Source organism: Hylaeus volcanicus, chromosome 3, assembly GCF_026283585.1.
Source record: "Hylaeus volcanicus isolate JK05 chromosome 3, UHH_iyHylVolc1.0_haploid, whole genome shotgun sequence".
Classification (NCBI taxonomy): Eukaryota; Metazoa; Arthropoda; class Insecta; order Hymenoptera; family Colletidae; genus Hylaeus; species Hylaeus volcanicus.
The window spans coordinates 10,450,498-10,522,586 of NC_071978.1; the positions used below are offsets into that span (position 1 = coordinate 10,450,498).

Consider the following 72,089-nt stretch of genomic DNA (forward strand, 5'->3'; position numbering starts at 1 on the left):
TTAATGTTGAAATAAATACATCGATAAACAACGTAGTAGCCGATATCGATATGTAAAAAAAAACTGTTTTTTACCACAACAGGTGGAATACATATCGATTCTTTATAACTGTTTCAGCGAGCGCTTTTACGTAATCGATTGAAACAGTTATTCCTGTAAAAGTTTCAATCCTCGGCTGTAACTAACATCGGCGTCGACGTCGTCGCGGCAAGAGTAAATCGATAAATCAATCGATTAAGATCCCTTTCATCGCGACAATTTTTTTGAAATTCCACGGCAACGTTCATGTATTGCTCCCGATAAAATATTTTTGCTAGAAATAGCTACGGTTTTCTTTCGTGTCGCATTGGAAATTATGAAGCAAACTTAAAGCCAGCGCGAACCTTGTATTAATCATGTGTGTATGCGTGTGTACAGGTTCATAAAAATGATTCGCTTTACGTAAGCGCCTTGAAAAGCGTGTCTAAGAGCAATTTACCTTACGTAAGATTGAAATTGTAAGTACCGATAGGTAAATTACCATCGAAGGTGCGTTTACAAATTTTATAACGCCGCTGGCGACATTATAATTGAATATGAGCTGGGAATATGATACTTCGTCGACAAAACTATGTAACAAAAATCAAAATCAAAATTAATAGTGTTCGTAGGTAAAATTGGGTTGATGTATAAATAACATCCATTTTTTTTAACTTACAAATTATTTTTAAATATATCATTGTACAGCAATTCTTGATTAATAGTATAATCACCGTCGTTGATTATCGCGTACGTACCATTATGATACCATCACTGTATAAATTGTATAAATATATGTATAAATTTTGTTGTTCAAATGCACTGCTGTATCACAATATATTCTGTACAGTATTAGTGACTTTCATCGTATTTTGCATTTGTTATCGTTATGATGAGGGTGTACCAAAACGATAGCCTCATCTTTGAATTGTGGTTTTAATGAGAGACAAGAACAACGAAACATATGGGTGAGGCTATCATCATGGTGCGCATTGTGGGATTACATATCTCATCAAGGTTTAATTCAGGCAATTAGGATGTCGATGTCGGTTAAATATACAACCAATCGCCAATCAAATCAATTCCGTTTCTCTGTTGCAGCAAACTTGTCTCGGATTTATAAACGAAATTAATGCTGAAAATTGCAATTAACAGGTTCTCGAATAATTTAAGCATCGATTATATCGATCATCCTACCTTGAAATCTTATCCTTGCGATAAATCACTCACAGTTTTTCATGTAACGAGCGTCACTTACCGCCTTTAAATTAGTTCCTGAGAATTCCACTGGAATCAAAAATCCATCCGAAGATTTTTTTTCCATCTTTCGTGAATCTTTTAACACTTACATAAACGACCGACAGTCGACATTAATTTTCAGCTGTCAATTTTGAATAAGTGCTAATTATGCTTGATTATACTATAAATCTGTTCGTGGCAGTATTCACTTATATTATTCGCCAGCTGAAAAAAATTCTCGATGCTTTTGCTGAAACTATTCTCGCTGATAGTAACGATAGAGTAATAGTAACAATGCACAATCAGCACTAATATACTTTACATGATGATATAATGCAATGAAATAGGGCGAGTAATAAATATTCTGGACGGGATTCGTAATTAATGTAATCTATGTAGGATACGTTTCTGCATATCAAATACGTGAGCGGTTTTCAGTGACTGTTTGCATGATAAAAACTAGACAGTACACAGTGGGTGTCGAAGGGCACAGTATTAGCAAGTCTACGAAATACGTCTTCCTAATACTAAGTTCAGGAACACCGAAGAATTGATATAATCGTAGAATGTATAATATAATACGTTGAAATTAGTTTCATTACTTCTGCTGTACATAACAATGTAGTACGTTGATTTTTAGTTTATCGTGTATTATAAAAATAATGAATATCACATACCTCCAATTGAGCTGTGTTGATGCATTTTTCATGACAAATATCTGTAAATAAATATTGAATAGAGTTTGACACTAATGCACTATAGCGTTGCATTAAAAAATGCTTAAACTAATAATTTCATTATGATACATTATCGTGAAAACTGTCATTAATTTTTCATGTCTTTCCAGAGCCGAATAAATCAATAAATATTATTGTATAACGTGAATAAATATCTTTTGAAATCCAACTTAAAATAATCATTGAATTCGAGGTCTACGACAATTCCGAGGATATCAGTGGTATTCAAAATCATGATTCTTGAGTCGTTATTAACGATTCGAATAATGGATATCTCGGCATATATCCAATACATTAGAATTCATACTGGCAGAAGTACGTCTAGTAATCGATAATAATTTCCGTACTTTGCGCACGTGTTCGTCAACAATGTCAACTTTACCTATGTACGTTTCACGGTCTAAAATGGCGAAGGAGATTCTTTGCGCATTTGCAAACTGCACTCATTAAATTGCATAAAAACTGTTCCGAGAAATAGAATGGGAATTTAAAAGACAGTTATCGATGCAATTTTAGGCGAAGGACTCGTAAAAATTACAGTCTACAATTGTAGATAAAATACGTTTACATTGTTTAAAAATCATTAATTACTAACTAGACTAATCGACGTAGTCCAGAATAAGGAAAAATGTATCCTGTGAGTAATAAGTAATTGTTTCTCAGAAACGAACATTTTTTTTTCTAGACATACCGTTTTATTTCAATAATTTAAAAAATGTATTCGGTATCACTTGTTTTATTATATGCATACAGATAGTGTTAAATTAATATTATTAATATTTTGTACAATTCATGAATTGATATGTTGTTCTTGATTCTTGAGACACAATTTAAGTATTCTTCAATCAACAACATTTCAACTAAGAATATTACTCTAGTTACAGTTGGAAGAATGAAAGTATTTCTGAAATATTTATTTAAATAACACTCCTCAATATTTAAGGATGAGTAACAATGTGCTGCAAACATAGGTAATATATGAATAGCATCAAAGGTATATTCAACCAACACTGCCTCCTCATGAGAATGTAATATAAATATAAGGATTATTACATTCAAGCGAAAATAGTTCCATTCAGTTGCATCAAAGGCATTCGAAGAAGCTTCAATTCTTCTGTAGATGGAACTGTGGGTCGTTCTGGAAATAAGTATGTATACATATAGTCTTCTCGCTGCACGAGCAGGTATTTAAGAAAGCCCTTTATGTCACGCTAGATAACCAGCACCGACACGATCTTTCTATGGTTCTTTCTACACTTGGTGTCTTGTCGTTGCACGCCACACCCTATTGTAATTTGAATAATTATTGGGAATGAAGAACAAATCTGTGAAGTAAACGAGGGTCATTTGAATTAACAATCCAACGTTGAATGGCAGAGACATCAACTGTACAATTGACCATTATCTCTGAAGAATAATAAATTCGAGTTATCGATATTTTAATATTTTAATTATGTAATAAATAACGCAAACTCGCATTGACCAAACAATTACATTGAATTTCTGCTGGAAATGGGCTTTTAATATATTCTAGCGTAAAGCACTGCTTCCAATTTATAAGATAAATACGTTGAATGAAATTCTACATACAAAATATAATAAGCTATTTTTGTGTATAATTGTTCATGGGCCAGTATGGAACCAAAATTTATTATATTAATAAATAATTTAATGGAACATTGGGTATAGATAGCAATTGGTACGCCTTTTGAATTGTCATTCAAAATGAGAAGAAGAAAAATTAGACAGGAGCAGTGTCGTCAAGTCTTTCATATTTCACTCTTCTTAACGATAAAATATTGTTTAACGAACAAACTGTTTGTCGAGTATTTTCGAGCTACCAAGTCCAAAGCATTATCCATGGAGCCTGTTTACGTTGATCTATTGATCTTATGGAAGATGGTTTAACTTGCACATGAAGGCCTTGTTAGTTATACTACGCTCCCAAGAAGCGAATAATAGCTGTCAAATTCTCAACAAACTTTGATTAAGTTTAAACTTCTCCGAACATTATACCAACACTCCTTGATAAACATACGAGCCTCCATGTTCGCGGCAATATTAGTATATATAATCCTGTTTAATGCAGCTTCTTTGATAATTAATTAAGGATGTCTCGTGATATTTATAACATAGACAATAAATGTAACAATAAAGCCTAAATTATGGTTTTTCCATAAAACTTGAATCTTATTTATTAACAATGTATGGAAATATAAAAAGCGCATGCTAAACTTATACCAAATGTATTCACTTATGCAAAATAAAATATAAACATGATTACGTTACATTATGAAATATATTCTGCATACACTTTGCATATATTTTCCATATCAACATAAACCATAAATGCATAAAATTTGCAATCGAGTCCACATTTTACTCCTTTTCCAGTCCCAGTACCACTCTTTATTTTTTGTTAAACGAAGTGTAAATGAACCGTGTAATTTCAACTACGTGTTTACATCTAGTACATGCGAGACACTAAACTAGGACACGTGGATCGCAGACGCAATGTATCGTATATGCTAACATTATTGTTAATTTATGTCAGATACAGGTTTTCAAGTAGAAACGGTATTATCGTAGGGGTGATTTTATAAACACTCAATGTTGATCGTAGATATATAAACACACTGACATTTCAGATTTCAGTATTCCTAAAATCACCTAGATAATAAATTCATTAGTTGGTACTACAGATTCAGAAACGTTCATTTCCATATTACAAAACAAACAATCAAATAATTTTCGTGACAACCTTGACAGTTTCTGTTATTTTATCGTAGGTAGACATTTCAAAACAGTATTTTGAAAGCGATGATCGCGATTGACTTATCATTGATTAGTGAATGCCAGTGCAACTATTTTGCGATGTTAGTCTTACTGGAAATAAGTGTTTTATGCATTTCAGTTTCTTCGATAATATCTCCTTCTCTACATCAATTCAGATGATCTCTTTGAGACTTGAGTGTGGCTATTGAGTAGGTCAATTTTTCATATTTTTCATATTTTTCATATGATCGATTTCGAAATTTCATTTATCAATTTCTTGTGTAACAATTCTTTATTTATTTTCCAAACCTTTTTTTCAATGAGTGGAGAAAGACTATCGGTGATACGTGTTTATCTTGTTATAAAACAATTATTTAGCTTTATTGTTGGTTAGATGTTTTGATACAGTCTAGTACAGGCTATACTAAAGTAGATAAATAATTATATAATTGTGAACATCAAAACGTTTAACGTTTAATAGAATTAAACAATGACTAATACTTTTAAATATTTTATTCACTCATACGGAAGAAGAACTATCTCCGCTGTGTTAAAATAAATAAAACGACCGAGTGTGTTTACACTCGGGCAATTTCAAACGACTGATCCAATTCCAACTTTGACAGTCGATTCGTTGCACTTTTCGTGGTCTATCGGAATCAAACAGGTTAGATCAACTTTACCCCATTTTTCTTCCGTCCAGACAATGTGATCTTTCGTAAACCGAAGTCTAACACGTCGATTCTCTGCGGAGATTAAAGGATTCCTTCGTGCTAGCTTTCTCAATAAGTCAGAGTTGTTCGTTCCTAAAAAGACTTCTGGGTTTTCGAATAACCTCAGACATAGTTAGAACATTTGTAGCATACGTCGATCTTTTTTTTTTTGTAACAATCGTACAGAAATGTAAATTATTATGCAATGTTAAATATTAAGAAAACAAAATGTTTATATTCTAATATGTTATTTACCAAATCACTGCTTGCAGGTAAGAATCTGATACAATAATCGTCACTATATTACGACGTGACACAAATATACATTTAAAACTAATTTCGCTCGTTATGACATTGTGAAATAATCGTTTACTCTTTGAAAAGATAGTTCCTGGACAATTTGTTCCTTTTCAGATTCCGTTTCTATACATATTTTCAAAAATCCTTTGATTGAATATTATCAATGTCACGCATGATACTTTGTAATCTGTGAGTGGAAAATCACAGGCATTTGATCGATCAAACCTCATCGTATCGTTCAATCACTCGTTAAAGTGGTTTAGTACCATTAAAGTAACCACTTACAAATATCTTATCAATGAGCTCGCACACGCTCACAAGCAAACATAAATATTAATGAACAAACATTGCGCGATGCTTCTGAATGTGAGCGATTTACCTTTCCTCGAAGGTGGCAAAAACCTGGTTATCAACGTTATCGTGGAGGCGTGCACAGGATATTACGAGGGGACACTAAGTGCGGGCCAAGGAAAACGGTGACGTTTGGGAATTTTTCCTGATGATACGGAACATCTGATACAATCACTATTTGCTGTATACGTTGAAATTACATACGAACAGTATTTTAGCTTATTTTCGTTGAAAAAATGTTAATCCGTATAAAAAGTGTAATTGTTTTCGTACCACAGTGGTCCGAATGAAATAAAATTGAAACTTTTAGAAATTGTATGTCGTTGTCGTATGTAAATTAACAAACAATTTTTGAAAAAATACTTTAAATACTAATCTCATTAAGATTAAGTTAAATCAAATTTTTTAAAAATATCTAACAATCATATTCACATTCAAATAGAATAGTCTGAATCTGTAGCCAATGGACAAGCGTCGATGCATCGTAAATCAAAACCATTAACCTCTTCGTACACATTCCTAGATGTAGTGAGTATTATTTCTCTTTTTGATACGATTAAATGTAACGAAATTGAAATGAAAAATTTACTAAAAAATACAATTCGTGTTAAAAATTCAATGGCTATCAGTCTTGCAAGCAGTATTTATATTCACTGGCTACAAACACAGGAGTTTGTTTATAGATGAAGTGATCTTCAGGTCTGCATGATAGTAAACAAAAATGTATATTTCGATCAATTTTATTTTAAGGTTCATGAAATTTTTACACAATACTAAAAACATGTTAGACTTCCGTTATTACTAAAAAGATCCTTTATTATTAAAGAAGTAAAAATGAAACATTACAGGTATAACAAACAAAAAGTTTATATAAAGAAAATATTTTCACAAAAACTTGAAATAAAATTGGAGTGCACAAATAAATCTATGTGCATTAGATACTGACGTTATTTTCGTGAAGTAAAATTGATGTTTTAATGAAAATAGCACTAACAGTTTCGAGCAGCGGTATATCGCTTTTGGCCCTTTTTGCAAGTGTATATGGAGGACCGATATATCGCTCTTTGGCCCTCGAATGGTTAAGGGACAAAATTCGCGTCCACTTCCGACCTGAAATCCGGGCTACGCGCGCTGCTGTCCGCGAGAAGATGAGCCGCGCGAATAATTACCGCGAAAAGCCTTTCGCCTTTGTCGGGAAATAACCGTCGCTTAATCGGCAGCCAATCGGGCTGGGGGAGTGTTCGCGTCCCGGACCAATGAACGACGCGCCGTTATCAACTCAGCCGGACTCAATATAACTGATGCCGGAGTCCTGGCGGTCGCGCAGAGGGTCCGAAAACGAACCTGAGCGGACTCTTTCTGCATTTTCCCCGGTTGTGACTTATGCCACGCTGCCCTCCTTCGTTGATTCGCCTGAGAGGACGCCTTTTGACGGTGGTGTAAGCGCGAGCAGCGAACCGTCGGAAGCCGGACGCGATCGTAACGTTCTGTAACTGGCGCGACGCCGTATCAGTCGGTCGGCTGATCGTTGAACTATTCGGCTGTGTCGAGGAGTGACGGCGTTTATCCGGCAGCCCGAGGTTCACCGAGGTCCGGCGAGAGGTTCATCGACGACACTCACCCCGGGGTCGACCTGTGTGACCCCTACCAGGAACCACCATGCAAGCTGGACCAGTGATCGTTCTTTTGGCCGCGATCGCCTTGACCGATGCTGCCACGATCCGACATGCCAGCGTCAAGGCCACGGACTGCGATAGGTGAGTGAAAGGGAAACTGAGAAGGTGCACCGTCGACTCCCGGCGTTCCTTCCGCGCTTCAAAACGAGGTTTCGCGGCTCCTTTAAACGCCGCGGAACGCTCTTGGCCCAGAAACTTTGCTCTTTCCGGTTAGGCTGCTCCTTTGTTCTGCGTCGCCATGGATTCGATATTCGGAAGCGGTCATACGGTATCTAGTCGAGAGATCTTCGCGGTTTGGACCTCCCGAACGAGCGACGCCGATGTTTTGTGTTTACCTTTTCTGGAATTGTGGAGAATGGAACGCGGGGGTCGACAACTTTTTTGTTGATCGTGGGTTGGGTTTGATGAATGATGATGTTTTCTTTAACTTGTTGGCGAGGTTACAGTTATTTTTGGAGGCAGTTAAAGTTAGGTAGGTTGGTAGGTTAAAGTTTGAGCTGTTTCTGAAAATGGCAGTGATGATGTTGATGGTTACAGTAGGAAACGAAGTTGAAGTTGTTCATAAGAGCAATATTGTTTAACACATTGCTGACCAGTTACGAGTTAACTCGTGTTTGCACTTGCATTATCTATTTCAATTTATGAAACCCAGGGCGATATAGAATATTGCGAAAGCTTTGGTCGTCGTGTTTAGTCCTGTCGGGTTTTGATTCATTTTTAACAATAGAATATACTTTTCTCAGTGTTTAGGTTTATATCACTCAGTAGTTTATATCACATTCAATTACGAAATAATAGCCGGTGACATGAAGTCGCTTCTGTGTAAAATTGTGGATTAACAATGTGTTAAGATGAAAGTGTTTGTCAGGGGGGTCAGGGGCCCGCAGTTTCACCGATTAGACTTAAGAACGGACTTAATATTATTATACGCTTGTATCAGCTTTCATCATCGACAGCGTGTACGTTTACAAACAATATTTTTCTTTCGTCTCACTCAATGAAATAGTATTTTATTTACTTATACAACGAATTTATGAGAATATACTTGAATTGCTGTTTCGAAATTTACCTTGAAATTATTAGATAAACCTGAAGCACGGCTGAAGAAAATTCTGATATGAATTTGGATGATATATTCTACAAAAAATAAACAAAAATTTCATTTATCAATTAACTTCACCGATGGAACTTCTGCATCTATTATTCTATTCACTCTATACATAAATTTATTAAGAGAATTCGTTATAATGCTTGTAAAATGATAGAAGTACAATAGCAATAGATATTCAAAGGATGAATAAATATTTCTCTATATGTTTCGACCTTGTTGTTATGTCTTCTTCGGGAAAATTCCATCAATAAATAATGCAATCATTAGATATTGTGCAGACAAGAAAGTACTGGAATTAACTTATCAAAATTGTAAATAATGAATTCATTTAAACTTTGGAAACACAAAGATTAAAAAATGACAAAATAACCAATATGTAGTAAATATACAGATTTTTATTAATATATATATTAATATAATAATTAATATAAAAGATAATTATTAATAATCGGATCTAGCAATCAAATTCGCATTGATTACTAGATACATCTGATTATCAAGTGACAGTCATAGGTGAATTAATTTAATGTTATCTGTTTTTAATCGCAATTGACGTTAATTATAAACCATATCGCTTCAATAACGTACGATTGTTGGCGCGTTGCGCATTCGACGTTTATTTTTGGAAACATGTAGAAGTCTCTGAATAACTCTGCATTTCCATTACAGATAAACTAACATTTAGAGATCATTGTTTTGCATTACATGCAGTAAAGTTATCAGTGACATTAGTGCCTACGATACGGAAATTTCCGAAACCCCAGATGAACTCCATCAGAGTCACTTTGGGATTATTTGTTGTTAGTGTCCCTCAGTGGTGCACAACCTTTTTTGCTATTGGTGAAGTCAAATAAAATAATGTATTTGACATACAGAAATGAGAAGTATAATTCTTTTATTGATACTGAGCGCGATGACATCGAAAACATTTTAAATATAACGATATAAAGTACATTATTTAAAAATATATATTATGGAGTATTTATGAAATATTAAGTAACTTTTTACACACTAAGATAGTTTTGTAGAATATGCTAAAACATTAAAATACATCTTTGATATATGATAACAAGTAAGTCGTGAAATTAATTTCATTCATCATTAGAAAAGTCAAACAAACGAAATTGAAATTATGTTAGACGTACTTTATATCTGTATAGTAAATTATATTAACCGAGAACGATTCGCTATATTTGACACACGCTACTAATCAAAACTATTTATGATAAATTAACGCCAACAATTGCTGTCATAACGTGAGAAATATATAAAAGGGAGAGAAAATAGCTTAAAATATTATAAATTACGTTAATTATGAGATATCCCAAACTTCCACTGTTCATTTCATCAGTATTGCAGCTAGCATCTTGAGGGGTCAAATGACACTCTGAAATGGATCAACGATATCGATGACAATACCAGTATGTCATTTGATCACTGAAGAAGCTGCAATGCTGGCGAATCAGAGTATCTTATTCAAAGGTCACGGTTTATTCCTGAAAATATCAAGTAGTATCAACCATGAAGAACTAGGCCTTAGAAACTTAAAATATCTCACGATTAATGTAATTAAGGATAAATCTTAACCTGCAATTTTATTATTTATCATTGAAATAATCTTGACAAGTAGTATGTGTCGAATCTAGTGAAATATTTTCGGTTAATATAATTTAATATATTAATATAATGTATGTAACAATGGCAAGTATGTGTAAGTTCGTTTGTTTAACTTGTTTTAATGATATAATAATTGAAATTAATTTTACGACCATAGTAGTCGAAGATAATTAATCGTACATCGAATCTTGGGTAAGGAGAAAATAATATGTTATCACATATTAAAAGTGTATTGCCCCTTTTAGCATATTAAAAAAAAATGTTCTAAGTGTATAAATAGTTACTACTTCAAGAACGCGCCAAGAAAAGAATACAATTTCGAAGAATCTGTTATTCACTCCATTGTTCGATAAAAATAGAATACTCGGTGGTGTATTACATATCCTTTCTTCCGACATCATTTGTCTTGTCAGAGGCTATGAAAAAATTCGATAGAATCCAGTTTCCTGCTCTGCGTTTGTTTACAACTCATTAGATGCAGCAGTCAAACGCAAGGTTGCAATCTAGAGTTCTATTCATTGTGAGTGCGGCTTAGTTAGTCCTTTTATGCAATCGTTTTGCGCATCCGCACCTACCATTATATGCCTCGTTTTTTTGCGTGCATAAGGCGGAATGGGAATCCAAGTAAAAAAACGTTAAGTGAGACGGAACTCGTTGAGACTGTAATGATAATGTGATTGGTAAGATTGCAATCTCCCACAGTCCTGGACGAGCGACTTGCGGTACACCGGAATGATCTTTGCGTGAAAGGATAAGCATTGTTAAGTGGAATAAAGATAATTATGTTTAAATTAATGAAGTGAAAGTGAAACTGGAATCACATTGGAATTTGGAAAATTCGCTTTGTCTATAATATTCTGCGAAAATTAACATTTAAAGTTTTAGTTATAAATCATTGTGATCGAAAGAAATTATTCTACGAATTATAAAACATATTACTTAAAATAGATGGTACACGAATATTTCTAAGCATTTATTCGTAATTCACGATTCAACAATATTATATAAATATTAATGCAAACACAAAGTAATAATCTCATTTTCCAGATTCAAACAATCTTGCATCTCCAAGTAATGTTCGATTCTTTCTTGACCAGTTATCCAAGTCACGATATTATATTCTTCGCACTTAATGCATAATGAAACAATTTTATATTTACGGCTAAGTGAATCTTTTACTCCTAAATAATTGTTTTGAATTTCCTCTTCTAACACTTGTGTCAGTAATCGTTAACGTAGTTATTGAATATAATCTTAGAGTGTAGTAATAATGGCTGTCAATGAGTATGAGTTAGAATCTTTGAAGTTAGTATGTCTTCTGATGGTATAAAGAGCTCTAATAGGTTGTTGCATGCCCCGAAACCTGCTTGGCGCGTTTAATTAATATGAACAGCTCTCGTAATGTAGCCCGAGCACGTGTATTTAACCATTCATGCTTACATACAACTAGTTGACAAAAGACTTGATATTCGCCACACTGGCTCATTGAACGTTATCAGCCACGACCGAGGATAAATAATTATCGTTGACCGCATGCCTCGGTTTATCGAGGAAACCCACGAGTTCGACAATCATGCATGAAAAGTTTCCGCAATTTTGCGCATAAACTATTAAACATACCATTTTCAATCAAAGTATAGACATATATATCATTGCAGGTATTTGTTTAATATTGTTCATTAAATACTTCAACTGCACGTTTCAGTCCTTTTCATAAAATAATTGTATAACATATAATTTCAAAAAAAGGAGAAATTTTATTTTTTATTCTGTTGGTTATCGTATTAAATGATCATTTTTCTTTACAATTTCCGACATTAGAAAGTGACTTGTTTTTTCTAAATTTGTTCAATTTTATAGATCAATGTAATAGATTATCCCGACGACATGTATCTATTTCGATAACAAACCCATTATCGGAATGCGAAAAGCATTCTCGTGTATTTTTTATTTCCGCAAGACGTCACCTTTTCCAGAACACCGACTCACCCAAAATTCATATTTATCGATTTCAGACTCCAATTGGATGACATTCTGTTTCTTACTAATCTTATTTTTACTTGTAATATTTTATGATTCTGGATTTTAACGTATATTGTGATATCCTTATCATTCGTGATATTTATTCGTATCACTCATCGTTGATAATTTTTTATTCTCATTCCACAAGTATTGAGTTGTTATTTATTTAATAAAAATTAAAATATAGAAGCATAGAAGCTCACCTGAGTAACTATTAGTCAAGTGAACTTTCAATCAAGTAGAAGTTCCGGAAAACATCTTATTAACAATTGAAGAATTATTATATTAAATTTATTAAACAAATTAAGTAAACCATGTATGGTCCGTGAATATTTAAAAACACTAAATGAAACATTATCTCACTTCTTTTTCATTTTGAGAAGATAGAGAAATTGTTTAAATAGTATTAAACATCACGTATTTTACACTATTCTAATCTGAGAAATATATGTCGGTCACTTTCTGTGAAATATGTCAAGTTTAAGGAGTAAACTAGAGGATTATAAAATGTCATTTCATAAATATCGAGTTTTACGTCAATAAACCTTAAATGTCTCGTTTAAATATTAATCTACAAGTCCTCTCTAGGCAAGGATAGAAAAAATCGATAAAGAAGAATGTTACACGCTTTATAAGATCTACTTTCCCATGAAATTATTTTCCAAACCATTCATCGATGTGTGTACGTACAACTCTGCAATTCTTTTTAATTGGAACTTCATACATGTTTCATTTTATTTCTGTAGCTATTCTGCTGCTGCAAGATATTCTGCTGCTGTAAGAAATCCTCTTGCACCATCTTTTCCACAATTATCATTTTTATAACTTATACAATGAATTAAAGATATCTATAAATTGATTCGCTTCATTTTAAAAATACACTTCACTTGCGAAATATCTGAGATTTTACGCGATGTAACAGTTTTTAATTTTCGAGGATCTGTGTCATCCTTCACTTGTTCATCTCTTGAGGGACGAACTATTATTTTTAAAGCAAACAGAAATTAAAGCATCGAGGGAATACTGGGACAAAATTTGTTAATAGTTTTGGTAAATTCATATACATTTTTATAATACTGCGTGAAAGTCTAGGAATCCTTGTACTTATATTATATCTTGTATTTTAATATGAAAAAAATGTTTTAAAACAATTGAAATAGATTGTGTAAATATAGATAATATATCTTGCAAGTGAACTAAGCGTTTAACACACTAACAGTACGTATATGGTAATGTAGGATCACAAAATAACATAATATTAATGAGGCGGTGATCATAAATGATGCTCAAAAGAATCTATTCAAAGAACAAAAAATCAACAATTAGCTGAATTGTAGGATTTAGTTTGCAAAAGGGTTATATTTTTATAGAATATCGCATTAATATTTGTCTTGGTTATAAATAATAGCTAAATATTATGTTTACACAAAACAATTCACGATATATCTTTTAAAATAAAACTGTTTAATATGCTAAAAATATTTCAGGTGTTTCATAGTACTCCATCTATTCATCCATATTATTATACAGGATAATAACAAAAATGTGGGACCTTTTATCAAAATGACTTCTTCAAGTAAAAATATACGAAATAGTCTTTTGTCATTTTGCAATCTGAACCTTCGTTATCTAGATATAACTAATTAAAGTTAACGAATGTAACTGTCGGGGCGAGCCATTTATATCCTAGTCCAGCTCTTCGCACCCTGACCATACGTTCGCACTCGAACAAACCTTCACTGCTTATATCTCGGTAACGAAGCCTCAGATTGCAAAATGGAAAAGAACTTTTTGATTCATTTTGTCACGAGAAATTGATCTCACGAAATTATTACACATTTCTATTAACACTCTGTATGTTATGTTGAAGTGACACGCGAATTTCAATTGTCACAAGATTTCCATCTATAAGCCAAATCATTGGATTGGTTTCCTCATGCAAGCACGCTCTTACAAGATCATAGCTTATAGAATTCTATTCCCCTTACCTTATCAGTTCCACACCACAGCTTCCTAGAAATTCAAAGTCCGAAATTTTCAAAGTCAAAGAACATAATATTAGAACATCGAACTTCTCCCTACCGAGAGGTGGGAACTTTTGAAAAACTTCTCGATTCGTTTGCAAGGATGAGTTCCTGGTGAAAGTGTCTATTTTTTATTTGGTGCCACGGGAGTAATGTTTCCTATGGAGGTACAACCATTTCGATCTCGTATAATGCCGCCATAAAAGCGGCTTTACGATCCCGTTGAAAGTCGGCTTGTCGATGTTCCATAAATTGGGGGCACAGGTTCATGTCAAGGCAAAGTGGCCGTTGATAACCGTGCGCAGCATCCTAGTTGCAGATCGGATTATATCCAAGACTCCAAGAACCTGTAGAATTCGTGTTTAGCTTTTTCAAAGGGATAGTTACTTTCTGAGAATGAGACTGTTGAAAGGCTCTTTTGACGTAGAACTTCAAAGCAACTGATTTTTTGCGATACCCTTCCATAGCATCTTAAGACTATCTTCCTAAAGTACTAAATTCATAATCATAAAATCAGAATAATTAGAGAAATTATAAAGTAACTGTTTGAATTAGAAGGCTATCATTAATTTTTTTTTTTTTTTTATTAAATGAAAGATGAAAGATGAAAGATATGATGTGGCTGCTGACGACTATGGACAGATGCAGATCGGACGGTAATCTAAGAACCTATAAAATTCATATTCGAAGTTCCTTCAAAGGGATCATTGCTATCAAAGGACACTGGCGAGAGGCTCTTCTGGTGTAGAATTTCAAAGAAATTTATATTTATAACACATTTATATAAAGTTTCACGTCTGAAGAACATTTCCTTATATTGAATTCAAATTTGAAGAATCAGTATCAATAGCAGCATAAACACTGAAATAATTGATCTACACAATTCTGTTCCACAACTAACAATCAAGATATCAACTCTAAAAATTTGATATTTCCAAATATTAAAATATCAACTGATTAAATTTGACATTCGAAGTAGCTGAAGCTTTTGTGGTATTCGCAGCAGAAGGTTGACATTTCAGTGATAGCATTTCAGTGGATTTTGCTCGAGAAACACAATGGACACAAGAGCGAGTATTAAATTATATTTTAAACTTTGGTGTACGTCCATCGATGTGCTTGAAATGATGAGGGAAGTTGCTACGGACAGTTGACCTTCCTATACACAAGTATTCGAGTGGAGTAAACGCATCAAAGGCCACTGAGAGGATTTGTAGGACGATACTGGTTCGTCTAAAGTCGGCAAACAGTTACAAACTCGTGCAGAAAATGCGTGAGCTTGCCGTTTTCGATTCGAATGGGCCAATGTGAACGATGGTAGAGAAATTTCATGTGATAAAGATTGGATACCTAGAGTTTTATCTGAAAAGCACAAAAAACAATTAGAATATAAGTAATTAAATATTGTTTTGTAATGCATAAATCAATCTTGAAAATTAGCACAAGAGCTTACTTGGTCACTTGTTCTTGTCTTGTTCTAAAACTAACCCCCATCAGTCAAAATGTTATCACAATTCAAATTTTATTCTATTGCCTTATTATATTATTATATTTTATCATGTTATATTACTTCATTTGCATCTATTGTCTAAGACTTCTGTTAATACACCTATACGAATTTGGGGAGAGCTTCAATTTTTACACCGCCAGTTTGACCATCTATCATGCAAACTGTGTGTTAGCTACGAGATGAGTTTCCCGCACATGTACTCCCGTTTCTGAATCGAAGCATGTTAGACCGATTGCACGAACTTGGCGACATATCGCGCGGAAAGAAAGGAAACGTGGATGCGAGAAATAGAATGGACCAATTTTATTGCTAACGCTACGGTGAAGATATCGGGGAAAATTATTTCGCAGCTGTTGGAAACCATAAAAGCGAGCAGAACTATACCGTGGTCGGAGCAATAAGCGAGTATTTGCAATAAAGAGAGGATCCGGTTACAGAAAGTTTTGAAATGATACAGCTGTTAAATATCTAGGGCGAAGATTTTGGAATATTTGAAGGATCGGAAAACTTCGTTCAGAAATAAAGTTTAAAGTATAATAACGTTATATAACGTTCGTGGTATATAACAATGGTAAAAGATTTTATGAACGTATTGGCAACGACTGCTGCTTTATAAAAATCCTCTTCTTTTACCGAATAATTGTTTTAGTATAAAAATTTAAGTTTAATTTATAATCTGTGACCGATTTTTATTAAAGTCGACAATTTCCTTGTGATTAGCTTCTCGTCAAATATTTATATTTATAATTCAAATTCGAATTTTTATTCAACAAGGAACAGTTATCAACAGCAAAATCATAGTCACAAATTCAGACATCTTTGTCAAGAATTCATTATGGGTCATTAAAACCGTTCCAACGTGAGTGTGTGTTCGATAATATTTTTTTAATCTGCTTTCGACGTTCTTAAACGAGTTTATCGCAATCTGTACGCATGATTATCAGTAGCATACTTATACTTATCACAGGGATTACGGATTAAGCCTCCATGTTGTTTTCGTAATCCCCATAATTTCCAAGAAAGAAGCAAATCCGTCATTAAACGTACACGCTGCCAGAAAAGTTGCGATCTGGCCGACTTCTGCAATGCGAAAATATGTTTCTGTGCGAATTCCCAAAGTGTTGCACACCAACTTTCGTTATTATTCCGAGTTTGTCCCCCGAGGCATCATTCCAATAAATCATCCGTAGAAAGGTCTTCGTAAATGCCAACAATTTTATTCTGTACTTGTTTGAAGCGAGCAGATTCGCGGTGGAAATCAGTGATGCTCCGCTGGCTTCAGCAAACCACAATTTCCTCTAAGAGTTCGGTCCTGATGGACAGTGTGATTGTATAGGTTTTCCATCGGTTGAAACGTTCTGACAATACATAGGTACACAGTTCACGCCATGTTCTTCGTGTTTTCAACAAAATGAAGGCGCCCTCTTGCGATCGTCAGGTTGTGAAAATTAAGATGATTACAACAAGAGTACTTAATAATAAACATGCAATGATAATGTGGTTATTTTTAAATTAAAATTTGTATACATGTCTGGTGTCAGCAATTTAAGATATACATTATCTTTTATAATGTGTAGAATTTATCTTACTTGTTTCTTATTTGACATTTCCTTGTCGCTGGAAATGAATTATATACAGCATTGAAAATATTAATAGAAATAGTAGAGAAAAAATGTAATAAATAGTCTATTTTAGCAATTTGAGCTTTGTAAAATTAAACAGCAGTCTGTGATCCAAATCAATATGTGAACAATAATTTGCGTTTATTAATATTCAAGCATCCAAACGATTTGTTACTAACAAATTTTGCCTGTCTGATTCAAAAAAACAAAATTGTCATTCAATAAATAATAAATTATAAAAAAGTATTCATAAAATAAAATTGATGTCGAATGTGTTAAACAAAAAGAAAACACTCCAAACAAATCAATTTAATTTACAGTATCAAATAATACTCCAGAAATGTATCTTTCTTCTTATTTTGAGGAATTGGAAACACGAGAAGAAATCGCGTTCCCGAGCCCCCCGAATGAGGATAGTTAATGATTCTCTCGCATGTATAACGGGGCGAAACACGAAACTCCTCGCGGGTAAGATAATCGATAGCCGGATTCTCTGAAAGAATCAAGGGGAATCGCGTTTCTCGGAATCTCGACATCACGTAATAAGAATCTCACCAGGTATCAGCACACTCGAACGAAATTCGTGGCAATCCCTGGGAATACTAGCATTCCAAAACGAAGAACATTCAAGAGGAACGTGATGGGGGTGCACCGAATGTCGGGAAATCGCCAGGTCAAAATACAGGCTACGGAAATTGAGTGGCGAAGAAGACGATAAAGCAGAAAAAAAAGGGGGGAAAATCTTGCAAGCTCTCGACGCTGCCAGATTGCCAGTTTCCGCCACCAGCGTTGGCCATCGCTATCAGTAATCCGTGGCATCCGCATGGAAATTTTTTTCGGTGCCACGTCGAGTAACATTTGCACTTCGACAATTTCACGATGCTTTTAACACGTTGGATATTTTGAAATTCTTCACCGACACCGATAAATCTGAAATGATATTTGTTAACTTCGACGAACCAAAAACTGAAAGCACGTAAACGGTTGATAAGTTTCAGTTACGGGAATAATAAATCATTCCTCAATTATCGTTGAAATTGAATCTTGTATACAGTGTATAATATTTTTCATATATTATTAAAACGTTCTGGGATATTTATTGGTCAACTTTAGGTATAACAAACTATATATTTCAAAGTAAAATACAAAGTAAAATATTGTGTTATAATACACGTATTATATAATTTATGTATTAAGTGTTTCTTTACTTTTATGTAATTATAGATGTATTATATATTTTGTTTATCTGTAGATGAACAATTCATTGTCGAAAACGTTAACATAATCCACATTCCAAATTTTCGATAATGTTCATTGTGTTCGACGAGATTATGAACTTTGATCATTTTCTGAAAATATTATAGCTATCGTTTTCAGAATTTATTCAATCAATAATATGTTCTCGAGGGGATAAATAAATTAATGATGGAGTATGTAGCAAGACACAAAGACCTCTTAGAGCAAGGAATTTTCCATTTAACACTCGCCAAGCTTTTACATCATGTTTTTCACGTTACGACTTATAAGCTACTGTCACGATTATGAAGACAGAGTGAAGAAGCCGAAGAGAATCGTCCGAAGAGAGCAAGTCAAAGAGATTGACAAGTGCGATCGGCTCTTCAATTGACCCGTGAAACCTCGGAATAGTTCAATCTCGTACCAACCAGACGATAAGCCAGAGTGGAAAGGTCAAATTACTTCGATCAATGAATCAATTCGATTTATCACGCTGAACTCGATTCATAAAAAAAGAGTTAGTCTCGAGAGGAACTCTGACGTTCCATTAACGATCGAAGGCGAAGTGAGAAAAACATTATAATAGGAACTACCGATCAAATGTAAATCAAAAGTAAAACTAAAGTAAAACTAAAATTTGTAGTAGTTGTAATTACTCCAAAATAGTTTTGGGATTATATTTCGTAACATCAAAATGCACCTATCAAAAATTCCCCTTTTTTTCATTTTTCCCATTTTTCCCATTTTTCCCATTTTCCCCCTTTTTCACATTTCCTCCCCTTTTTTTGTTCCACTTTAAACGGTATTGTAACTAATAACTTACGCGCAAATAATTGTAGGATTTCGCACAACACGAATATCAGGTAATTTACAACCTCCCACGCTTTTAGCCACTTGGTGTTGATTTACGCGAGTTTGAATCGACAGATTTTTCATCTGTCGCTGGTCGAAATTTACGTCACGCTAAACCGACTGACAGACGTGACCGACTGGTTCCGCGGTGTGTTTTTATTTGAGCTTATATGCCTGCAATGTTTAATTACAATATACAAGTACGAATTTTTAAAGCCACGGTTATTTGGAAAAAGCTATTTTCGTCGAAAAATACGATTTTAATTGAACATTTTTATCGTGGAAATTACAAAATGTAGGATTATTTGTTAAATTTCTATTGATAAATTTCGAAAAATGATGTTCCCTCAGTTTTTGTCTCGAATACGATCGATTTTACTTTATAATAAATAGATCTATATATGTTATCTAAAATGTAGCCATTATTAACAATTTTCATTTGTATAAAAATGATAGCAGATTGAAGATAAATCTTTTTCCTCTTAAAATATAAGATAAAAATTATTATAATTACGCTACGATATCTAACCATGTTAAAAATTCTCCAAACTTAGTTTGCTTTAAAGATATGAAACGAGCTGAATGATATTATATTATACCATAAATATTAAATACTTTCTGTGAAAAGATCCTGGAATAAATATTTTTTCCTTTAAAATCTGAATAACACAATTTTAGACATATAAGATTGAAGTACTCCTGTTGAACGCAAGTCTATTAGAAATCCTAAATACTTTAGTATGATGTGTGATTGCTGAAACGATGCACAAATTTAATTATGTCTCCTCAAAGTCATTTGCAATCTGCTCTGTAATCTGCATATCAAAGAACCCATCCTGCTGAAAGCTTAAAATGATTTTCGTTTCGAGGATAATTCTATCAACGTCTTGATTCCCTGATTAAAGTTAGAAGAAGATTTTAAGAACCGTTTGCACGAAATGAAGTCAGAAAACAATAAAAATAGGATTCTAATTACAAATGAAACATCTAAGTGCTATTTAAATACAAGAACTGATATTTCCAATTTCTCAACCCTATCATTTAGGTCTTTTTCGAGAAAACATAGAATTATTTTTCTTTTTAGATAAACGTTTGTTCCTTATTCTCAAGAATTTTCCAAAAATCTTCTCTTAAACTGTACCGTGAAAAAGATTACGACTTGCTGTTCCATTGGTTTCCAATTACACAAACTCTCGTTGTTAACGGAGTTTCCGAGTCCATTTCACAGTTTATAGTTTCAATCCTTGCCAATGGGTTTAACGGTTCCGGGTTTACGCGCAGATTGTCCGCAACAACGATCGAGAAATCAATAACAGGCAATGCCGAGCACCTTAGGCTTGTAGGTATTATCCTTGAGTAGTTGGTGAACGGACGGATCACCGCAGGTCTCGCCCTTTATAGCGAGCTGAGCCTTTGCTTTACGGTTAATTTTACAGCTTACGAGCTGTTTAGAAGACCTACCGTCTTCGTCCTCCCGTTCATAATTTTTTATACCGTCAAAGTAAGGAATCTCTGGAATCCCCGGTTCGGGAAAACATTAAATTATTTCAAATTCCTTAACGTCAGATTCAAGTTTTTGCGTTGGCTCGTTTGACAGTTTTAAATTGTGTTAAATTTAGACAACTGGGCACAACATTCTGAATTATTTCAATTTTACATAAAATTGGTATAGTTCGTTTAATTGGAACACCGGTATTCACGAAGGAGCACTATTTCGTTAAATAACTAAATAAATAGCTGTATGATTCGATTAACCAAAAATGAGGAGTGTCAATTTTAAACAATTACAGTTATTCCTTTCCTTGTAACGTAAAGCTAAGGAAGTCTTGACTACCCACTTGAGGCATTGGCAATCCAAGTAGAAACACAACTCGACACTTTGCAACAGAATCAGATGGTTCGATGAATCTGCGTCATTTTGCAACGAATAACTCGAATTCCTATTAATTGTAGGTCCTATAAACTTAGATTGAACTTTGCTTAATGGAGCAGTCGTCCGATTCGCGATGTACGAGATGCTTTCATTGGGGAACCCAACTAGTATAATTTGTTTTAATTTATCCTTTGAGGGTTATGAAGCAATTCTACCGAGACGATTAAGCTTCGAGTTTAACGATTTAGAATGAATAACTGCACTTTTCGTGTGCTGAACGTTTATAGACTTTCCCTTGATTTTCGTTTTACGTCGCTCCGATTGCCGTCACTCGGAGTGGTACTGTGCCAATCTTCGTTGAACATACTTTATGAAAATATGATTTGTTGTTAGGCGAACTTTGTGGCCCTTAGAAAATTAGAAGCCAATTTATGTCAGCTGTTGAAAACATAATTGAGGGAAAGAACTGAACTAACTTAGCAATATATAGAATGTTAACCAAGGAGATTTTGTCAGGAATTCAAAATGTTAATTTTAATTTAAAATTGTTCACTTATCACTGTACTTACCTGTTTCTACAAAACCAACATTATTCAATAAAATTAAAGTATTATTTCATTAAATATATATAATTGATAGACTAACGTGATAAAAAATATGAGTTTTAGTGTCCCCTAACCGTTGCTTCAAAAAATTGTTTTGTCCTCGTTAATTGAAACTTTTAATTATTTACGACGTTACTATCAAAACGTCCATTATACGAACTCGAAGAGTAAACTCGTTAGAAAAATCTATAAAAGTATCCGAAGTGTTTTAATAAACCGGCCTGCTCGAGTTCCTCGCCCTTTAAGCGCGGAAACGCCTTCCATTCAACCCCTTGACAGTTTGTTTTATCGCCACCATGCATTCAGCTACCTCAGAGATTTGTCTCTCGGGCATTATTTTGTCTTATTTGCATATTATTGAAATATTTGTCTTAGTAAGGAAATGCTTCTCTTATTCTAAGCGCTATGCCATGAACCACGACAAAGGAAACAATCGTGAATACTCTCGTGATTTTTTAAAATCAGCATGAATTACTGCGAAACAGTTTGTCCTATCCATCTCGTGAAGTATTTCTTCCTTCTTACGATGCAGTCGACTGTCGAGAATCTCATTTATTTCCTATCGAAGAAACTACGATTTATACATTTTATGTAATCACTATACTGTATACAATTTTGTATATAATTTTTTTAACATTTTTATCAAATATTTTCCCTGCATCTGTTGTTCCCCTTTTTGTAAAAAAATTCGATCAGGATCGGATCGCTTGGCAATGAATTTAGTCTCTCCCATAGCTCGATCCGTATCTCATTTTACGATTTATCTTATCAGTTTGATCCTAAAGTGCCTTCTTCTGTTCAATCGCCTGCGAGCGATCGACCTAGCGATTCTCTAGTTGTTATTGATCTAAGAATAACATAAGAAAAATACGTTTATCCCGGATGAAATTTCTTTACAAGTATTTGAATTACAAAATAGACGACTCGTTCGAAGTCGTAAATTTAAGTATGAATCAGCTGTGATTTATTTACTTTTCTGTACAAATTACGCCTGCAAATGATTAAACGATATATGTCTATGTATGTGTGCAATGGAAAATAGTTTTTAGTTAATAATAAATGTTCTAATTGCACAATCATTTCTGCTAATCAATTTGTAGTTGTACGACAGTATATTTATATTATATTATTATCTATTAATTAATGAAAACTGATAAACTATATGGAAATATGGAGTCTTTTACAAGATCGTAATCTTAGGAGCCCCTTATCTGAGTTATATATCTAGCATATAGATAAAATAGCGTGGGCGTAGGAGTGTTGATTAGGTCGATTGAACGAACCTTCAAGCTACCTTTTTTGAAGAACCACTCTCCCTTCAGGCTGATGGGTGATATCTACTTCACGAAAAAACCTTAATCAACCGAGGGTTGCTTCCAACTATGTGTGTATTATCATTAAGAAAACTGAAAAAAAATGACGAGCCAAGAAAATATGATAATGGAGAAAAGGTTTTTTAACGAAGTTTTTATCTTGAAGTCATTTTTCTTTTTATACTTGAGATCCACTATAGACGCGTTTTACATGAAACTATAAATATTACCTAGTTTTTAAGACGTTACACTAGGGAAACCCCTCAAATACGTAATGTTCACATAGTAATCAGATTTGTTTCTTTCTTTTAATGAGTACAAGAAAAAATGCTACGATTAACGATGTTTCATCGGTTGAACGATAAGATAATAAAACGAGAAACAGGTATCCTCTAAAAAATTCATGGTTCTACTTGGGAACGGTTTGCTACGCCCGAAATATCCTTGAAATGGTCCAAGGAGTGCCTCCTCCATGGAGAAGCAACTGCCCCGAAATGGAGACTTCGCGATTTATTTTATCGTTGTACCCCTCTGAGTATCTCATATATTCCCTATACCCTGCTTTCGGTACCTCACTTTTATACGATACCATTTCTTTCACGTTTCACGAAACTCGAAGGTTTGTGTCTTGTAATCATTATCATCTTGCTCGTCGAAAAGTGTTACGTAGAATTATTTATCTAAATTGAAAGTGTTTCACTGAATCAGAATTTTTCTCTTGAAGATAAAATATATAAATATATAAAATATCAATAGTAATGTACATGTTGCGCCGTTTACAGGATAAAACATTCTTTATTTCAGTTTCGATTCTTTTTTATACCTGCGAAGTTATGATTTTGCATAAATGTTCCAAGTTTAATAATTACAAAACCAATGTAGCACTTTGTATTTTATAATATTTACTGGTTAAGAATCATTCTCAACAGTCTAAATTCTTTCACAGTTTAATCTGCCAGACACAGAGCCAAAGTGTCGGGCACCGAACTGTTTGTTCTGTCAGAGACACGAGAAAGGCGATGCATTTGAACAATTTAGTGTGCTACAGACACAAGATGAATTGTCTTACATATATCATTTTCTTTCTCTCATTCTCTCTCTCTCTCTCTCTCTCTCTCTGTCTATTGAATTTTGTTTAATGTCCAAAACGAAAACCTAGTCTGCACCTGAAATAAATATGTCGCCATTTATCAAAACGTTCATGCAAGATACACTTTCTTTGACTGTTATCAAGTTCGTCTCTTTTATATGAAAAAATCCCTAGACATTCAAGACTATCTCACGTATTAAATTTTATAAAACATTTTTCATCTCAGAGTTTCGATGCTCTTCGGTATATTTTTTTGGGAAATTGTAGAAAATGGAAATAAGAGAAATTTAAATTTAGCGCAATGAATAATTCATATCGATGCATACACGTCTGTCAGAATCGTGGAATCTGGATCGTTCGTAATAATTTCGAAGATGTCTATAACAAGACCTCATCAATCAAAAAACATTTCTGATTCCTGCTCCCAAGACATCGACGATAAAACATATCCGGGCGGAAGAAAAACCATAATAGGGTGACGAAGGTCGACAACCTAAACGGGCTCGTTATTTTTTCGGCTGACCACGACGAGTATGAAATCTAGGGTACGTCGTGATTACGATAACGTCGAGCCCCTCTTCATCTTATGGCAGAGATGGGCTCAGTTTTATTCGAATAATAAATAACAAATGAGATCAACTCATAGCAATTTATTCATGACATTTTATACGATCGACCAGTAAAATTTTTATTTGTGTACATAGATTATAGATTTATACTGAATCTCAATCATTTTTTCAACCGATTCGATGTTGGAGATTCAATGAAGGCAATAGTTAATCGGCGATTTCATATATTGTTTGTGAACATATTCTTCTTGAGTCTTCGCTCTTCATACATTGTACGATAAGGTGACTCAGATAAGCTGAAAGATCAATAGATAAAGTAAGTATATTTGAAAACAGAAAGTGGAAAAGGTGTGTTTACCTTGCTACTGTAATTGCGCAACGGTGAGAATTCAGTTATCGATAATGCACTCTTCAGATATATTCTTCGGAATATAATACGTACAATTATTCCTTCGTCTGTTGATAAGCACATTCAAAGTACTGTAGATTGATAATGTTTATTTTCAGAAAGCACTCACCAACAAATAGCTACTATAATCATACATTATTTTGAATTTTTGATTTGACGTTTCCAAATAAATTTTTCTAAAGTTTATTCATGTACATACTTATAAAAAGACATTTATTTGGAAACATCGAACGTATCATTTCATTTAGACAAAATTTCTTTAACAGACGTAGACGGTATGAGTACTCATGGGACTGACAGTATGTTCATCAGAAGTTTAGGGTGTTCTCTATGTGTTCTTCTGAAATGTAACAGCGAATGTAACAACATAATCGAAAACTGCGCCGTTAGGAGGTTACAACCAACGCCAAATGTTTCTGTGACTGTTCGATATTGGCATCAGCCCCGAATTAGCTTTCAACAGTTTCAACCGTAATTCCCTTTCGTTTGCCGAGTTTGCAGAACAGTAGGCGCCGTTACGACTCCGTTTTCTTGGTTCCTGTCAGGCGCGTGCCAAACCCGCATAGACTATAAACTTTCCTGGCTGCGTGTGCTCGTCCCTCCACGTCTTGTACACAGGATGTTCTATCGCGTGAAGGCTATTTGTCATAAAATTTTTATCTCGATAAACCATCCTCAAAGTGTATTTTACCTATGCGTCCCGTACAGTCACTTGAGTGCATTAACGTGCGCTGTATGAGTCGCGAGAGAATAAATCGATGTAACGATGCGTGATAAAAAAAATAGTGTCACGCTATCCTTTGGTCCATCCTCTATGAAACGTATGAATGTGTGTGTTTCTTTTTTTTTCTATTTTTATGGGCATATTGTAGGCAGTTCCTGTTCAGATAACAGTTGCGACACTGGACACTCGTCTGGATGACACTATGGAATCTACATTTTTGCTATTGAGTGTTTTCGAAGCTACACCGCGTTTGGGAAATACGAAACTGCAAATGTTTTGTGGAGGAAGGACCAACAAACACAATTGCATGTTTCTAAATAGTGCGCGCAGCTTTATTTTACCACGGATATGACGGATAAAATGTCAGCTACGAAACTAAATCTGGGGAGAAAAGGACATTCTACAAAGCGTATAAAATAATATTTAGCGATATTTTAATTTAAAGCCACCTTTTGATTTAACAGTAATTAAATCATTAAACAAGGAATTCAGAAAATGATTAAACCTAATTAGTACCTAGTAATTTTTATGAGCATTTTAAAAAGTGACTTCTTGAAAGTTATTAGAAGTAGTACAACAAAGCGTAAGAAACTATAATATAGAATCTGACGAGCAAAAATTATTTACGCGATCTTGTGATTAATAGGAGCCAAAGTTTTCCTTTTTCTCGAGATCACGATTAATCATTCTCACTTTGTTTGTTCACTGAACAAGATTTATGATTCAGGAGAATTCTAATTCTGCTTTTCGACTTTCAGTCCGATCTACTGTACCGGGGAATTGCTGAAAACCATACAGCTCTTCTGCTGTCCGGAAATCTTTCCAGACAGCAAGACGTTCGTCGACCTTCATCAATTAAACGAACCTGAAGTGACTCTTGCCAAGTAAGTATCAATCGATTATCTCTCAAAGTGCACTTCTAGACATTAGTTTCCTCTTAAATCGTAATGAAATTACCGATATCTGAGTGACTCGAAACTTGAGAGCATTACAGAGACTTCATACCTTTGGTGAACAAATTTCCATTGAATGGAAATAAATAATTGATGAATAAACTGCGAATGTTCATGAAAATTCATATTTATATATATATACACAAGTGACGAACAGAAATCTATATTTTTGTAAAAAATATATAATGTTATTAGCCATAACATTGAATAACATTGAACAAGAAAGTAAAAATATTTATCTAAACTTTACAAAATTTGAACTGAACGTAACGCCAGTTCAGTTTTGTTAAAGAGAAGAGAAGAGTGAACATAACAAAATCAGTCAGGATTTGAAAATATTTTTAATAACATCATGCATTTTATAATTAAGTAAATACACGCATATTTTATAAGTAAATATTTTTAATCAATTTTTTCCCCTTTAATTTGGCTTTAGTACGATTTCCATCCTATTCTGCTATTTCGAGTCTCCTATTATTTGTTTCATGTCGAGCCATTGTGTTCTAATCTTGTTGGAATTGCTTTTATATAGATTAGTTCTATGGAGTAATTTTCTCGGGTAGCTTTAGGTCTATTGACAAAACGCTTAATATCGGCTCGAACAGATTTGACTCGCAGACCTGTATGCATCATGGAGGACATTCAGAACCGTAGGTAGTGTTATTGATTGCATTGATTCAACTTTTGTAATATGTCTGTTAGCTGCTGTTGTCCAATAGTTCGATGCTATCTGTCGAGACAAGCTTCACGATAGCTTCATATTGAGTGTTTCAACAGAAACAGACCACCTTGATAGGCTTGCCATTTCATATGATGGGAGTATTGTTTGTAAAAGTTTCATATAAGTATCTACGAATCGGTTATTTTGTAAATAACATGAGTGACGTTTTTCTATAATAAAGAAAATTAAAGTTACTCTTCTATTAAGCATTACTCATCTATTCGTCCAATTACTGCTTAATGTATTCAGCTGTTTGTAGATAAGCTTCCATTGATAGTACGGGAGCAGCAATCCTCATTGTAATTACAATAATTACATCTAGGCTAAAGGTGCTTTCGGCTACTCCGCGATCGTAAATTAAGCTATCAAATTCTAATTACTGAAAATTAATTACTAAAATACTACTTATTAAAAATAGTGATCAATCACTATCGAAACAGTACTTTGTACTTGCCTACCGTTAGAGTCGGTCCCAATGGTATTCTCAGAAAACAGTTTGGTCGCTTTCACCTCGTGTATTGCTTATCTCTTCTTCGATCCACTTTACGCGAGACAATGCACGTGAAAAAGCAAACGCCACGTTCAGTTGCCTAACGCTAGATCCTTTCGTTTCTACGAAACACGGGAAGTCAAACTAAACCGTATTCTTAGACCCGCGATCTGAAAACTGTTGTAATTTACGATGGCAGCCAAACGAAATCACCAAGAACGTTTGCCAAACTTGTTTTTCAGTTCGTACAGTGCACAGTGCACTGTGCAACGTACACGATCATTATCAAATTCATAGCGTTCGGTCCAAAATATAGTTGTCATTTTCTATTAAATATAGTTATACGACCGACTTATATTGTGTGTAAATTTTTGCAAGCAAAAGAAATGATTTCTTAATTATGATATAAAATAAAAATTATTTAAACAATCTCAAAGAAATATTAATATACTCAAAGCTTCTTAGCATCCTCAAAAATAGTTCAATTTATGAGATATTTCAAAGTATACATTCATATATTAAATTATGAATTTCTTACATTACATAGTTTTCATAATAAAAATTCACCAAAAGTGGGGAACAAGAATTAGCATTAATTTTTCTGGAATAAATTTCCCAAAGAAGACTATATTCTCGACCAATTTATTTGGCGAGTCCGCTTAAGAAACTATTCTCGCTAAATTTAATACGAAGCGAGGCACAACGCGTTCGAATTTTGGTAGGATGGCACACTCCGGACCGTTCGAAACTTCCTCGCGATAAATTACTTACTGGTTCCGTTCGGGCGTTTATAGTTGCCGTTTTACGGCATACGGTTACGTTCACTTTCGTCCACCTTTATCGCAGCGGTTTGGGCCCGCGAATGCGCACCCTGATTCGATCTCGTGATAAGTATTGCTCGTAAATATCGAGGGGTTACAGTCTAATAGAAGTTAAACCCGTCTGACAACGAGCAAACTTGTAACACGTACACCTGTCCCCTTGGAGGAACGTCGACCGCCATCGTTGCAGGTTGATTGCGTTGTTTTGCGTAGACCAATTTGCTTCCACGCTTACGTCGCGTTGTAAAAGCACGCATAGGTGTAAATCAGGTAAAACGCTCGGTGCAAGCCGTTTTACCTTGATCAGGATCTTTTCAGGAAACTAAACCTCTTCACTCCTTAACTTTTTTATTCGGAGTAGTTTTAACTAAATAAAAAATTACAATTTATAGTTTTTAGTTATTGCCTCTTCTCCCTGGTTTCCGGTTCTTCTATTCAATTTTTGGGGAATATTTATATTATCGATATTTGAGGTGGTTGATGTGACTTTGTTCTGATGAATCCTGAGAGTATTAATGTTACTATTGTAAACTGATGTCAGTTATACTGACTCCTTCTTATCCTGTACCACTGACATCTTATTTTGGAATCATTTCTAAAAAAAATTACGAATGTTCCTTCATCCACCAAAATTTATAAATACTTATTATATGAATTTTATTCAGAACGTACACATATTTTTCTTTGCTCAGTGATAACTTAACAAAATTTGTGAAATTTCTATGATTTTCAAACAATACAAACATCGTCATAGGTACAGGAAATTTGGCGTTTTCATGAAATACTTTCAAGTTCTCCGAAGCTGTTTGTTCATGCGCAACAGCAATCGATTAATTACCGCGCTGATTTCTGTTCATATTTGGTACAACCTCGACATCAAGTGGTACGAAGCGAGCGTCCTCGCTGTTTGATGTTCCATAATTGATTAACCGACCAATCCTGATTTTGTTTATCCACAAATAGCTTCCACGACTTGATGAGAGCAACAAATAACAAGCCGAACCGAACGCAGTTGCTCGAGTACATACATACAAATTTCGAGTCGGCGAACGAGCTATTAAACTGGACGCTTCCGGATTGGAAAGAGCACCCGTCGATCCTCAGACGGATCCAGGATCCGAAGTATCGCGAATGGGCGAAGGATCTCAACAATATTTGGAAGGGACTGGCCAGGAAGATGAACTACTCCGTGGCAAAGCATCCAGAAAAACACAGCTTGATCTACGTGGAAAACGGTTTCATCATACCTGGTGGACGTTTCGCAGGTAAACGTTACGTGGATTTTTTGAGAATGTTCGGAAAATTATAAATGATTTGGTGTAATTTTTGTTCATTTCAACTACAAAGTACTACATTTCAAAGCTACAAAGACGGTCACTTTGATCAATGTACTTTCAACTTCTTTCTAAAGTTACTCAATTATTTAGAATGCTTTCATCGCAATTTCAGGGAAATAATTATTGCAATATTAGTTTGTTCTTCCTGGATCTAATTACATAAATATAGTTGTATATGTATATGTTTGCGTTGACCGATGGTAGCTTTAGTGTTGGTTGAATTAGATCCATGTTATTTGTTATTGGAGCATTTATTTGAGGTGCTGAAATTAAAAAATCAAAAATATAATGTAGCTTCTATAAATCTTGAAGGCACATTAATTACAATCATTAATATAAGAAAGGCTTGAACTTCCAATTATTGTACATAACTCTCTAATTGCAACGAAAATTACAAAATACGCAATTATATCCTTGCGTGACGGTGCCTGTTGTTTGACACACATTTTGTTGTCATGTGTTAGATGTTCAAAGTAACAAGAAAACGTAATTAACTATCCATTTAATAATGAATCGATAATGTGAACAACCTGTTTGAGTACCAATTATAAAATTTTTAAATTAATTTCTTGATTCTCGAGATAAATCTTAATTAAATTAGTAGTTCCTCTGAAATAAAGATTAATTTATATATTTCTTATTCGATAATTGCATGAGGATAAAGTCAGTCAACAATTTAACAACAATGACAGAATGACGTAAAATGATACATTCGAAGCTTCACTTTTTTCAACGTGCCCTATATTTTACAACAATTGACGAATGTCTAGACATCCCGATATTTGTTTGCTTCCCACAGAGTTTTACTACTGGGACAGTTACTGGGTGATCGAAGGCCTGCTATTATCCGACATGTTTCAAACTGCCAAGGGAATGATAGACAATTTCTTGTCCATGGTGGAGAAATATGGATTCATACCAAACGGTGGCCGAATTTATTACCTTATGAGAAGCCAACCACCCTTATTGCATCTTATGGTAAGTCATACTTTCCCGATATTTATTTTTCAATTCCTCTTTTCCATTGCCATTTACATTTAAAAACTGGTGCATCACTAACATACAAACTTTATATTTTTAATTGTTCGCTCTCGTTCATGTCTTTTTAGAATTTTCGGAGACAATCAAAGTTTTAATGTACAATTACTGTAATTGTCAAGCACACTTACGATCTGTCCAAACAATAATAAACAAAAATATGAGGCTACGCATTTTCGTATACATATACATATTCATACGTTGTAATGGTCATCAGGTTAGGATGTTAAATTATATAATATATGTACACATTCATTGTAATAGAGACCAGATGGAGAACCTAGAAGTTTGGTAATTTAACATGTAATAAGAAAACGATGTTTAAATATTTCTACTTAAATTAAAATTATAAATGATTGAATATAAAGAAATTTAATTTCTGAGACCAAAAGAGTTACCTTTTATCAATTTTATTCGAAACGTTTGAACAATCACGTTCGAAGCCGTTTTTCCTGAAAAATGTCGACTCGAAGACCAATTCCATTTTTATCTCGAAAATGGACCATTTCGATTCACTTTGTAAAATGAGTTGCTGAAGAATTGACGATGAACGGGAGACAGTTAGGTAATCGAACAAGGTTACGGTGACGAGATGGAGCTGGAATTCCTAAACAATCCGGTTACTTAGAATTCCGTTTATTTCGCGCGTTCCCGGAAGTTCGGCAGATCAATTCGGAATGCGTTTCAATCGAGTTTGGATCCCCTTGACCACGGCACGGAATTACTTAGTGTGTCCCCTGAAATTTCAACAAGCTCAGTTGATACATTTACGGGTGTATCGGATCAGCTGTTTCCTGGACGGGACAGGAATTTTTAAATTCCCACGAACTTTCCCTGGGTAACTCACCCACCCGAAAGTTTTCGCGTTTTCCTTTCTGCGAAGTTCGAGTGCCGCGTGCTCGAACATTTACGCGCGATCGAGTTCGCGGCTCGATGATCGCGAAGTATCTATGTAATTTTCAACGGAAATCGATACATACGACTCGGACGGAATACGTGGCTCGCATAACTTTGTAGACGTCGTCGAGAAGAAATGTGTGACTTGGGAAGTAATCATCTTAACACTGAAGATCAATGTGATCAAATTACTGAATTTATGTTGAAATAAAAAATACTTTCTTTTATGGGAAAATAGTGCAACTGTGCAATTCTATTTTTCAATTATTAACGAGTCCGAATTTCTATCCTTTTCAATATATATATATATATAGTAAATATTAATTGTGCTATCTAAATCTATATTCATTTGCTTAATATTTAATTACTTCATATTTGTCATTAAAAATATACAATAATCTTTTCTGACATTTTCATTTCTATAACTTGAATATTTAAAAGTTATAGTTAAAGACATGTAAGCCATGCTACATTATAAATACAGTAAATGTTTTAAAAGCTGCTAACACGTTTGATTTTTATTTAACAACGAGCATTGCACTTTAAATTAAAATTAAATTTCACACAATGGATTTGATTCTATACGCATAAAAGTACGATTTCGATCTATACCATAAACTGCTCCTTTTATATTTTGTATCACACATGGATTCACCTTTTTCGAAAGATTCTCGAGGATGACATTTGTACATTCAGTGAACCAGATAGTCGGGTGTGAAGACGTATTATGATGTGTAAGTAGGGATTACTGAAAAATGTAAAGCGCAGATACCGAATCGAAAGAACCACGAAAATCGTTATCATACAAACTCTTTCCACGTACACAAGAGAAGTATATTTCGGTAGTATGCGAAAATCCTTAGATATTCCCAGGCTGCTCCAGAGACGTTCGCGAGTACATATGCTACCTCTTTGACAAATCCAGGAATAATCTCAAGCCCATCCACGACTCAGCTGCCTTTCCACCGTAAATCGCGTTTCAAAAGTATACGTTTTCCCTGTACATCGTTGCATAGACGCGAGATTGTCGAGATTAAGGAAACATTCCAAAGAAATGAACCGGGAGCGACATATTCCTATGGCCACAGTGTAATCGCGACAGTTGAATCGAAAGAAGCAAATGATTAGAATATCTTAATTTGTAATTAATATATGACCGATGGCGGGTCTTTCTAGACCTATGAATTAGGTTTTTGCAGTCATATTGTTCCTGAATCATAGGATAGAATTAGAGGACTAAGAAATAACGAAATTGCTTCAGAAGAGATGTTAAAAGAATACAATAATAGAATCATAGACTATGATAGAAAAATTTAACAAAGATGTTCGTGTACAGTATGAAATATTACGCAGGCGTTTTTGTATAAAATATTACTATCACTTCGTTTTGAGAAGCCACGCAATTATTATGTAGATTTAATTGTTTTTATAAGAATAATAATGTATCTCATATGACGTATGACTTAACTATAACGATTTTATTTAAACTAGTTTGCCTATTACAAAATAATGACTAAGGAGACTGACATCTTAAATCTAGCAGTAAAGAACAAAAATATACTCGATGAAAATTATAAAAACACATTTAACTACAATGTTCACAAACATCAGTTAACCTAAAGGAGACATATTTATCAACATCAACAATCTCAAATCAGCTGTTAGGGAACAACGAGTTCTTCCGTGTCTTATTTGCATTGAACATGTTACTCGAATATTTTCCTGGAGTTTATACACAGGAAACGCGGAACTCCGTTACACACGGATTGCAATATTCGAGACGTGGTTTCTGTTATTTACGAACGCGTGCGGGGAACGGTATCCTTAAGGTGACACGGAAAAGTTCTGATTTCACCAGAAACAGAGCTGTTCGTTCACAATGGTAACGTATCGAAACTTTTGCCCCATATTTCTCTCGGAAAGTTCGATACGCGAGCGCCTACTCTCGAATGCAACGAGCCCTCTAATGTGTTTTCAGTAAGGATATTCGGTTGTATTTCGTCTATGGTTCCGCTGTTTGTTTATTCGGAAGGTATTGGGGTTTCGTGAAACGATCGACAATATCGTCCAAGTTTGCTGGACGCAGCCCTCGAGGTTGAATCTCTCTGTTTGTGTTCTTAGGTCTCAAAGTACTTGGATTACACGGGCGACTACGCTTACCTCCGCAGCATAATGCCGATGCTGGAAAAGGAGTTTGCCTTCTGGCAGGCCAACAAGATGATTGACGTGTATAAAAACGAGAAGAAGTACAAGATGGCACATTATGTTGTAGACAGCGCGAGACCTCGACCTGAAAGCTTCAGGTAACGTTTTCACTTTGCGCTCGAACTTTTTCATTTCCTTTTTTTTTTTTGTTTATTAGCATTTGAGACCTTGTACAGAGAATGTAGGTTGTAGTTTTATTTTCTTTCATCGTTTCAAACTATTTCATATCAATGATCATTCATGGTTAACATCTTGTAACTCCTTTATGGAATACTAAAGCTGATATTTTTAATTAATGTATATATATCATATATACTATTAATATATATACATTAATTAAAAATATCAGCTTTAGTATTCCATGAAGGAGTTACGAGATGTTAACCATGAATGATTATTAATATATATTAATATTAATATATAATTTTCTTATGTGTATTATAATATACATGTATAATTATATACATTTATTAGTACATATTATAAAGTATATAATGTTTTAATTATGTATATCAATATAATTTAAAGTCCACTATTAATTCAAATTAAATCGTAATTGTACAGTACAAGTATTGAAAGAAAAACCATTATTTAATATTTTGTTGTGAAGATATATTTAAAAATGGCCAACCTGCAACAAGCAGCTTGAGATCGTCTCATCTGAATCGCACCAAACAAATTATTCTGTTAGAAGACGTCAACATCTGCTAACGGAAAGATTGTTCTCGTTGTCGATAACCATTATAGACGAGGAAAATTTATTTCGATGGTTATAACAGTTATCTGCGAAGGAAACTCTATTTCAGTCGCCCATAATAGCTGTCGACGAGGGAAATTTATTTCAATTGCTTATAACAGATATCGATCTAGGAAACTGTATTTCAATTGGTCTGAATACAGTTTTAAACGTTTTAGGTTGGGATGTGATATATTCAATTATCTTCTAAGAGGATAAGTGCTACTAGAATAATTAGCATTTCCTCCAGGTATTACTGTACACAATGGTAAGCCTCAGCCATCATGCCTTGCATCATCCACTCAAAATCGTGATTAACCTATTTCTGTAGAAATAGAACCTGCTCGAATAGCTAATTACGGTTCAGACAAGGTTTACTAGGTCTGCCGTTCTGATAAGTCCATCAGCAATATCTGGATGAGACGCCTATTGTTCTTGTGCAAGCTGTGCTCCTGAGAGACCAACTAATTTGTAGAAACAAATTCAGAAAGAAGAATAACCAAATCACCTGCAAATTACATGCGTTACTACTTTTTATCCTGTATCTCTGAAATTATGCAAAGGAAGTTAAGTCATCCATTTAACACATTCGCGACCGCTGACGTGAATTCACGTCACTTCGAATTCTATTCCTGATTATGAAAATATTATGAACATCTTTTTATTTTATACACTACATGTTTACAATATTGATATTTCAAAACATGTTTTGTAACTTTTACCTTCGCTCTAACGATATAAATTTGCGATGTCCAGCTTCAGAATTTTATTATTTTCGTTTATTATTTGTGTTAAATTACTTCTTAACGAAAAACACAATAAATTGAATCGAAGGCATCACATTTGATAGTTTAACTAAAAATCAAAACTGTATCATTTTTAGCTCATTTTGTGCTTCTTTCAGAATTAGCATCTCCAAAGTAGAGTCTCTTAGCATCTTAAAATTTTTGAAGACTGGTTTACCTAGTACACGTGCAACGAGAAGATGCGACAGACACGAACAACATTTTTAATCTGCGAGCTCGCGTGTTCTCGTTTCAGGGAGGACTACCAATTAGCGCAACAACTGCCCGAGGAATCACGAGATTTCTTTTACAACAATATAAAAGCTGGCGCCGAAAGCGGTTGGGACTTCTCCAACAGGTGGTTCATAGGAAGGAACGCGAGCGAAACGCCCGGTTTGCTGAATATCTCCACGCAAGATGTGATACCTGTCGACCTTAATGCGATACTGCAGCAAAACGCGCGGCTACTCAGCGAATTTCACAAGATCCTGGGAAACATTGCGGTAAGCGTTTACTATCAAGTTGATTTCGCCCGAGGATCTGTCTATAAACTTGTTGCGCGCGCCGTATTCCAGCTCACGCTTGGATTTAGTGAGATCGAACGATAGCATTTGTTTAACACGTTGGCTGCCAAGCTAAAACTCGTGAAAATTTCTATAAAGTTAGAATTTTGTGTTAAAACTATCGAAGGTTAAATAATTTAACATCTGTCGTAGTATTTAGTTTTTCAACGTCGTCTAATTCACGAATCCTGTCCAATTTTATTTTCATTATTGTCTTACAGAAATCCAAGGATTTCGCGAAGGTAGCGGCACAACTTCAGCAAGGAATCGATAATGTCCTGTGGAACAAAGAAGAGGGTATATGGCTAGACTACGACGTGAAGAATAGTCGACCTAGAAATACATTTTACCCGTCGAACTTGGCCCCGCTTTATACGAGAAGCTACAATCGACATAAGCGCGAGGAGATTGCGTCGTTAGCTGTGAAATACCTGAGATTGCAAAACATTGACAGCTTCTTTGGTAAGTTTTCATATTCGTTATTAAAAGGGCTAGAATTTACCAATAATCAAAGTATACTTCCTATTCGTACAACTATATCTGTGAAATTAGAAAGGAGAGGGGCAATTCAACAAATGAACTAACTAACTAATATTATAAATTACTATATAAATTAGTTTCTGATGGTACAGTATTCTTCTAAATACTTAACAATTAAGAAACTGTGCATTTTGGTTCGTTATTTTGGTCACAATAACTCAATATACATGTAACGAAGCTCATGACAGAATTAAAATTGGAATATGTTTTTTCTATAAAATTTTAGTTAATTTGTTACAACAATTGTATTCTCAATAATTGACTCCTCACAGACCGAGGATGAATTCTGTACATCTTTATAGATGTAAGAAGAAAAGAATTACCAGCCATTTTTATTGTGCGTTAGGAATAAAGAAATTCGCGAAAAGAAGAATACCCTTTGAAGCGATTCGCATTCTAATTTCCCCACCGGGGCGCAGTGACCGTTTGTTCCTTTCCAGCGCTTTGATTCAATTTAAACTTTCGTCGGGTACGAAGTCGAAGAAATCTTTACCTTTTAAAGTTATTCTCGTAAGAATGAAATCGAATGGAATCCAGATAAGAGACAAATGTTTACCCACGTTTTCTGCAGCTGCTGGAAATAGGAGTGTTTATCGGTCGCAGAACATGTAGCATTGTTAAATGCCGTTTCGGTTTGCCAGTTGAGTACGTATTTCTGACAAATATTTTGAGATTATGAAAAGCTGTTTAAACGTGAATCGTGTAATCCGTTCGAATGATGGAATGTATAATGAAAGAAATTATTTTATACATCAAACGTAAAAAGAAAACATAGGTTCAAAGCTTCCTTTTAAATCGAATATCACTGAAATAATAACAATAGTCAGTACACGTCGAAATTCAATAATTATTCATTTAAATGTTTCGAGTCTGGTTCAAATCCTCTTCAGTTAAAACGTTAATATGAAAAGTAGAACATGTTTTTTAAAAATATCATTGCTCCACACAAAGGAATTATTTACAGTTGAAAAATAAACAGTTGACGAATAAAGATATAAAAATTGTCGAAGGAGTCAGAATGTAATTGTTGACCATAAACATGTTTAACTAAGACTCTTCTCATCTATTAAAAATTTACAATGACGATTTGCAATCCACAATGAAAAAAAGAAAGAGTACCTCATTTTTATTATGCTCCAGATTGAAGTTTTTATTAACCAGGTCCCAATTGCAGATAAAAAGTTTCAAATACACACCTGTCTAAATTACACTCGTGTTGACCACTGTCGTTACGCCCTTGGTAGATAATAAAAATTGACTGCGCTTGTTTCAACACTTGTCGACGTCCTTCACTTTGAATGCAAGATTCGTTTGAAAGAATTGCGAAATTTCTAAAGTTACCGCCTTTTACAAACAGAAGAAAGCGCGCCTTTGATGATCTATTTTGTCTGACATGAATATCTCAATGTGTTCCTGAGATATAAAGTTTCGAAGTGCAGCATTTAAAATGTATGGAAGTTGATAATGGCGGTCGAAATTCAGGAAAGCCTTGTGACCCACTTTTTTCGCAGAACTATGCACGCTGTGGCTAGTAGTAGTAGATGTAGAAGTATCAGTAGTAGCAAAAAAGCTCTGACTCAGCTACTGGCACTGCCCAATGCACAGGTGAAAAGCCTGGGTTAGGTCAGTGAAGTCATAGAGTGAGAGAGCAATCAGTTCTATGCGATAAACCACTTTAAGGGGATAGGGGTACTTGCATAGTCGAGAAAAGGAACTCCTTGGCGAATTTTTATCTATGCTCAGTTGATATACAATATTTCATAATCAGTATTTCTCTATTCGAAAGATATATGCTTCAAGATTTAACAAAAAAAATCAGAGTACTATGATTTGGCTGCATTATAAATGAAAAAAAAATAGAATTTAGTATAATAAATACAATATATTTCGTTCTTCTTACAAATGTCATACTTTATTTAGATTTAGATTTTTGTGGAACAATAAGTCTTATTTTGCCAATACCAATAAATTTACGTTTGTACATTACTAAAGATAAACGATATAATCCTCTTACTTAACTGAGAGTAATTATACGTATATTGAGATAAATTAAATGCGCTTTACTTTGATCTGCTAATTATTATTTATTTTTATTTTTGTATATTGCAGTGATGGAGAACGCATCAGTTTAAATTAAACGTCCAAATTTTAATTCTAATATATGACTCTATTGAAACAAAATTAATTCATGTAAATAATCATTATATTCCTTTACAAAACAATTTTAATCACGTTAATAATTTAATTCTACTGTAACATGGAAAATGACTTTCAAAGTCAATATTAATGTATCAACATCACATTTACGTACGTTATTTCTATATATTCCTCTGTGAGTTAATTTTAGGGACTGTTTACATTTTCTCTTCGTAGGTGGTACACCAACGTCCCTAGTTCAAACGGGAGAGCAATGGGATTTCCCGAACGCATGGCCACCATTACAATCGTTTATAGTAATGGGTCTTTATTGGACCGATGTGAAGGAAGCAATGGATTTCGCCAGTGAATTAGCATCTAGATGGCTCAGTTCTAATTACGCTGGTTACATGGACACGGGAAAAATGTTTGAAAAGGTGAGTTCTATAAACAGACTGTTGCAATGACCAAGGAGTGTCAAATCTAATTACACATTTAGTCAACTGTGAACCAATGATCGATACGAAAAATTTGACTGCAGTTAGTCTAGATGCACTTGCATAAGTGGATAATGCATAAATGCAACTCTTTCGCAGAAGCTACAGATTAGTCTATCCACGTTGAAGCAAAAAAAAAAGATTCTCTTAAATGCAACGATGTCTAGCAGCAGAGGTCGCCTCTAATTTAGATCAGATTACGTTACTTTGATGACGATCTTTATCTCTACTAATTGTAAGTTTCATTCGGACACTCCGGTTACAGTTTGCACACTTTTCTTATCAGCCCTAATTACAAAAACACTACTTTGAGGATTCTGTCTAAGGCAAAAAAGAAAACCGGTTTCGTTTCCTCGCATTCTCTTCAAAACTAACAAACTTCCTTGAAGTATTTAAAATATAATTGTATCACGGTGAAATTCGGAAAATCTGCGAAGGTACGAAACTTTTAACTAAACTCCATATATGCTTACACTGTATGCCAAAGTTTAGATCAGTTTTCTGTAAAATAAAACTTTTCTAATTTTTAGATGTAATATCTGGTGAACAAATGAACCAATGATGTTGCGATTGTGCGTCCCTGTATTGTTTCAATCAAAATTGACTCGTTATCTGCCAATTTGTTTTGACTATTTATAAAAGTCAAGACAGTTCATACAGTCGCTAGATTGCTTTCAAGATGTTGTCATTTTATCAGTTTGCAGATGTTTCAAATTTATTTTGTTACAAATTTTTCAAAACATAATCCAAAGTATAATCGAACTTTTAGAGTCAAGAACTGAAAGAATCTCTCGAAGAAGATAAACATTAACTTTATTACTACATGATTAAACAGTTCACGGATCTTTAGTTTGTCTGAACATTTTCAGCAGCTGTTCTAGCCCACTTTTTATGCCACTACAGTGACAAGTGCCTTGCGTAAACATTATCTTTGTGTCCCTATCGAATGGGTAACCCAAGATACTGTTTAAGATCGTAAAAGGGTTCTTTCATCGGATACCAGCCGATGTCCACCGCTTTTGTAAGGATGACAGAAGGGAAAGCAGGGCTGAAAGCTTTCAGAGAAACACGTCTAACTTTAACTGTCCAGTAATTCATCATGTTCTGCATCGATCTCCGTTTCTGATACATTGGAGAGATATACATTCCTCTCGCCTAGATGGATACCATGAAATGTAATCAGAATGATAGACGACATTCGAAGTATAATACCCGGAAAAAGTAATATGTATCGTAGGTCATGTACAGGGCGTTTAAAATATTCAGGTCAGAAAATTTCAAATGAAAGCTGCATTCCCTTAGAATAGATTTAAAAGTTTGGAACGAGGATTGTGGAAGTTATATCCTCCTTCTCTTCTAAATCCTTTGTATACAAACACTGTTGTTCTAATTAAAGGGTTTCTTCATTTGTTTAATCATATCATTGAACACCTAAATTTAGAAAAGAATTTATGATGAAATTGGAATTGAAAGCTTTATCATTTACTAAATTACACAAAAGTTATTCAACAAGTATATATAAGAGCAACTTAATTCAAGACTACATTGAATAATAAAGAGGGAACAGTCATAAACAACACGAATACATAAATGAAACCAGTTGTTCAATTTTATTCTCGCACATAAAAAGAAGCTTTAGGATGTCACTAGTTTGACTGACGTACATTTGCCTTCGAGGAGAGGATCGCGGAGGCACAAGATAGATGTACAAATTCAAGCTAAAATATTCTCCCTCGGCAAAGAAACAGAGTTAACGGATCCGTTGTGGATGGAATGAATCACTGTCCATCATTTTTCACCAGCCTATGCATTTTCACGCAGTCAGAACCTTCGATTTTCCTCGTTTCAGTTTTCCAAGATACGTTTTCACAGTTCACGCGCGAAGATACTCGAAGAACCACCCGTAGGTGTAAAACCGTCGAGTTTCATACTTCATTCCGACTACGATGCGGCGACGAAAAAGAAAATTTATGATACTTTTTTCCGTGCCTGAGGGGGCTCACGTTGAAAAATACCAGCACGTTTTCGGTTCTTTTTTCATCTTTTCGCAACCCTTTTTTACACCTCGAAGAAGACAGCCTGAACGATGGTGTGTTTCAGAATATTTTTTACTTCGCGAAGTTAAATCCGTTATGGGTATACACGTTCTTCATTTTGCCAAATTGAAAGTCGTTACGCCGCTTTTCCAAATCGTGGACCATTATTTATTTCGAAACACGTAGCAATTTATAATATCAATGACTGGATGGGATATTTTCTTTCTCCGTGAGTTGATTCTATTTCTGAGAGTAACAAACCACCAGAAAATCAGAAGGCCAGAGCAACATAAATAAAGCTTTGCGATGCTCATCTCCCAGTGGTGCAGAATTAGGGAATTACGTGTGTATGAATAATTTTACTTCGGATGCATATTTCAGTATTTTAATGTCGTCTGTATCTCGCAAGCAAACATTAGCTGGATAAATTGTTAGCAAAATGTCAAGAAACCAAAGAAACGAAATGGACTATATTAAAAGTTATCTTATTAAAAAGAAACGAAAAAATTATTCCAAATTTAATGAATTTTTATTAGCAATTATAGACGAAAAATGTGGAAGAGTTTATTTACCCTGTGGATTATTAGAACAAAGACAGTGTTGTATTATAATAGGTTGCTTAATTATTTGATTTAAATAATCTTTCTATACGTACAAAAATATTCAAAGTAACAAACAAAATTATTGGTATTGCATGTACGTCCCAAAGTTTGGATCATCTTCTGGTTACTCTTTTATTTTTCTTAAATAAAATAGGAGAGAGGATTGTCGTTTTGTGCATGAAAATAATTCTTACATTATTGTAAGTTCTTTAAAATAATACTTGAAGATGCGAGTGTCAACGTGGAGAGCATAGACATTAATTATTTTAAACATTCAGTACGTTATTCGAGAGTTGTGAACAATTGGGTATTCGTTATTGTCTCTGAAGAAAATAAGAGTAAGGAAAAGTGAAAGTGTTTCACGTGTCGAGGATTAACGCCAATCGATACTCCTCCTTCATTCGCTGATAAGCATACAGAATGAGAGACTGTAGCTATTGCGTAAATTTTAAACTGCCGCGGAAAGCGACAGGCAATTAAAAGTCTTGGCAGAACCATCTTCCATGATATACTGTTCTCGAATATGCTCCTAACAAATGAAACCAAAAACTCCAAAGTATTGGCAGCAACAATTCAGAAGAATTAGACTTATTTCCACAGATTCTAACCTTTCTGGTAGTTTCTGTCATTACAGTTGATAAATTAATAATGTAAAAAGTAAATGTCGTGAAAGGGACATTATTTCTCATTCTTACGACACGATGTTATTTCGGTGAACTTTGCGATTACGTAGAAGTAATAAAAGATATGCTTTAATTCCTTAGTCGTTGGAATGACAAATTCTGTCTCTAATTGGACAGATGTTCACGCTCTTTGAAATGATCCCACTCATTTTCCCTTTGCTGGAAGCTCTCCGGATTAAAGAAGATTTAAAAGACTCCTCTGTAATTATAGTTATATCCCCAAGGGCAATAAGTCTCAATTAAGTCCGAAAAATATCGAAGAAAATGGTCCTGAAGGTTAACATTACTGAACAAGAAAAGTTGCCAGTCGGGAAGAAAGTTACCGAGTTTAATTTAAGTTTGTGTGCGATGTTATTGCCGTCTCAATATTTTCTTTTAAATGAGAAAGGAATATCCAGTTTCATAATGAATAATATTTCGTTGATAAAAGTTTTCAGCTTCATTTATATAAAAAAGAACGTACTACAAGCTTCCCATTTATTTTATTTTATTAATTTATTAATTTATTTTATTCATACTTTTGTTTTTCATTAAAAATAACTACAGGGTATCCTTAAAATGTGAACATATAGGGAGTAAGAAAGAAATTTTCCAAATTTCAGACAATGTATTTCCATTTCTTCAGAAATATGGAGATACTTAATCAAAAGTAAAAGTTTTCCCCTAAAAAAATTTTGTTTGTTATCTATTACAAACTTTAATTGATCGAAGACATCATTTTTCTTATTCTTATATAAAATTATATACATTACACAATGAAACAAAAAAAGATTGAGGGGTTATCTTTATTTTTAAGAAAATTGCCTGTATTTTTCGGGGTACTTTGATTCATACCCTAATTGCAAGGTACTAAGAGTAAATATTAATAATAACAATATTTCCTCGATAGTCGTAACATTTACGTACATATGCATTAACTATCGCGATATTTTCCGGATTCGCATGAAACTCTACGAGTACTCAGAAGGTAGAATTACATCTTGATTCGAACCCCTTGCTTTTAGTGCGCTCACTCGCAGATTAATCGCAATCATTTACTTTCAAACGAGAGAGCCCCTGAAAAGAGATGCAAACAGTATCTGAGAGGATAATGAATTTCCAAGTACCGTTCTTCATACAAGTTCCAATCTTCCCTCGTTACGTAACCAAAACTTCCGCGTAGAAATTTCTTTTTTTTCCGAAAAACTTTGAACTGGATTTACCCTGAAACCCAACAACAACGCAATCGCGACTCTTTGTACTCGGCTTCGTCGGAACATTCGCTACGCAACATGAACGCGTAATACTGAGAAATGGAGAACGCTTGGGGTAAAACAATCTTTCCCCTCTTCGTTCAGAATTTCATTACGAAAAGGAGTTAAACTTGTCTCCATGCTCGACTTCGTAAACTTTAATTAGCCATTGTTCGTGCGACTTGGGCCAAATTTTGATTATAGTCCTCGGATCAATAAGATCGTTAGAATTCAAGACTGAACCCGCTCTTGAACATTATGCGTGGTAGGGGAAGCAGCCTGATACATTGACGTACTAAATGAAAGTTCGTTATTATTTATTGGATAAAACAATTGAATTTGAGTTCAAAGTAACAGTCATATGTGTTATTTAAGGTCTTGTATAATGTACACTGTTGACCTAAAATTTGGAGCAACTTTTGATCTTTAAAATAGATGAATTATTGATGTTAAACTTGTATACTTGAAACAGGTAAATGAATTATTAATATTAATCCTAATATATTTTAACAAATGAACGAATCATCAATATTAAGTATATATATATATATATATTAAAATAGATAGATGAATTATTAATAGTAACCTTATATATTTGAATAGATAAATAAATTATTTCTTCGAATAAATGAGATATTATAATAAAATATACAAAATTTGTAATACTCAAGCATCTTATTTAACTTTCTCTCAACAATAATGTAAGGAATTAATCTATAAGAACAATGTAGTTTAAATTGTCATCATTTATGTTTATTAATTCATAAACTTAGTTGTGGTTTAATTATTATTTATTATTAAACTCTCGTAATTACAACTGCATTAGGTTTTTTTCTCCCTAAATTGCAAGCTCAAAAAGACTAATCCTCTTGTAAACTATACTATAACCTTCGAAGGTTAAAAACCACCCTACAAGCCATCCCAGCCATTCTTGTTGCTATGGTTACTCAAGACTGCGAACTGCATCAGGTTTTATTGTCTCTAAATTGCGAGTCCAAAAAGGCTAAGAATCTTCTCGTGAACTACACCGTGAGATTCGTTGGTTAAGAACCACTGATCTAAGCCTTCCCAGCCCCACTCACAGCAGAAATTAACGCGGGAGGGACCTGCCGATCGCTGGGTGGCTTAATTGCATCTCGGAAGCGGCTGCTTTTGAAATAAGAACGCACGATTACGTACTCTAATTACATACTCTTTTAATTGCAGTACGACTCGATAAGACCGGGCAAAGGTGGCGGCGGCGGCGAGTACGATGTTCAAACGGGTTTCGGCTGGACAAACGGAGTGGTCCTCGAGTTCCTTAACACTTTTGCATCCATCAAAGCGAAGGCGGTATCGAACGGTGGTGAACCAAACGTGGTCGTCGGACAATAGCAGGTACGAAATTCAATTCCAAAAATAAATCATCTCTACGAGTCGGTTAAAGTGAAATACGTTTCGGCTGCGAGAGCGGACCTCGAAATGTTTATTAAACCTTTGTCGACGCGAGGTCGCGTAATACAATTCGTATCGAGGCAAACAATTCGTGTTAGAAATTAAATTAAACATAATTAATTTCGAAATATTTCGTCTACCCACGTTGCCACATCACAGGTTTCGTAACATTGTATCTTATATTCAATTTATTACCCTTTTCGGTGAAGGTTGCCACGATGCTTTTTGAGGGTTTCATTATATTTCCCTTGAAGTAATTTTCTGCATGAAATGTTTCGTTCATGTACATAGTTTGATGCTGTAAAAAAGCCTCGATTTTATGAGTTCATTTTAATTAAATTTATTCCGTTTAAATAATGCCCTTCCTTTGATCTTGTTATATGTTTCTTTTAAATTCTGCTGGTCTGAACAGTACTTTGAAAGAAAACTTTGGAGACTGTTTTAAAAATTTACATGTTTGCATAAGAATTTAATTATTTATTTCCAAGAAAGTAATTATATATTAGTATCTAATATTGATAATTCTATAGATTCCAAAATTCGTTCATTTATGCAGTGTTGATTCATTTTTCAATAATTACGGAAGAGTCTGTAGAAATTCAAACTTCATTATACAAAAAGTATGCAGGTAATCTAATGTGCTTGAATTTTTGTTTAGGTTTCATTGGTGACAATACAGCGCATATTTTCCAACGAATCTAGTCTACACGGAAAAACAGGGCAGCGCGTTTTATAAAACCCACCGTACGTTCGATGCGAGTCAAATCGTATTTTTTTTTTTTTAGTCAAACTTAACAATGTATACGTCGTTTGTGAAATACGAAAACAAAGTATAATTGCGTGTAACTCGTCAGTATTCTAATTTAATGCTAGTTATTAACGATAAGTTAGTGCGATTAGAAGACTAGCATGGGTTTTCTATCGTTTCGTGTGGAGAATGACGCTGGCGACAAAACTCCGACGTTTTACTGTAAGTTACGAATACTTAATTTAACGTGCATTCCCAAAATAACGTAACTACCGAAAATCGTGGACTGGCGTTGTGCAAGGAATTTAGGAAGACAATGTTTAAACAAAATGAGTATATTTTTAATACACTGTTGAAACGTATTGTTAAATGACACCCGACAACGAAACTGCGTGTGTGTGACAATAAAGAAACATGTATTTTAGCATAAATAAACATGTGTGTAAATTTTAACATTTCCTAGTCCATACTGGAAGTTTAATTAACCTTTTGAGTGCTGTGGACGCAAGTTTCCTTTCGTCAATTTCTTCGATCTCCTGCTTTAGTCTCAATGATTAATGTTTTTCATATTTTTTGTTATATTTTTGTATAATAGTTCAAATTCTTGAAGGTATTTCTTAAAAATATTGAATGGCATGCCATTGATAATGTTGCAAAGTGTTCATGAGATAAAATTTAATGTTTAATAGAAAATAGGATTAAAAATCTTTTGTGTGAAGTTAATATAAATTTCATAGATTGACTGCATTTTAAATATTTATCCATACATTAATCCAAATTCAGTGTCTTAGAAAATTTAAAGTTTAGGATTGATATATTTATCGAATTTATTTACTATAGAATTTTTTTTAATGTCTTATAGCACCAAACTTGGACGGGAATAAATAAAGCTGTAATTTAAATGTGAAAAATGAAAAATGCTCAGAGTAGCGCGACTTCAAAGTCAACGAAGCGAAAGTTATCAGGAGCTCTCGACTCCCGTTGCTAATAACAGAAAACTTATGACAAGTATTGTTATAATCCTAGGTTAATGGGTGGACAGACATGTTCCATACCAGCTGTTCAAGTTTAAGGACGGAAGCTTTGTTAATCTCCGAGATATTACTTCCGCAAGCTTGAAAAATGTAGTTTCGTGAAAAACGGCATTAAAGTTTCTGGTTTCCTCTGTTACAACGCGCGCCGTCTTCTTCAAACTCTCGTAACTTCGTCAATTCTTCATACGTCGGTTTGAAATCTTACTGAGGCATTCTCCAGAATTTATACTCTGAGAAAAATGTAAGAAGAAATTTTTTGGTGGCGGGAAAGAAGAGAAACCATTCGAAATTACCTAATTTAAAAAAAAATACTGAACCAACGAATTCAACAGAACATTGCTATGAACGTAAACGATATAAATAAAATGTATTTTATTTCTAGCAAATATTTACTGATCTAATAGTCCTTGAGTATCTTAACCGACAATCCATTACTGTTTATTAATATTTAATTGCAAATAATCAAGTGTTATAACGACATGCATAGATACATATGCATAAAGTAACATACGTGGGCATTCATATCTACATATGCATAAAGTAACATACATGGGCATTCATATCTACATATGCATACAGAAAATTACATTTACATATAAAAACAGCGTAATTTTATGATCTTTGATAAACCACTCGTGAAATGAAAAAGAATAAAAAAAAAATATACATGTCGAATTGAGTAACCTCCTCCATGTCGAAGTCGGTTAAAAAGAGAACATCAGCCAACGTATCTAGGTACATACATACATATACATGTATAAACACTAATACACGAAAAATTTTGCGACCAGTTTTTTCGCATGATTGAACTCAAGGACACTTCGAAACTTCTTGGAAACGAATGGTCAACTTTTGACCGATAGGAAATGCTCCCATTCGTCATATTCAATAACATCCATGAAAGTAAAAAGCAAAGCGTGGACATTTCGAGGTGGAAGTTTTACGACGAAGTCCAGGCGGACGTGTCGTTAGAGGTTTTCACGCTCGACGCCTTGTGGTGTCCGTACGATCTGTGAACCGATGAATTGCCGCTCTCAGTGAAAAAAATTATTGGGGGTCTCGCTTCGAACCACTCGAAAGGGTCGATTTTTCTGAGGGTTCGATCCAGGCTCGCGTGAAATCGTTCCCGTGCTCGCGAGCCTGGAGCATGGGTCGAGAGCCAAACGCTCGTACAAATCGACCCTTTCAAGTGGTTCCAAGTTCCAACCGTCCGTCGTCGCATTTAGCGACCTTCTGCTTGCTAGTAGGAACGTGTTTTCAAAAAAAAAAAATCCGGCAAAGACGAACAATTTATTGTCTGGGCAGGCTCGTCACGTAGATGGGAATCCGCCTTTAGAACGTGCTTTACGACGCCTTGAACCGATGTTAAATTACAGCACTTACCATTTCAAGTGCCATATTACGTTTTAAATCCGTCAATTCGATCGGTACTTTGTAAGGCGGCGATGAAATTTACTGCACCGTGAAGGAATGGTAGGGAATGGCAAAATTTCATCGGAACAAAACTCACACCGTTGACTCGCTAAAGTGCGTTTGCTCGTTTATTCGAGGAACAATTACAGTGAGTCGCATAAAAAATATTCGTAATCTTTACGGCTATTAAAAAGGTTTGTCTATGTTAAATGATAGGTTCGATGTTTTCAAATAAATGTTTCATAATAAATATGTACATGGATAAACTTTGCACCTTTATATATATTATGAATAATTTATTTGGAAACATCAAACCTATTATTTAATTTAGACAAATTCCATCAATAAACATAGAGGGAATGAATATTTATAGGACTAACTGTACATCAGAGGGTTGCTCTAAATGTTTATTGAGTTACAGATAGAAAAATAACGCTGTGAGCCATCAGGAAATCTCGTAAAAAAAACATTAGGCTAATAGTGGGAGGATGGTATAAGCAAGTCTCGTTGAAACTCTGTAACGCGATATAGTTTGAACAGCAAACGTGTATCGACACGAGTCCTTTCAAGCTGTCGTTACTCAAAGTTTGTTTAAGAAAAAGGTTACTTGAATTAGTTCAACTCGAAGGAAGAAGTAAAGTACTGTTGGATCTTTGTAACTCGAACCTCTGAGTCAGAAGCTTCTACATATCGAAGTTTCATTCGTTTCTTTTTGTAAATTATCCATAATTCATAAAAAGGAACAAAAGTTAACTAGAAGTTGCGTAGTATTTCACAACTGAAATTGAAGGACTTTGAAAAGAATTTGTTACATAAAAATTGCCACAGAAGTTTCACGAAAGCTTATTAATAAATATTTCTTATTTTCATTTATATACAAATGACCTAAAGTACATAGATTGTATGTTCATTTTAGTATTTCTACGAAAAATGGTTTTATTAATTAAAGAATTCGTTGAAATGGAATAAATAATTTGAATAATATATTATTTATCTTATATATATGAGTATTTAATACGAGATTTATGGTAGAAGATGTAATATTTATGCCAGCATAAATTGAGCCATTGATATATGTATACCCATATATTTTTAGCAATTATGGTTTGTAATAGATCCTGTAATGTATACTGTAATATATGACGTCATATTTTATGTCGTTTCAGCACGAAAATGTCTAACCATTATTTATAGTTATGTTATATTTCCATCGTCATGAAACAGTTCTGGAACCTTAAACCATGGTCGTTGGGACCTCTTGCGGAGTGTAACAATTTTCTACTAAAGCACGAAATAGCCCGAATAGCATCCACCATAACCGCGATAGCCGTGTAGAAAACGGAGGATTACCGGGAACACTTGATACAGATGGTGTAATAGAATCTATAAAGTGCAACAGCAAATTTTTAATATAAGGAAAAATAACGTTCTCGGAAAAATCTTGCTTAGCTTGGACTCCGTACAGACCAATTTCATTAATAAAGTCTTTTAAAAACCTTACGTTATTTTCGCTCAATCACCCTCCAATATTAAACTATGCAGCTATGAGTAATTCTAACGTTATGAAATTTATGAAAAAAATATCTCGTCGTCCATAGAAAACTAAAACCTCCACCTTAAAAAATTAATAAATCTTTACACGTGCTGCTGTCGAGAGCAAACACTCTCCGTGTTGACAGCCTTCCAATCTTTTCCTTTACGACTGGAACCTTCGCTATCGATTATAATTGACGACTTGTCCAGATACTTTGTTCTTTTATGGACCACTAGTACCGGCCACGGCTCCTTGATGTTGTCCCTGCTAATATAAATCTAATCTCACTTTACACTTTACACTTTTTATATCTAAAGATCTTATTCCAAGTTCGCAGCCATTAGCTCGTTATTACTCGCGACGAAGGATTGTTCGTCACAAATAATACCGATTACCAGGTCTCACCACGTGGAGGTTGCTGCTACTGGAGACCCGGAGATAGAAGGAATTAAACTTCCTTCGATCTCCCTCTACATAGAGTATACATACGTAGATGCATACTCTACATAGAGTCGACGAGCTTAATACTAAGTACGAAACGATGAAAATCAAAGGAAAAGAAAATTCCCTTCGATTTCCAAAGTCTATGTCTGACTCTGACAAACAATTATTTGAACTAAGAGGGTGAAGTTAAATTCAGATCGCGACGCGACGCGACCATGCAACTGAACTTACTGAGTCAGTCCCGTTTCCTCTTGTTGGATCTGGACTCGAGAGGAAGACGACCAACGCCTCCGAACCAGTCCTCCACACCCTGCACCCCGTTAGAGCCACTATAGGACCCGACTTGCACCCGTCTCACTGCGCTTTGGACTTACAGCACTGCGCCGGGAGCCTTGGACTACACTAAACGTGATGCAGGAAGTAGAGAACCGATCCGGAGGAGCCGATTGTCGTCCTCTCGAATACAGATCCACCAGGAGGACGGCAACCGACCTTTCTGTCCAGTTACACAGTTGGTCACTTCACTTATCACGTGAAGTAATAGTGACCGAAGTGAAGAACGAAGTTGCGAGTCCAATATGGACCTACGAATAAATAAAATAAGTTGATTAATAATTGTTTGGTAGAGGACAGACACTCGTACATCCATGCCTTAAAACTAACTTAGGTACATGCCTTAAAACTAACCAAACCAAACTAAAGTACCCACAACCAATACCAAGCAAACTAAGGTACAAGGAAAAATAGGAGGGACACGAGACGCAGGTGCGCGATCGCGAGATCCATATCGACCGACGGATCGTCGAAGAATGAGCTCTCACCCCTCGTATACCTATGTCGAGGGTCGCGGCTCGCGCGTGCCTCTCGAAGTAGAGATAGGGGAAGGGTGAACAACAGCCGCGTGACGGTCGATTCGACGACTCGTTGGATCCACCGAGAAAATAATTCATGAAACAAAATCATATTCCCCATCATTGTTTAAATAATAAGTATTGTTAATAATTAATTTAACTGTTGTCAGAAATTAATGTTTAGTTAGTCAATCTAATATCGTGCTAAACAGTGCTAAATCAATTATTGACAGTAAAGAAAAAAAGAAATATTGAATAAATCAAATATTGATTTTCTTTTGCTACTGAATTTAATTTACATAAAATATTATATAAACATTTCCAAGCATTATTTTTAATTACGCATGCGATTATTAAGACTGGTAAAACAATGAATGGGTAGAATATTGTATAAAATTACTGTGCGATGTTTGAATAATGAAAACGTTTAATCAATGACGTTAACCATGGGAACTACGATGGAAAACCTAAAGACACGGCATTTAGTTCTAACAAAAGCCAGAGTACAAAGAGCATAATATCCTCCCAGGTCTGCTTATGGATGTCATCAGTAGGCTTCAGTAGCAGATCCTGCCATACACGTAACGCAATTAATTGTTTGAATAGTCTTCGATATTCCGAGATTACACGCTACATATTTCGACTCGCATATCTCCTTTAAAAGTATCGACTAACGATTTTACACGTTAGTATTCTTCTTGATTAACTCGTTGATACTTATACATTACTGTCTCCATTTTAATTTTAAGTATAAGTTAAATTTTAATGATGAATTTACTGAAAGTGAAATTTTGTTCTTGTTTGTGATATCTTGAACGCTTACCAAAACAAAGTGACGTAATATATCTGAAAATGAAGGTTATTTTAAATAAAGTTGACAACAATAATATTGTTTTCACTAGTGTCTTGATCGATGAATGATCAGAAAAACACAATTTTTCATCAAGTAATAATCAAGGAATTTCTCACAGTGTTTTCTACTGAATCAAATTTTCTGCATCAAATATCTACACTCTTTTATTAACCAAAAGACATTTTAGATGTTCTTAAACTAAACGAAAATTTAATTCAAAGAACGAATAGGGATTGTTAAATATTTTAGTTCGTTGCAGTTGTAATAAGTAAGATGAATATTTCTACTTTTCAAAGGAAGGCAATATTCATTATAAAAAAAACCGAACGAAACGATTCTACGAATGGAAATTTCATCGCGGCTACCGTACAAAAAATCAAACGAACTTTTATACTCTGTCGACAGTTCCATCGACGTTTCTGTCAAGCGAATGTCTTTTTTCTATCTTAACAATAGGAAAGGTAAAATGATTTGTTGAAATAATCCTCGTATTTTCATTTGCGAACCACGAACATTGTAGCATACACTTTTGTATTACACAATTTGAATAAAAGAATCTTATAGTTAACAATAATCTTTCTATCATTAATTTATCAACTTCTTCCTTAATTAGAATTTTAATGAAGATGGTATGAATTCAAATAAGCTAATGTACACACATATATTCCAGAGCAACAATTTTTGCAATGTATATTCTCATTAATTTCATTCTTTCATAATCGGTACAATTAATTATTGTCTGAACATGATAATATTAACACTGTTATCATATTACATCTTACATATAAATATTATGAAACTAAATTAATATTAATAATTATTGTCATTTTTTAAGAAATCTAGCAACTTTGTATCGAAACGTTTAAATATTATACAAAATTTGTTTGTATCGTCTATGCATTTAATTATTAAAAAAGCATATAAATCGAACATTTGAAATTGTAACTATCCATAGTGAAATATTTGATTCTATAATTCAAATGCTGATTTATATTCAAGGAATAGTGGTCAAACAATTATTAATCTTATTTATTTGAAATTTTGTATCCAGATAAGAATTTTGCTTATATACGTAAAACAGAAGTATTATTCGCCATTGAACTTTCTTCTTTACAAATGTTTCTGGGCAATATTGTAATAAATGAATGGAAAAAGTCTTTTTCACTTTTTCGTTTTTCCGTAAAGTCGCGAGAAGAAGAAAAGTGAAAGCATCGGTCTCTTAATTGGTGTTAGCGACTCGGTAAATCGCTTTACTTCTTATGCTTCTCGCCATTGTTGTAGCCCAACTTGAAGAAATCTTTCAGCACCACGTTGAACGTTATGGTAACAATACCCTCCACCCTCATGCGCGTGACTGCAATTATAAAGGAGAAGTTATGAGACTCGAGGCTACCCTTCATAACACGGCGAAACATCAGGTGCGCGTAGCCTTCTACACGGTTCATAGCGGGTGGAAATCTCGGAAAATAAACTGTGTTCTCGAGTTAACGGCTTCATTCAAACCACTATATTCCGTTACCCTTTAGGACCGTGAAATCATAAAATGTCTGGGCTGTAAATCGTTCAGTGCGCTCTCGATATAGTAACACGGGGCTTCGAGCAATTAAAAACTGGGTCAGGTGGCATGCACGATCGTTTGCGCTTGGAAATGTCTCTACTTAACTTTTGATACTGCGATTTAACGTTTACGCATTCGATCGCGTGAAATTGACGGATCATCTCGGAACCAGAACATCGCTTTGATCTTTGAACTTCCCTCTGTGAAACGTGTATTCTTTCTTATATTCAGAAAGATAAAAGATGACAAAATTGACCTTCCTCTGTGAAGGTAAGTGTTTATTGATGTATAAACAAACAATTACGCATGTTTGTATTTTAGGATCCTCTTGGAAAACATTCAAAATGACATTTTTAATAAAAGAATTTTCAAATTAGAGGATGAAATTATAGAATTTAATAAATAAATATGTCTAAAGTCGATTGATGATATTGTAAAATTACAAATAATTCGAAACATGAAGGCATAGATATTTACATTATTTTTCAATTTATGCATGTTTACGTAATATTTATCTTTAATGATATTTGTAGATTAGATGAAGATATGATTAAAATATAATTATTTGATAGTTGATAGAGTACCTCATAATCTTTGCAAAGTATTAATTTTTAAATGAATACATTCTCAAAAAAGAAATTACATCACATAGAAAACACAACGAGTCAATCCAGTTCCATTAAGAAATACATTTTATAGAGAAACATTTACGAAATCTATTTTTCATAAAGTGATATAACGTTTGGAACAGCGTTAAAGAACAAGTCAAATTTCATTACTCACGAGCTGCAGCACCTAGGCGGAACTTTGAAGCTGCCAAGTTTTATTTTCTTTTTATGTGTTCCCGATATTACTTTGCCATTTTGTGATATACATTTCACAGAGAGGAGTTCGAAGCGGGATCTATACTGTTTTATCAGTATAATACTTTAGCTCGACGTAACAGACAGTATAAAGAATTTGCTTATCCAAGTAATAGGATCTAAGACTCGAGATCTCTCAAGATCAAGTCTCGAAACCTCAATGGGAAACATGTTCGAGACAGTGAAAAGGGAGGCGTCAGTAATTTAACGAAAAACACTTTAAATTAAGCACTCTAAAATGTAAAAGAGAAGTATCTTCTTCTTCTTGATGTCTTTGGTTAAAAATTATTTCCAAGAAAACACATACATGAAGAGTAACGAATTTTATCATATGACAATTTGGAGGCTACTTTTTTTCTTTATCTCACATAATTAATTATTTTATTAAAATAAATTCAAAATAATAGAAAGAAAATTACAAATTAATAATTGTATAATTTGTTAAATTTTAATAAAATAGAAAAGATTCCTTACGTACAATAATAAATCGTTTTCTCGAAAGAAAGTAGAATTTGCCATGGCAATAATCACAATTCATACAACGCGTAACGCATAACCGTGTTATAGGGAAATCTCTTCTACATTTATCTTTTCCATGAAAAGTAAACTGAAAATATTATTTCTACGGAATGAAACTCCTAGCGTTTTGGTAACGTGGCAGCACAGTAGACAGCAAAAATTAATATTAAATCGATCAGTTGGCAGGAGCTGGAGAATTTGATATATGCAATAGTCTAATTCAATCAACTATTACAGCATGTTCATGTTAATATGTCCGGCGTATCGACTGTCCTAAATACGCTAAATCCCCGCGGGTTCAATTAATTTAATGTCAGTAGTACGTCACAGTGGACCGATGTAAAATCGTTCCAAATATTGCCTTACGTTCTCTTCCGCCGCCAGAAGCCAATATCGCCGGGTCAATTAGTTCTGGTCTTCTACCGGTTAACCAGGCTGCAAATCGTTGTAACGTTGAAGAGGACTCGGGCACGTATACAGACACCCTACGGAATTTCTGTGTTTTAGAATTGCCATTAATTTGAGAAAATTAATTCCGCGATCGGAATGCTTGGAGTCTCGAGTTGGCCCGTAAGTACACGTTTTAATTTCATATTGAACAGAAGCTGTACGTCATGAGGTAGCTTTTTGTTCCTACTGTTGTGTGATTTTGTATGTTCTGTTCTGTTTCGAAAGAACTAACAGATGAAGCTGGAATAATCTATAGTTTACAGAGATGGTTATATTTTTGATAGAACAGCTCAAAAACGATTTTCGCGTTTCAGGAAAGAAAATTTTTCCATAAATGACGTTAAAAAACTATACTGGGTTCTAGGATATACATCACTATTTCCGTAACAGAATAAATTTACTGATTCGAATATCTTATCGAATAGAATAACAAGTCAGGCCAATAACGGAGAAGTCAGGCGCCTAACAAGAACAAAGTCATCTGATTTATGTGTATAATAGCTAACTTAGCAAGAATATTGTAATTATACAAGGAATTGTAAAAATTACTATTCCAACATTTTTTAAATAAATAAGTAAAAAAAAAAAGAATGATGAATCATGTCGTGTTTAACCAAATGATTTCGATAAAGATTATCTGATGGTTCTTGTGTTTAATTATCTGTAACTATCGTCAGGAAGATCATCCAAAAAATGGACTGTTCTCGTCCAATTGTATTTCGACGTTTAAACAACATGGAAAAGGAGCAGAAACTTGGCTCGTGGATTTGACATCGACCGAGCTAAGAGAACAAAAACCAGTGGATTACTGTCTCTGCCTCCGTGCTGGCTCGACTTCGTGTTGCGCGTGAACAACATCTCCCATTTCTGAGTTTAATTGTTACAGATGACAAGAAATTGTGTCTTCACATGAACGTAAAGCAGATGAAAGAATGGGTAAACAAGAACGAACTGACAATGTCACGCGAAACTGTGAAAATGACTGGAAAAATTGTTTGGATGCAAAACCAGGGAGTTTTCTAACCGAGGAATCGCAATTAGCATTGTTAATAGTATCCGAAATTATTAATTTACCCCTGAAGGCGAACAGAGTACATACCGAGTGTTTAATAAACAACATTGACGAAGTTTCTTAATTAAACATCATTGATTCGACTTGATATCCTATTAAACAGTTCAAACAAATTTATTACTCAATCCGATAGCCTAATACCTTTTCTCATGGTGACCTGTTGTTAACGGCAAATGACACACTCCATAACCCCTGATGACGTCGTGTCCGAAGATATCCAGGCCGTAAATCGACATTATTAGTTGTGGCCCTAAAACATCATTTGTTAAAGAAATAATGGAGAAATTTTATCTACTGGGTATCTTTCAAATATGTAGATTATTCCAATCTATAGAATCCAACATCGAATTTTAAATCCGCCATAGATCACTTTTTCATAGAAGACGTAAGTATATCTTATTTTCCGTCCTTAATGAAGAAAGATATTTAAATTATCTCACGTTCTAATCATTATTCAAAAGAATGACTAACCACTCTGACGTAAGCACAATCATTTACATTTCAACTTCACCGTTAATCATCTTGAGAACATAAACATGCGATTGAAACTTATGAATTCTTTTAGTATTATTGAAATTTGTATATATTTATACAATATTAATTTTTAAGTATTTATAAAATTTATATTATGCTGTAATAATATTTAACACGTAATGTTTTATTGTATAATATTTTTTCTAACATTTTTTAATTCTAGGGGTTATCCTAAGTACAGAGTTGAAACTTAAATAAAGTTTGTTTGTGTATAAATAAGTGTTCGTTTCATCATTCATCAAGTAAAATAAATTTTATTAAAAATAGTCAAATCAGAAAATAAGATATCAGAATTCATAATTAGAAATAAATTGATCGAATGTTGAACGTGAAGTTGCAACAAAGAATTATAAAGTTGCCATGGATTTTAAATAACTTTTATTATACATTATAAATTTTAGTACAATTTTTAAATACAGAAAAAGATAAATATAATGTAATTCTCGTGAATAATCCATGCAAATAGCTCTAGTCAAATAGTCATCACCTTTTCAAACTTACATCCATGAGGATTGGTGCTTCTGAACGTGATCTCTAGGGGGAAATTCCAAACGGCCAGATTTCGTGGGTCACTGCTGCACTTACACATCTGCGTCAGACCCTCCTCGATACCCTAACGGAATTTTTATAAGCCAATAGACCGTCGCCGTGGGGCTGATATTCCCAGTGGGAAACCGCGCTCGCTGGTAGTCGCAGGGTTCGAATTGTAAAATAAAAAATAAAGAAAACTCACAGCGATTACACTCCATTCGGGTCCAAAATGAAATCCGTATTTGCAGTAGGCGTTATTGATGTCGTAGAATTCCGCGTGTTCGATTGAACCGGTGATCGATAAACAAAATTCACCCTCGACCGACATGACGAGCTCGAGGAGTCTCGCCAAACGTAGCTTTAGATAAAGCACGAGCTTATGGAACAAGAAAGTCTTTCGAATGGAAAGATCATAACCAACGTGCGACAATTTACACTGTTCGGCCGCTTTGTATACGTTTATGAGAATCCGTCGTCGTGGTAACGAAGCATGCGCCCCAGTTTTACGTGGAACATGTGGTGTGCTGAACACTTGAATGAGTCCGTGGATGGGGGTAGAGGAGGTAGCGCAGAGGAGGTGTTCCTCTTAATATTCAGAAAGCAGCACTCAATTTATTTCATTGTCTCACGTGTTTGTGACAGCGTTGTCAGTTAAGGTCGTCTAGACGTCGCGACAATTATTATGAAAAATTCAAGAACTGATTGAGTCCCGTATGTCGTTGCAGAGTTATTTACTTTAATTTTTATTCCAATTATGTAGCTTTAGATTTAATTGCAAATTTATATTTATAATGAAAATTTAAAGAAACGATTAAGAGTATTTTGTAGCAAACAGAGTATCAATTTCGTGTATTAAAAGAATAAGCAATAAAAATAATGTATTTATATGTCGAGACAAGTAAATGTCAAGAGAGTGTAAGTTCCTACACATCTTTCTAAATACGTGTACCGTTTGAATAATTACGAATAGTCGAAACGCATGCGCGACGAGATGATTCTTGTTTGAAACCCGACGGCTGATTTCCAATCGATAGGCTCTCGACAAGTTAGTGTTTCCATAGATCACTCGTCGTTTGATATCGGAATGGGCAATCTGTCTTCCTGTCAAAAGGGATAAGTGATCCATATACGTTTGATCAATAATCTATCCTATGCATCACAGCTCAAAGATTACTGCAACTAGACGTGCTAATTAATCAAACGATTTCATCATTTTGATGATGCAGCTTTGAAATAATTACCTAAAAGATTTTGTTGCAAGCATAGTTTCAATTATATGTTTAAACTTTTACTGTTATACTTTAAACTCACCCTTAATGTTCAAAATTTTGATTATTAAAATATCGCGAAGTCTCTTCTCTATTTCTGATTTCTATAATCCTGCAACTAATTAATTAAAATATTTAGTTATTCTGCTGCAAAATTATAACTAGCATTTCGAATATTGTATAAATTATGATTACCTTCAACTGATACTTTGCTTTTAGTTAACACATGTAACGTGTATAGGGGTAGAAAACTTACAGCATTTAGAAACATTTCTTCAATGATATTATTCCCGACAATATAATGAATTTTCAATTAACGAAACAAGGATAGTTTTCTAAATTTTCTCAACTAATATACAGATTTCTGCAATGACAGCTGATGTTAATAATTGCAGAAATCGATACTGTCAACAAATGTTACTATTACTTGAACGTAACATACACTGCAAATAGGAATAAGTGCATTAGCAATCATTCTAATTTTCGAATTATTTAAATATCATGACTCGAATATTATATTCATTATGGGAAATGGGAACCAGTCTATTTGCAATCTTTTAATTATTCAAATATTATAAATCAATGGAAATATACCTCGTCTATTAAAGAATATATTAAAATATCATTTCTAATATACGATTTATATTATACACATTCAAATTGATACACCCTTTCCCGCCAGTAACCCTCGATCAATAAAATACACAACACTCCTCTCGCTGCGAAATTCGTTTTATTTGATCTTTAGTAATAACAGCGATCATACATTATATCTCATTAGTCGTATCTAGAAAACTGTATAATCAGAATGTTTGCTACTTGATGAACAATATATACACAAGACTTCAACGAGCGAAAAACGAGAGACACGCGCGTGACAGGAACACACGCAATGCTTAGGGTGCCATCGGTAGGCTGTACAAGACTTAAAAATGAACACGTTGGCACGCCTAAGTTGCATATCCGACCCCGTCGTCGCGCATGGAAATTACCCCTGTTCGATTTTCGCCAGGAAACGTCGTCAGTCGAACTCTCACAACGCGATATCAGTCGCGATAAATGAACAAGGGCAGTCTAAACGATTCGATTAATCCTTTCCTAGAGTTAACGTGTACTAAAAACATTGCTAGATACGCGCTTCTCCCGGTTCGGTTTATCATTCTTCGACGAAACGGATGGTGGACGTGTTGAGGTATTTCACGAAGAAAATAAATTTACCCAGCACTGATCGTCAGCGTTGAACACGCTCGTTTCAAGCGATCCTCTCGACACCACAGACGTTATTTCGCGATCGGCACGATACGTGAAATCCACGTACGACGATGTTCACGATTACAGAAATCTACCTGGAGAATTAAAGTATCGTACCCGAAACGTATCTTCATTCGCGATCCGCTATCGGTATATACGCAACTAGCTACGATAGTGCAAGTCTTTGCGAACGATGACGGTCCTTCGCACTTCCCGGATGACAAAACGCGTTTACTTTCCGCTGGCAATCTCCTTCATGCGATTCAGAGCGGAGCCTGCCTTGAACCAGGATATTTGTTGATCGTTCATGGTATGGTTCAACGTGATGGAGTCAACTTTGCCGTCCTTGTGCTTGATTTCCGCTTTCACTGGCTGCAAACGTAACGGAAGGAATCGAGCGGTGGTTAAAATCAGTTAAAGTGACTGTAATACTGTCCCAACATAAAGTAAACACATTATGTTGGATACAGTAGCTTTAACCAGGGACCCTGATGTAACCAGAATATTCTAGAATAATAATTCTTTTTTGGATTTAAATGTTTTTAGTTGGAACTATTTTTATAGCTCGCAAATGTTATCTGTAGTTTTAATTATTTCCAAACCTCATCATCTTTGCGCATCTCCCTCAAAAAATACATAAAATGACCGCAAATGAGTTAAATTTAAATACCAAAAGAATTTTTCTCAATGTGTTTCTCTATATAAATTTTTTAAGTAACTGTTATTGTCGATCCCTGGTTCCAATTAAATTATAAATAAACGATCGCGATCGAGATATACCTTGCCAGGCGCCAGATCCTTCAATCCCAGGAGACTGATCTTGTCCGTCGGCTGAATCTTATCGTAATCGCTGGGGTTATCGAAGGTCAAAGGCAACAGTCCCTGTTTCTTCAAGTTGGTCTCGTGGATACGCGCGAAGCTCTTGACGATTATAGCACGGCCACCCAGATGCCTTGGTTCCAAGGCAGCGTGCTCGCGGGACGAACCCTCACCGTAGTTTTCGTCACCAACGGCCACCCATCTCACGCCATTCTTTTTGTAATGTCGGGCTACGTCAGGTACTCCTGCCCATTCGCCGGTCAATTGATTCTTGATTTTGTTTACTTCGCCATTCTCGGAGTTCACGGCGCTGTGGGATTTATGAAAATGTTTCGAGTGTTATTTAGACTGCTGAAAGTGAATGCTATACACTGGTAGTAAGATTTCAATAACAATTACAGTCAGTGTAAGAAGTATTCGTACAGCAACCAATTTAAAATAAAATTAATAAGAAAAGAAATACATAAGAGATTAAGATTAAAAATAATAAACTTTAATTTACGCAAATTCTACTCTAAAAATATGTAGGAATGTTGGTTAATTATTTCTTCCCCTAACATTTACTAATAAAATAAATATATGAAGTTTTATTTTGAATTGGTTCCTGTACGAATACTTATTACACTGACTGTAAGTATAGTCTTTATTTTGTTTTCCTCGTATAAACACATGATCCGACTGTTCGTTTCATGTTTTCTTAGTGTACTGCTATTATTAAGACTTGTTGTTATTAGCGTGCTTCTATTATAAAAGACATTCACGAATATTTCGTTCCAATAAATGGAGTTCTACTGTAAATTGTTAGACGTACCCAATGAACATGTTGTTCGAAATGTTGTCCAAGTGGCCACGATATTTGAGCCAGGGACCGGCGGCGGAGATGTGATCGGTGGTGCACTTGCCCTTGACTTTGATCAGAACAGTCATATCGGTGAGATCTTTGCCGTCCCATTTGTCGAAAGGTTCCAGGAGCTGCAATCTTTGACTTTTCGGGTCCACGTCTACCTTTACCTTACTGCCATCAGCTGGAGGTGAATCGTACGTGTCCATGCCAGGGTCGAAGCCACGGCTTGGGAGTTCATCGCCTGAAATATTAACGTAGAATATTTTCATTTTTCCAAGTGGCCAATTTTTGTGTTACAGATATATAGAGTATAATTACTTTCTACGATTCACAAGCATTACATTCTTCCTGTATACTATTGAAGTTCGTATAATACGAAAAAGTAAAGATTTATACTAAGAAAATATATTGTGGGTGTGAAACAAAATCATGTACTTCAAGTTTTTATACATAGATAAACAAATTAGAAGATAGTTAAGTGTAAATGCAATTGAGAATGTTACATTCTTCGTGTATTAACAAGGAGAACATTTTTGCTACATATGATTAATATTAAAATTTTTAAGTTATTGAATTTCAACATAGATCTATGAAAAGCTCAACTGATAACACAGAAATTGATAGAAAATATCTTGTAACAAAATAGAAGATCCTACAGCAAACTATTCAACCTTCAATTTGATCTTTAACACTACAAACAATATTAATCAATTGTACGCAGACAGCACCGACGCGTTGTGAAACAGACGCCATGAACTATGACTCATGCGTAATTATTCGCGAATTACCGCACCGTAACTAGATATCAGACGCTTATCGTTTCCATCGTTCTACATATGCTCCTACAAAATTTCCAGCAATTAGTTGATTTCTTAGGGAACTTGATACTCACCGAATGGATCTTTTAAAAGGAATTCCTTTCCATCTTTGCCCTTCAATTTGTCCTTCGCGGGGTTGAAGTCTAATCGGCCAGCGATAGAAAGGGCTGTGACGAGTTCAGGGCTGGTGACGAAGGCGTGGGTCGCAGGATTCGCATCGTTACGACCTGTGAAGTTACGATTGTACGATGTGACGATTGTGTTCTTGTCGCCCTTCTTGATGTCTTGGCGGTCCCATTGGCCGATGCAAGGTCCGCAAGCGTTGGCGAGGACAGTACCTCCGAAATCGCGGAGGGTCTTCGCCTAAATTACAAAAGCTGTCTTTAACGATCATCCATAAGTCTCTTTGTCAGAAACTTTGTCTCAAGTCGAGCGTTCGTCTATTTCACGAGTATTACGTTATTATCTTATCTTCCCTAGTCCACGAGTTGCAACGATTAAATATCATGCTTGTTGTTAGTGATGATACTTTGGAATGGCTAGTATAAACAGCCTTTATGCAACACCATTTGGTTTGATAGTAGAACTACCAATAGTTCTATCCATTATGCATCGTGGTATATATTTCGAATTAGATGAAGGAAAGGAAAATCAATTTATCGGTATGATTAGTTTCCTTCAATATTTGTCGCCAAAAATTTTAACGGAGATATTATTGATAGTTGAATATATTTAAAAATAAATTCGGCATCGGTCGAAATGTCTGACAGTTAAATATTTAATTATACATTATTTAACTGGAATTTCTATTCTTTTATTTTATTTTAATCCGAAAAGTATATAGATATATGTTATTAAATAGAAATATCTATTCCGATTTCCGCAAAAACGATATTATAATACTTCTATAAAAGCATTTTCTCATTCGTCGAGTTGAAATCCGCTTTGAAAGCACAAAGTCGACCCATAGTCAAATTTTAACGTTTCAAGACAGTCCTCGCCGTTCATAGAAACGTATTAGGGAGGGATGTATTAATAGAAAGAGAGAATACTTTGGCGATGATAAGGAGACCGAGAGCTGCTCCCAGAGCTCACGTACACCAATTTTACGTAATATCCTTTCTCTCGGAAAGTTTACGAATACACCCAGCGGTATACTCTAAACAAACTATACCGTGCGAATGCCTGAGTCCCTATTTTTTCTTTTCACATTGTCAAAATACATCGATCCGAGCCAAATTAAGAATTGGCGTGGGTCGCAGTGTCATTACTAAGTGACATGTACCAATGCTTGGCAACGATTCAAAAACTGTGCAACTGCGAATTGTCTACAAGCTTTCTAACCGAGCTACAGGTTGACATACTAAAAGGAAACTTACGATTCCGTCACGCTCGATGGTGGCGCGGATCTGCTCGGATCCGGGTGTGACATTGAACGCGGCCTTCGATTTCAAACCGTGTTCCATGGCTTGTTTGGCGATGCTCGCGCACCGGCCCATGTCTTCGTAGGAGCTGTTCGTGCAGGAACCAATTAGACCGACCTTGATCTCATTCGGCCATCCGTTCTTCTTGGCGTTCGCACCTGGTTGCAATTATCACGGTTAATATTTGATCATTGTACGCGATCGATACTTCTTATAATTGTCTCGTCGATCTTCGAATTCGGATTACAAAGAATTTCACTTTTGTAACTATAACGCTATATTATAAATGGTAAATTATTTTTGCTGCAGAAATTAGTACTATGTGTACAATTCGCATGGATTAAACATTGAAAATATCTGAAACTTATACAAATCACTTGCCTACTCATCCCTAAACATCATATTAACCGATTTTGTATATATAATTTATATTATATTCAATAATATTGTATGGCACAGTTTGGTTTATTAGTTTAATTTTTAGGGATAACTAGGGATAACTAAAATTAGTATGGAAAAATTAAAAAAGAAAAATCCTAATAGTGTAGGTTTCGAGGAAAACTGGTCTTTCTTCATGTGCATAAATAAGGACATTCGCCCTAAACGATAGTGTCGATAATGTTTGAGTGTTGTTAAATGTTGTGTCATCAATTGTGGACGCCAGGTCGGAAAGGGTTAATAATGAAATGCAAACAATCGCTGTCTTCTTCGCGATCCACTTACCTAATTGCGAGATGGGATGAGCGAGATCAGGTGTAAACGGTCCGTTCACGTGTGGTTCCAGCGTGGAGAGGTCTAATTCTATGATTTGGTCGTATTTGGCGTTCGCGTCCGCGGTAAGGAGGCTCTTGTGCTGATCCGCCGCTGCGGCGACTTCCGCGCGACCGGTTGCTTTCAAGTAATCCTGCATACGATAGTTGTAAGGGAAGATCGAGGTAGTCGCACCGATCTCGGCGCCCATGTTGCAAATAGTCGCCATACCAGTGCAGCTGATGCTGTCGACACCAGGGCCAAAGTACTCGACGATCGCTCCCGTTCCTCCTTTCACCGTGAGGATGCCAGCTACTTTCAAGATAATATCCTTAGGGCTGGTCCATCCCTTCAAGCTTCCGGTCAGCTTCACCCCGATCACCTTGGGGCATTTCAACTCCCACGGGATGTTGGCCATCACGTCGACAGCATCAGCGCCACCGACACCGATGCACAAGCAGCCAAGACCACCGCCGTTAGGTGTGTGCGAGTCGGTACCGATCATCAGCAATCCGGGGAAAGCGTAATTCTCGAGGATGATCTGATGGATAATACCGGAGCCAGGGTTCCAGAAACCGACGCCGTACTTGGCGCCGGCTGTCTTCAAGAAGTTGTAGACTTCCTTGTTGATGTCCTTCGCTCGTTTCAAATCCTTATCTCCGCCGACTTGAGCTTCGATCAAGTGATCGCAGTGGATGGTAGAGGGAACGGCGACTTTTGGTAATCCTGTGGGAAGCAATTTGAAAATGTTGAGAATAGAAACGGACGCCATTTTGGGGGAAACGTAACAGACGTCGCGGGTTAAAATCACAATTTTGATCGATTTTCTAAGTCATTGATGGATTTGTGCCATGCATCGATATCGAAAAATGTGGAAAATGTATATAGTAAGACTAATATTTAAATATAGTAATATTAATATTTCATTTTGTGCAAGTGTACATTTTTCTGTGTTTTAATATATACGAAGAATTTGCACAATATGTAATATGATGAGTAGGTAAAAAGTAATCTAATTAATTAATAATGCATGTATACATGTAATCTTGTTATCATGAATGTAATATTTCCGAAGATTATGCAAGATGTGTTTGGAGTACGTGATTAAACTTTGTCACCGTATTCTACGCTCTCTAAGAATAAAAAAGGTTAAATGAGTATGAATTCGGAAAGTTTTTCATTTTAAAATGTAAACATTTTTTGTTTCTGATAGTGCATAATGGATAAAAATTAGTTTAAAAAATTCCCGAAAATTATTTCGGTTTGCAACGATACAAGTATCGCACCGACATTTTGGAGACTGTGGAAGACGTTCAAAAATTCCCCACTTTTCCTCAAAATTCCTCAATTTTCTCACATTTTGTCACGATATTAAAATAAGTATACTGATAAGATTGGCTTGACTATGAAACTTTCAAGCAATGAATGATATACTACGACGTAAGATGCCTTCAATATCTGAATGACATGCTCTACCATAAATATTTACGTCTACCGGAATGCAAGATTTATAGTATACTACTAACTTTACGCGTGATGTATGTATATGTACATGACTTTCTTTTATCCTTAGAAAGAATGGCATACGATATCAAAATCTGGTCGACTATTTGAGACACGCCCAGTACATACACCTAAACGATCTGTTTACTGACACGTATTTTCCTCGACGAAGCGAGTTATGTAAATTATCTTGCAATTATCATACATACACAGTTCTTGATTATGTAATAGAAATATAACATAACGTTTCTGTATAAACTGGTCAGTCACTAAACATTAACTTATTGAAAGTTCATGAAAGAATCTAGTAATCTATATAATTATTCTTTAATTATAGGATTATAAATAATTATTTTAGATAATCTAATTTTAAATTCTTGATCTTGTAATCATAGTTAAGTACAATTTAAACAAGCAATAGTAGTAAGTCATTTGCGAAGTATTCGTATAAAAATTTTATATGAAAATAAGTTTTGTCAGAAAATAAAAGAATTTTTAAACAAAACATATAGTACACTTCTTGCCCGTGGTATTTTACCTTCCTTACAATTAAAGAGCATATGTAAACGAAATTCGAAGTAAACAATGCTACTCATTCTAAGGAAACATGTTTCTCGAAGAACACACCGCGCACTGTGTATATTTACATACATCGATGATATAGAAGGAAGGTCAAAATTGTTTTCGGCGAAACGTTGTCCACAAAAACTGTTTTAGTGATACTGAAGACCCGATATCGCAAGGTTGTTACATACCAGAGCTGATGAATTGCAACATGGCCATTTGGGCAGTGGCATCTTGCATGGCCACGCGATCTGGTCGTAACCTAAGATAGCTTGTGCCACGGGTGATATCTTGCTTGCTGGGTTCGTCGATGTGAGAGTACAAAACTTTTTCTGAAAGAGTGAATGGCCGGTTCAACCTGCGACAATGCAACAATATTGATATACATATGGTGCTGTTTGCCAATGCCTTATTTATAAAAAGTATTAAAAGAGAACCAATATTTTTGTTTATATACTATTCGATATTCTATGTCATTGTATTATACAAGATGGCTCTGCTAAATTGATTACTTTGAACGTCTCACTTGTTTTTTACGATGGGAACGAATGTCAGAAAGGAATATTATCTGTTTGGAAGGAGCAAATATTTTCTAGTAAAATTTGTGATGTAATCGAATTATTTTTATTGGGAGTATGTACTCTAATTAACATTTCTTCATATAAAGACGAATTTAATGATATGTAGTACGTTGACCTCCAAATGATATTGAATAACAAAAACTATTTTTATATGAAAGAAACTATATAGTATTTACTGATTTATATACGTTGAACTTGATGTTTTAAGTGTTTGCACATAAAAAAGTTATTTGAAAATTAACAGAGATCGTTTCGAATAACTTTCGAATTAAAATGGATACTCATTTGAGTTTTCTGCAATTTCATTTCTCTCGCATAAAAACGAGTTTATTATTTAAGGTCATCTGAAGGTTAACTATGTACCTGGTTAAATTTGCCTTTTAGTGAGATACATGTATTGTAGTGTTAATGAAAATATCTTATCTCGTTAAGACAAATGTCGATGACCTTGCGTCTCGAAACGTACGACCTCGAGATAAAAATTATTTACTTCTCAGAATATTTCTTCTCTTCAAACAAATAATGTCTTCTCTGACATTTGTCCCAATCATAACAAGAAATGAGACTTAAAGTGACCAAGCTAAATGGAACATAGTGTGTAGAATACGTTATACATAAATCAACATATGCTTTTAGAAGTTCTTGGCCATTTCAAGAAGAAATTGCGTTCTCTTCTTTTGAATATCGTATGGGAAAATATTCTTTTATAATATCCTCATACAGGAATAATATTTTTATAATGACTTATAAAGTTAGACTTTAGTCAGCTAAATAGGAAACAATCTATGAAAGAGAAATCAATTGACAGAGTTGATACCATACCTTTTCTTTACAGCTTTGAGATTTTCATCTAATTTATCGTATGGAAGGTAGCTCGTCGAATCGAATTTGGACATCGCCACCTTTGCGGAGGCGAAGCTCAATGGGCTCACGCTGAAGCATCTTTGTTGGATGTCTGCCGTGAATATGGCTAGCCTCTGTAAATTAATTTTATTTGTTAATCGATGTATCAAAAAGTGTAATAATATGTAAAGCAAACTTTTATATATTTTAGACTTTTAGAGCAATGACATGGTAAGGGTATTTATAAACATTTGAAAAAATTCATAAAATATGTATTATTGAATGTGTTATTGTATTTTATATTACAGTAACGTAAAGACATTATTTTTATATAATAATATTGAAGTAATATATAAATATTGTACAAAAATAACATTTGTAAATTGCTTATTATTACATTCTTATAAAATAAAATAAAATAAAATAAACTAGAATACAGAATATTCTATTCTAAATTTGAGAAGATAATGGAATATAGACTACGCGTATATATTTATCAAGTACGAATCACAGAACGCCATGGTAATATTCAAAATAATTTAACGTAGATAAACACGGTCAAACATCGTTAACGATAATAAGTGTTACAATATAAATAACATCAATTGCACGTATGCTATAAATAAACGCAATTCCTTAGTGTGAATCTATTGTTAGCTAAAGACGATTATATACTATACTCATATGAATTTCAATGTTATATATCGCGTAAGAACTTGACATTGTATATCAATGTGTTTATGCACCTCGTTGTATACATGTTAAACTATGTTCAAACATTTAATTAGTTGCTTTCAATTACCAGTATGTATTCTAAATTTATTATCTTCGATATACGTTTACAATCTCTCAAGTTGTCCTGACACTAAAAGTGTCTCCTCGTGCTTATGCGAACGCAAGTAAGTCATAAATAAATTCTCCTCGCGGTATTATTTTTAAACATATATACATTAAACACATAAAATATATAACTTCGTATATACATACATATAGAGTTACAAATTATGAAGTCGTCGAAAAGAACAGTCCAAAAAAACCGATTACAATAATAGAAAAGAGTACGATGCTATTATGTATATTTTATCACGTGCTCGACTTGTCACGTATGAGGTACATATTACGAAATAGCACGCGAAGATTCACCTATACACACCGCTAGTTACGTAATTCGATTGCTCGCGAACATCAAAATTTAAAACGTCTCGAATTCCCTTGCAAAACCATCCGACGAAATGCAACGTGTCGCAAGAATACGTTTCGACTTCGATAGATACCGAATCATCGCTCGAACTGAAAACCCGTTATCAGTTTTAATTAATCCGTTCCGTGTTGCAACGGTTTATTGTTTTTCTTTTCAACAACAAGAGGCACGAGTTTTGCACCGATACATATTTTCCGTTCGTCCGTACGCGCCACGCACTCTGATTCTGCGCACTGGCCATGGACATAACCTCGAAGTATTCCGAAAATGAAATTCATACATATAGATAAGCTCCGGAACAGATTATGTAACATACAAATAACATTTTTTGCATTTCTCTTTCACGATAATCCGTCGCAACGTTATCGCCACGATGTCTGTTATTCTTATTGTTACGTATGTGACGTTCCAGATACGTCATTGCTCCAAAATACCGAATCGCCTAATCTCAGCGACACAGATCATATGCTCCATTAACGGCCTGGCTACAAAGTTCTCTCCGATTTGACAGCGAAAAATCTGACAACTATGAGATATAATCATGAGAGAATAAACTGTGCTCCAAAAATGATCGTCACTTGGTATTCTTAATGTCGGAATTATTACCCTTAATTCATCTTGAAGGGGGCATATGCACTAGTGGGAATAATTAAAGAACCACGTTTCTGGATCAATAAAAGAAATAAGCTAAACATGGGCATTGAAAAGTACATATTTCTATCATAAAATATATTTTATATGTACGTTTCGGAGCGCCTTGAAGATTTTGGAATACCTTAGAAGGAACATTGAATTTGTTTAAAATTTTTTAATTATTATAAATGTAACATTGTTTTCTCACAGTCATTTAAATTAACAGTCAAGCTATGCCCACGCTGACATAACGCGACCGACCTTGGCAACGGGGTCGAGTGATCTGAATTCGAATTGGGGCACAGTGTCTCCACGCACCGGTTCGCAATTCCCACGTTTCGTGAATGAACCCCGAATTTTTTTGCTCTAATATACGCCAATCGCGATCATACCTGGCCGCCAAGAATTCGGGTGCAGTACGACATCGTCGACGAAGGTAGCTTCCAGTGACGTTGTCGTGAATCGTCCCGAAATGGGTTTGTAGACGAAGGGAAGCGCAGGCGCGGATGACAGAACAGAAAAAATTATTCCTCTCGTGGCAGCCCTTCTCAAACCGGCCACTCGAGAACTGAGGAAATTTCGGCTTGGCGTTCTCATGTCGATGCTGAAGAGTCGCGCATGCGCTTCCACCGAGCCAGACATAATTTGAACCTGAACGATATCGGAAGAAGACTTTGGCGCCCCCAACTTCCCTGTATCTCGAAGAGATTTCAACAGTTACCAGTCCTGTGACTTTCACGCAACTGCAGACAAGTACGTGGTCTGTGATGGCGTTGCCGCCATTATTGAACCGGTCTAGTAGGTATACAGCCAGTGACAATATTTCTTCATCGACCAGGTTCTTCGGCGATGACTATAGCTAGTTTGTAGTTCCCTGACGCGGTCGCATGGCGCTCCCATCGCTTTTATAACGTTTCGTGATGGTTTCGTAGATAAGAAAAACTTCATTCGAATCACAGATAACTGATAAAAGCAAAGTCTAACGATTGGGAATGGCTTAGGTGGCTCTAAAAACTGTTATAGTGTAAGTGTCAACATCTTTGCTGATGAAAATTTAGAGTATCATGTGAAAGTAGATGTATACTCTTCGAAGG

General features: G+C 34.8%; 3 protein-coding genes across 3 annotated transcripts; 1 reads left to right on the forward strand and 2 right to left on the reverse strand.

The window, feature by feature from the left end:
• The first annotated feature begins 7,215 nt into the window (after positions 1–7,215).
• LOC128873279 (trehalase-like) lies at positions 7,216–47,293 on the forward strand. Its single transcript, XM_054116738.1, has 10 exons — positions 7,216–7,890; positions 27,145–27,270; positions 30,335–30,636; positions 31,508–31,686; positions 34,765–34,946; positions 36,626–36,872; positions 37,154–37,394; positions 39,846–40,045; positions 45,865–46,035; positions 46,751–47,293. Exons 1-9 carry the CDS (start codon positions 7,793–7,795, stop codon positions 46,030–46,032), a joined length of 1,743 nt encoding a protein of 580 aa, XP_053972713.1. The 5' UTR covers positions 7,216–7,792; the 3' UTR covers positions 46,033–46,035; positions 46,751–47,293.
• Positions 47,294–53,483: 6,190 nt separating this feature from the next.
• LOC128873456 (B9 domain-containing protein 1) lies at positions 53,484–60,338 on the reverse strand. The gene is made up of 5 exons (XM_054117048.1): positions 58,699–60,338; positions 58,467–58,578; positions 57,573–57,681; positions 56,276–56,394; positions 53,484–54,323 (listed from the first exon to the last, which is right to left on the reverse strand). The coding sequence occupies exons 1-5, from the start codon at positions 58,822–58,824 to the stop codon at positions 54,220–54,222; spliced, it is 570 nt and encodes a 189-aa protein (XP_053973023.1). The 5' UTR covers positions 58,825–60,338; the 3' UTR covers positions 53,484–54,219.
• A 140-nt stretch (positions 60,339–60,478) lies between these two features.
• Positions 60,479–71,573, reverse strand: LOC128873455 (aconitate hydratase, mitochondrial-like). The gene is made up of 9 exons (XM_054117047.1): positions 71,388–71,573; positions 69,141–69,295; positions 67,929–68,095; positions 65,644–66,396; positions 64,876–65,078; positions 63,571–63,859; positions 62,646–62,919; positions 61,796–62,144; positions 60,479–61,387 (listed from the first exon to the last, which is right to left on the reverse strand). The coding sequence occupies exons 1-9, from the start codon at positions 71,418–71,420 to the stop codon at positions 61,247–61,249; spliced, it is 2,364 nt and encodes a 787-aa protein (XP_053973022.1). The 5' UTR covers positions 71,421–71,573; the 3' UTR covers positions 60,479–61,246.
• Positions 71,574–72,089: the final 516 nt, after the last annotated feature.

Excerpts from the sequence above, each read along its gene's own strand:
- LOC128873455 (XM_054117047.1), bottom strand. The coding sequence starts at position 71,420 with ATGTCGTACTGCACCCGAATTCTTGGCGGCCAG. Across the intron at positions 69,296-71,387 it reads CCCGAATTCTTGGCGGCCAG|AGGCTAGCCATATTCACGGC; the intron begins GTATGATCGCGA and ends ATTAATTTACAG. Across the intron at positions 68,096-69,140 it reads CTCAAAGCTGTAAAGAAAAG|GTTGAACCGGCCATTCACTC; the intron begins GTATGGTATCAA and ends GCATTGTCGCAG.
- LOC128873279 (XM_054116738.1), top strand. The coding sequence starts at position 7,793 with ATGCAAGCTGGACCAGTGATCGTTCTTTTGGCCGCGATCGCCTTGACC. Across the intron at positions 30,637-31,507 it reads ACCTGGTGGACGTTTCGCAG|AGTTTTACTACTGGGACAGT; the intron begins GTAAACGTTACG and ends TGCTTCCCACAG. Across the intron at positions 36,873-37,153 it reads AGATCCTGGGAAACATTGCG|AAATCCAAGGATTTCGCGAA; the intron begins GTAAGCGTTTAC and ends ATTGTCTTACAG.
- LOC128873456 (XM_054117048.1), bottom strand. The coding sequence starts at position 58,824 with ATGTCGGTCGAGGGTGAATTTTGTTTATCGATCACCGGTTCAATCGAA. Across the intron at positions 58,579-58,698 it reads CCGAATGGAGTGTAATCGCT|GGTATCGAGGAGGGTCTGAC; the intron begins GTGAGTTTTCTT and ends AAATTCCGTTAG. Across the intron at positions 57,682-58,466 it reads AAGCACCAATCCTCATGGAT|GGCCACAACTAATAATGTCG; the intron begins GTAAGTTTGAAA and ends ATGATGTTTTAG.